The sequence below is a fragment of the Stegostoma tigrinum genome, chromosome 12 (assembly GCF_030684315.1).
Source record: "Stegostoma tigrinum isolate sSteTig4 chromosome 12, sSteTig4.hap1, whole genome shotgun sequence".
Taxonomy (NCBI): Eukaryota; Metazoa; Chordata; class Chondrichthyes; order Orectolobiformes; family Stegostomatidae; genus Stegostoma; species Stegostoma tigrinum.
In genome coordinates this window covers 40,129,480-40,201,568 of record NC_081365.1, presented here as the reverse complement: position 1 = coordinate 40,201,568, position 72,089 = coordinate 40,129,480, and the positions used below count along the sequence as shown (strand labels likewise).

General features: G+C 40.7%; 1 protein-coding gene across 1 annotated transcript; it reads right to left on the bottom strand.

The window, feature by feature from the left end:
• Window positions 1-13,792: 13,792 nt before the first annotated feature.
• LOC125457294 (sodium/potassium-transporting ATPase subunit alpha) lies at window positions 13,793-58,060 on the bottom strand. Its single transcript, XM_048541316.1, has 23 exons — window positions 57,908-58,060; window positions 40,705-40,821; window positions 40,543-40,602; window positions 32,731-32,934; window positions 32,508-32,621; window positions 32,275-32,409; window positions 31,710-31,827; window positions 29,418-29,686; window positions 28,823-29,021; window positions 28,086-28,195; window positions 27,225-27,359; window positions 26,441-26,633; window positions 25,571-25,746; window positions 23,605-23,741; window positions 22,915-23,065; window positions 20,453-20,621; window positions 19,552-19,706; window positions 19,250-19,373; window positions 17,141-17,286; window positions 15,615-15,745; window positions 14,919-15,020; window positions 14,678-14,769; window positions 13,793-13,999 (listed from the first exon to the last, which is right to left on the bottom strand). Exons 1-23 carry the CDS (start codon window positions 57,917-57,919, stop codon window positions 13,971-13,973), a joined length of 3,078 nt encoding a protein of 1,025 aa, XP_048397273.1. The 5' UTR covers window positions 57,920-58,060; the 3' UTR covers window positions 13,793-13,970.
• Window positions 58,061-72,089: the final 14,029 nt, after the last annotated feature.

The window sequence follows — 72,089 nt, the reverse complement described above, 5'->3', positions numbered from 1 at the left end:
TTTTCACATTTGTTTTAGATTTCCAACTGCTACAACTTGTGCTCAAAGTCAGAAGGAGAACATACCAACATGGTTGAACTTTTGTTTGACAGAATAGCGTGAAACCTTTTATTTCAAAAGCATGAATTAAAAAAATATATATTTTGTGGCATCTGGGCATTGCTGGCTGACCAACCCTAGTTGCCCTTGAGAAGGTGGTAGTGAGCTGCCTTCTTGAACCACTGCAATCCATCTGCTGTGGATTGACCCACAAAGCCATTAGGGAGAGAATTCCAGCATTGTGACCCAACAACAGTGAAGGAATGGCGATATGTTTCCAAGTCAGGACAGTGAGTGACTTGGAGGAGAACATGAAGGTGTTGGTGTTCCCATGTATCTCCTCCGTTTGTCCTTCTAGATGGAAGTGGTCGTGGGTTTGGAAGGTACTGTCTGAGGATCTTTGGTGAATTTCTGCAGTGCATCTTATAGACAGTACACACTGCTGCTACTGAGAGTCGGTGGTGGAGGGAGTGAATGCTTACTGATGTAGTGCCAACCAAGTGGGCTGCTTTGTCCTGGATGGTGTCAAGCTTATTGAATGTTGTTGGGGCTGCACTCCTCCAGGCAAGTGGGGAGTATTCTATCACACTCCTGACTTGTGCCTTGTAGATGGTGGACAAGCTTTGAGGAGTCAGGCGTTGAGTTACTCACCACAGTATTCCCAGCTTCTGACCTACTCTTGTAGCCAGTGAGTTTATGTGATGAGTCCACTTGAGCTTATGATCGATGATAGCTCCCCAACATGTTGATGGGGGTGGAGGGGGTGTTCAGTGATACTAACGCCATTGAATGTCAAGGGGCTGTGATTACAATAGCTCTTACTGGTAATGGTCATAGCCTGGCATTTGTATGGCGTGAATGTTATTTGTTACTTGTGAGCCCAAACCTGGATATCAATGTGGACTTCACCAGCTTCAAAATCTCCCCTTCCCCCACCGCATCCCAAAACCAGCCCAGTTTGTCCCCTCTACCCACTGCATCCCAAAACCAGTCCAGCCTGTCTCTGCCTCCCTAACCTGTTCTTCCTCTCACCCATCCCTTCCTCCTACCCCAAGCCGCACCTCCATCTCCTACCTACTAACCTCATCCCACCTCCTTGACCTGTCCGTCTTCCCTGGACTGACCTATCCCCTCCCCACCTCCCCACCTATACTCTCCTCTCCGCCTATCTTCTTTTCTCTCCATCTTCGGCCCTCCTCCCCCTCTCTCTCTATTTATTCCAGAACCCTCACCCCATCCCCCTCTCTGATGAAGGGTCTAGGCCCGAAACGTCAGCTTTTGTGCTCCTGAGATGCTGCTTGACCTGCTGTGTTCGTCCAGCTTCACACTTTATTATCTTGGGTTCTCCAGCTTCTGCAGTTCCCATTATCTCTGGATATTGTCCAGATCTTATTGCATCTAGAAAGGGCCTGCTTCAGTGTTTGAGGACTCACAAATGGTGCTGAAGATTGTGCAATCATCTATGAACATCCCCACTTCTGACCTTATGATGGAGGGAAGGTCATTGATGATGCAACAGAAGATGATTGGGCCTAGGGCACTAACCTGAGGAACTCCTACAGAGATACCCTGAAGTTGAGATGACTGATATACATCAACCATGACCACCTGCCTGTATGCCAGGTATGACTCTAACCACTGGAGTGCTTGTCCCCGATACCCATTGATTTCAGTTTTGCTGGGGCTCCTTGATGCCACGCTCAGCCAAATACAGCTTTGATGTAAAGGGCTGTAACTCTCACCTCATCTCAATTGTTTTAATTGAATACATTTCAAGTACAGCTTGGAGTGGATACATACTCAAGTTTCCTTTGTCACTGTCAAATAATGAGTGCATATTTCTGCCTGTCTTGTTCCAATTAAGCAATTTGCCTGAAATCATTTGAATTTCAGACTCTAAACATTGAGCAGTGACCCACCGTGAGAAAATGATGTTCTCAGACTAATGCAGCACTTTATTTAATCCCTACCAGCTGTGAAGGGCTAGTGAACCACATGAATCTACTGTGCATTATTGATTTGTTATAAAAGCAAAGTACAACAGATGTTGAAAAATTAAAATAAAAACTGGAAACGCAAGAAAAATGCAGATGCATGAACAGAGATTGAGAAGCAGAGTTACCCAATGTCTCAGGTCAATAACTTTTCATCATGAAAGGTCACAGATCCGAAATGTTACCTGTTCCACTCCACAGATGCTGCCAGGCATGTGAGTATTTCCAGTAAAACAAAGTGTGGAGCTGGATGAACACAGCAGGCCAAGCAGCATCTTAGGAGCACAAAAGCTGACGTTTCGGGCCTAGACCCTTCATCAGAAAAGGGGGAGGGGGAGAGGGTTCTGGAATAAGTAGTGAGGGGGAGGTGGATTGAAGATGGACAGAGGAGAAGATAGGTGGAGAGGAGACAGACAAGTTAAAGAGGTGGGAATGGGGCCAGTAGAGAAGAGTGGAGGTGGGGAGGTAGGGAGGGCATAGGTCAGTCTGGGGAGGACGGACAGGTCAAGGGGGTGGGATGATGTTAGTAAGTCAGAATGAAGGTGCAGCTTGAGGTGGGAGGAGGGGATAGGTGAGAGGAAGAACAGGTTAGGGAGGTGGGGACGAGTTGGGTTGGTGTTGGAATGCAGTGGGGGCTGGGGAAGAACTGGGCTGGTTTTGGGATGCAGTCGGGGGAGGGGAGATTTTGAAGCTTGTGAAGTCCACATTGATACCATTGGGCTGCAGGGTTCCCAAGCAGAATATGAGTTGCTGTTCCTCCAACCTTCGGGTGGCATCATTGTGGCACTGCAGGAGGCCCAGGATGGACATGTCGTCTAAGGAATGGGAGGGGGAGTTAAAATTGTTCGCGACTGGGAGGTGCAGTTATTTATTGTTTTGGTATATTTATTTACTGCTTAAACAAATCAGCTTAAACTATAAATACCAGCAGTAAATGGAATAATCTATCACCTAATTAAACCAAGCAAACTACTGAAGAGCAACTGACAATAAGCTGAAATATAGAGCCAGGGTATTATAACATGGAATTAGACACTGAGTCTGCGCTGGTTTTCATGTACCTATATACTCTACTCCCACTTCTCTGCACTTTGTCTATAGCCTTGTATGCTGCAGGCTTTCAAATGTTCATCTAAATACTTAAATGTTTAATGGCTTCCACCTCTTCCACCCTTTCAGGTATTGAACTCCAGCTCTGGGTGAAAACAAAATCTACTTAAATCCTCTCTAAACCTTCTTCCCTTACTTTAAATACATGCTTCTCCTCCCCTCCCCACTGTCAGTTTCCCAAAGTGGGGGATAAAGTTTATTCCTATTGATGCCCGTCATAGTTTTGTACACTTCAAGCTCTATGGAAAACAGCCTTTAACTATCTTTCTACACTGCTGTAATGTTCAAGCCTAGCTAACATCCTAATGAATCTCCTCTGCACCCTCTCCAATGCAGTCAAACCCTTCTTGTCTTGTGGTGACCAGAATGGTACACGGTACTCAGCTGTATCCTAACCAACCTCCTATACGGTTTCATTGTCACCTCCCAACTCCTGTATTCTATGCTTCAACTAATGAAAACAAGTATCACACATGCATTTTTAGCCATTCTATCTCTGTCCTGTGGCCTTCAAGGATTAAGAACACACACACCAAGTATAGTGAGAAGAATTCTGCGTTCGGCCCTTAAGCTTCCTACAAATTATAAACTTTAGGTAAAGGCACATTGGTTCTTTGAAAATGAAGGTTTGTTTAGAGGAGGGGTCAGATATCCTAAACCATATAGAAACTCGTGGTGCAAAAAGATCAACCGCACTGCCTATCCCCACACCCTACCCAACTAATTGGAAGGAGCTCCCATAAATTGCCATGCACCTTCTAAACAGCATACACTGCCAATGGGAACAAATGTTAAAAGTGATACATATGGTGCAAATCAAATGGGGTGTCCTGTCCTGGATGGTGTCAAGCTGGAGTAAAACTGCATTCATTCAGGCAAAAGGAAGATATTACACCACGTTCCAGACTTGTACCTTGGAGATAAAGTTAAATTCTTGCCACAGAATTGTCAGCCTTTGAGCTGACTTTGTAGTCCCAGTATTTATAATACTGGTATAGAGATGAGATAATGGGAACTGCAGATGCTGGAGATTCCAAGATAATAAAATGTGAGGCTGGATGAACACAGCAGGCCAAGCAGCATCTCAGGAGCACAAAAGCTGACGTTTCGGGCCTAGACCCTTCATCAGAGAGGGGGATGGGGGGAGGGAACTGGAATAAATAGGGAGAGAGGGGGAGGCGGACCGAAGATGGAGTAAAGAAGATAGGTGGAGAGGGTGTAGGTGGGGAGGTAGGGAGGGGATAGGTCAGTCCAGGGAAGACGGACAGGTCAAGGAGGTGGGATGAGGTTAGTAGGTAGCTGGGGGTGCGGCTTGGGGTGGGAGGAAGGGATGGGTGAGAGGAAGAACCGGTTAGGGAGGCAGAGACAGGTTGGACTGGTTTTGGGATGCAGTGGGTGGGGGGGAAGAGCTGGGCTGGTTGTGTGGTGCAGTGGGGGGAGGGGATGAACTGGGCTGGTTTAGGGATGCAGTGGGGGAAGGGGAGATTTTGAAACTGGTGAAGTCCACATTGATACCATATGGCTGCAGGGTTCCCAGGCGGAATATGAGTTGCTGTTCCTGCAACCTTCGGGTGGCATCATTGTGGCAGTGCAGGAGGCCCATGATGGACATGTCATCAAGAGAATGGGAGGGGGAGTGGAAATGGTTCATCAAGAGAATGGGAGGGGGAGTGGAAATGGTTCATCAAGAGAATGGGAGGGGGAGTGGAAATGGTAATACTGGTATAGTTCAGTTTTTGGTCAATGGCAATCCTTGTGGTGTTGATTGTGAGGTTCTCAGCCACGGTAATGTCAATTAATGGCAAGGCGTGATAACTAGATGCTATCTTGCGAGAGATAGTCATTCATGCCGTGCAAGTGCCAGGCAATGTCAGTTGCCACTTATGAGTCCATACTTGACTATCCAGGGCTTGCTGCCTATGGACATGGATTGCTTCAATACAAAAGTGGCCAATGCAACCACCGCAAAAAGCCATAGGTCAAAGTCATTTTCATATATAACTAGCTACAAAACTATGTAGACTTTTAGGAAGCTCTAAATACAAAACTGTTGGTCAATTCAGGGGCAAGAATTCTGAGAAATTAGTCTCCAACTACACCCCAAAGATTATTGAAAATCAGAGATAACAATGACCACAAGATATATTACTCAATCTCCCAATTTGCTCAACTCCCTATTGAATGTTTCAAAGAAATCTGCAACTCCTGCACAAGCAGTAAATTATTGCAAAGGTCAACATGACATAGGAAAATGAATTAGTAACTTAATTCTACTTTTAAACAGCACACAAGGTCCACTCATTCTAATACCTCATTCAAATAATCCATTCATATTATCCAGACTCTTAATTAAATTGTTCAAACTGATATGAAGTCCTGATCTCGAAAACTTTAACAATTAAGTGCCCTAAATACCTGAAACTATTGTTGTAGGCAAGTACGTTTTAGACATGGCCTTAATTTTGTGCCCTTCCTTTGAACAATTTGCGGGATTTGGAATTTCAGACTGTACTCTGATGGGACCAAATCAACTAACACCATCATAGTCTCTATTCTGTATTTCATTATCTTACCTGTACAAATACACTTTCAGTTTTTGCTATAGACTGAGGCTTGTTGTGAACATTTAGATTAGTGCACGACAATACCCAGAGATAATGGAAACTGCAGATGCTGGAGAATCCAAGATAACAAAGTGTGGAGCTGGATGAACACAGCAGGCCAAGCAGCATCTCAGGAGCACAAAAGCTGATGTTTCGGGCCTAGACCCTTCATCAGAGAGGGGGATGGGGAGAGGGAACTGGAATAAATAGGGAGAGGGGGGGAGGTGGACCGAAGATGGAGAGAAAAGAAGATAGGTGGAGAGAGTATAGGTGGGGAGGTAGGGAGGGGATAGGTCAGTCCAGGGAGGATGGACAGGTCAAGGAGGCGGGATGAGGTTGGTAGGTGGGAAATGGAGGTGCGGCTTGGGGTGGGAGGAGGAACAGGTTAGGGAGGCAGAGACGAGCTGGGCTGGTTTTTCCAAGATAACCTTGCCCCCACACGTCCTCCCTCACCCCTATCCCAGGCCCGAAGATGACTTTCCATATTAAGCAGATGCTCACCTGCACATCTGCCAATGTAGTACACTGTATCCACTGTGGCTTCCTCTACATTGGGGAGACCAAGTGGAGGTTTAGGGACCGCTTTGCAGAACACCTCTGCTCGGTTCGCAATAAACAACTGCACCTCCCAGTCGCAAACCATTTCCACTCCCCCTCCCATTCTCTAGATGACATGTCCATCATGGGCCTCCTGCAGTGCCACAATGATGCCACCCGAAGGTTGCAGGAAGAGCAACTCATATTCCGCCTGGGAACCCTGCAGCCCAATGGTATCAATGTGGATTTCACAAGCTTCAAAATCTCCCCTCCCCCACTGCATCACAAAACCAACCCAGCTCGTCCCCTTCCCCCCACTGCATCACAAAACCAGCCCAGCTCATCCCTGCCTCCCTAACCGATTCGTCCTATCACCTATCCCCTCCTCCCACCTCAAGCCACGCCTCCATTTCCCACCTACCAACCTCATCCTGCCTCCTTGACCTGTCCGTCCTCCCCAGACTGTCCTATCCCCTCCCCATCTATACTTTCCTCTCCGCCTATCTTCTCTATCCATCTTCGGTCCACCTCTCCCCATCCCCCTCTCTGAAGAAGGGTCTAGGCCTGAAACGTCAGCTTTTGTGCTCCTAAGATGCTGCTTGGCCTGCTGTGTTCACCCAGCTACACACTTTGTTATCTTACACAATATCCAGAATGTTTCCTTTTAAGAAACTTCATAGCTCAGCATTAATCCTTTACAAATGTATCAGACAGCATTTCTATTAATGACCCCTGTCTCATTTTTCCACCGTTCCTAAATCAGATCGTAATCTTCTCCAGATTTTTTATCACATTGATAAACTTGGGGAAAGCTTATCCAGGATGTTGTATATCACAAAGTGTAACAAATCCACAAATGATCCTTTGGACTCTGGGAGCAACTGGTCTCTACATGGAGCAACTACTATTAATTACAGCCCTTTAGTCTACCTCAATAATTTCCATATCCAACCCAGGACACACAAGTATTCTAATATTGCACCTGATGCAAGGCATCTTGTCAATTTTTTTTTTTGCAAATCCAAACATAAAACATCCACAGGATTAACAATATCTACTAATCTGTAACCTTTAACATATTAAACCAAGCTGATGAGCTTTAAATACTCCCCAAAAGCCATGTTAGTGTTGCTTTATAATCCCTGCGTGTCATAAATGGTGCATAGAATACACTTAATGATTTCTTCCAGCAACCAACCTAGAAGTGCCATCAAGCTAATAGGTCTATTAATAGAGTGCACATGGGCTCTTGTGGTGCAGTAGAAGTGTCATAACATGCTCAAACAGATTTATTAAAAATAAAATACATCTCTACACTTGATAGCAGTCTGAAACCTCAAAAATTGATTATTAGAAAGACAGTTTTGATTTGACTACAATGGGAACTCAGATTAGCAAATTAAATTGCAGAAGACTATATGAATTAGGAGCAGCACTCGACCATTCGGCCTTGAAAGCCTGCTCTGCCACGTGGCAAGATCTCGGCAATCTGATTGTAGTCTCAACTATTTTCTTCTCTACCCTTCAACTCCTTTGTCAATCAAGAATCCACTTAACTCAGCCTTAAAAGATACTTACTAGCCCATCTCTACTGCTCAGTGGGGAGGAAGTTTGCATTGTCTAACAACTCAAAAAAATCTCAATTTCTACCTTACATGGGAAACCCTTTATTTCAAATTATGTCCCAGTTCTAATATTCCACATAAGGGGAACATCCTCTCAGCTTCCATCCTGCCAAGCTTAGTGTTTCAATATAACCTCATTTTCTAAATTCATTCAGAGACAGGCCCAAACTATTCTAAGGTAACTTCTTCCCAGCAATCAACTAAATAAATGGCTGCAAATGCAATTATATTCTCTTAAGGCGACCAAAACTCCAAAGCAGTCCAAATGTGGTTGTATCCACACCCTTAACTACAGAAAGCTTGCATAATTACTATTACGTTTTCTTGTTATTTCTAATCACTTGCTTTAACCTGCATATATTGTATGGGTCCTAATGTGCAGAGTTCTATCATCTCGCTCCATGTAATTAGTACACTGTTCAGCCTTCTGTCCTACCAAAATGGAGAACTTGATACTTTCCTACTCTTTGCTATCAGCCAAAAATTTGTCTGCTCACTTAACCAGACTGCTAATGCTTTTCTTACAACTTACTTTCTCACCCATCTGTTTTCTAGTCACTAAATTCAGCAACCTTGCATTTGCTTTCTTCATCTAACTCTGATATAGGTTGTAAATAGCTGAGGTCTCGGCACTGAGCCATGTGCTACTGTACTAGTCACATCTGCCAACATGAAAATGACCTATTTTGCGTTTCCCGTTAGCTAACCAATCCTCAAGCCAGGCTGATGTTACATCAGGAGCTTGCTTTGAGGCGGTGGGAAACCTACAATAAAGAGAGTGGAAATAAGTTAAAGAAAACTTAAGTGCGCAAATATCATTGATACCACGCCAGCATATAAATTTAAATCTGAAGTGGGTGCTGTAAAGTACTCAATAAGAACAAAAAGAACAAAAGAGAAATACAACACAGGAACAGACCCTTCAGCCCTCCAAGCCTGAGCCAATCACCGTGCCTTAACCAAACTAAAAAATACACCCCTCTCAAGTTTCTACATCCGTCTGCTAGCGTGGCAACCAATACTGCACACAATATTCCAAATGTGGTCCGACAAGGGTTTTATATAGCTGCAACATGATTTGATGAAGTTTGTATTCCATGCCATAGCTGATGAAGGCAAGCATTCCATATGCTTTCTCAGTCACCTTGGCCACCTGTGTTGCCACTTTTAAGGAACTGTGGACCTGCATACCTAGGTCTGTCTGTATGTTGATGTTCCTAAGGGGTCTGCCATTTACAGTATATTTCTCACCTAAATTTGATCCTCCAAAATGCATCACCTCACATTTGTCTGGATTAAGCTCCATCGGCCATTTGCGCCCAAGTCACCAATCTATATCCTGTTGTTTCCTTTCACAATCGTTGGCACTTTCAGCAACTCCACCAATCTTCGTGTCGTCTGCAAACCTACTAATTAGATCACCCACATTTTCTTCCAGATCATTTATGTACACTACAGAGGACCTAAGACTGTTCTTTTTGGAACACAAGTTACCATTTTCTATTCTGAAAAAAACAGCATCCCACCGCTATCCTATGTCTTCTATGATCAAACCATTTTGTATCCATCTAGGCAGCCCACTTTGAATCCCATATGATTTCAGTTTTTGTACCAATCTGCCATGGGACTTTATCAAATGCCTTACTGAAGTCCATACAAACTACATCTACAGCCCTTCCCTCATCTATTATTCTTTGTCACCTCTTCAAAAAAATTCAAATCAGGTTGGTGAGACATGACCTTCCAGTACAAAACATGCCTGTCACTAACTAGTCCATTTTCTACCAAATGTGCATATATCTTGTCCCTCAGTATCTTCTCCACCACCAACATCAGGCTCACTGGCCTATAATTTACTGGATTATCCTTGCTTCCTTTATTAAGCAAGGGAAAACATTGGCTAATCTCCAGTCCTCTGGAACTTCACCTGTGATCAAAGAGGACATGAAGATATCTGCTAGTGCCCCAGCTATTTCTTCCCTTGCGTCTCACGGTAACTCGGATAGATCCCATCTGGCCCTAGGGACTTGCCTACCTTAATGCACTTTAGGATACCCAAAACTGTCCTTCCCTATATTCACATACTCATCCTTGACCTCAACAGTCATATCCTTCTCCTTGGTAAATACCGAAACAAAGTATTTATTAAAGATCTCTCCTCCTTCCTGCGGCTCCATGCAAAAAACTTTCCTCCTTTGTCCTTGAGTGGGCCTACTTTCTCTTGCTACCCTCTTTCTTCTGATATATGCATAAAAAACCTTGGGATTCTCATTGGCCCAGTTTGCTATAGACATTCCATGGCCCCTTTTAGTCTTCCTAATTCTGTGTTTAAGTTCCTTCTTAATTTCCCTGCCCTCAAGGGCTTCGGTAGTTTGTAGCTGCCTAGACTTATCATATGCTTCCTTTTACCTTTTGACTCAATCTTCCATGGCTCCTGAATCCCGCCATTCCTATCCTGCAGTTTTGCAGGGGCACATGCCCTGTGGTCTATATAAGCCTTCCAACATACCAGTTGTAGATTTGCCCTCATAACTGCAGACAATCCACATTCTCCAGTAACTGTCAAATTTGGACGGTCACTCTCACCCTTCTCCACGACTACTTGAAATCTTAAGCAGTTATGGTCACTAAGCCCAAAATTGTCTTCTACTGAAACATCAATCACCTGTCCTGGCTCATTCCCTGATACCAAGTCTAGTATTGCCTCCTCACTGGTTAGATTGTCAACATACTGTCTCAAAAAGCCCTCCTGAACCTATCTACAAATTGCTCTCCATCCCCCTCAATCATCTTAAACCGTGGATCTGGTACATGGACAACACATTTGTCATTAAATGCACCAAACTAGTAGAAACTCATTAACAATGTATTTGGCCAGATCAAATTCATGAGAGAAGAAATAATGAGCTTCCATTTCTGGATGTCAGTGTTGAACATTTGACCAAAGGGGAATGCCAAACTTTGGTATACAGGAAAGCAACCCACACTGACCAAATCCTCAAATTCTACAGCCACCCCAAAGTCCACAAAGTTGTAGGACACTATTTAACGGGCCACCACTCACTGCAACATGCCAGAACTACACAGGAAAGAGGAACCGCTCTTATACAAAATCTTCACTATAAACAGATATCTCCGCAACTTCATTTGCAGGTGCCTACAGTGTAGACAACACCAAGAGGACACAGTACGCCCTAACACTGGCCACACTGCCCTACATCAAGAACATAATCAGAACTGACAATGAGACTCCTAAGACCACTAAGAATCATAGTAGCACACAAGCGCATAGCCTTGCTACGACAAAAGCTCAACTATTAAAGACCTCATAACCACAACATGCAGAGCCAATGTAGTATACAAAATGCCACACAACTACTGTCACAAACATGAGGCAGGAAAGAAACTAGCCACCAGAATACACAAACATTAGCTAGCAGCAAAACAACACAAACTTCCCCTAATATCAGTACACTTCGACAATAAAGGCCAGTTTAACTAGGACAATGTAACCATAATAGCCTAACCCAAACATGGACATGCACAGGAATCCCCAGAGGGCTCTCAACCCATAATGCAATCAACAAACATAGAATTGGACACCATATACAAACCCATACAGAACAGAACCAGAAATAACTCACCATAACAGAGCAGACAGCATAAATTCCAAGCTGAGAAGAACATTGCTTCACTGGAGGCCTTACTGATGTTACTTAGCACGGCGACGAAATGTCTGAATATAAACAAGCCAGCTCAGTGAGCAAGTCAACAACCTGCCCTCCATTCTGTCGCTAAGGGAGTACCAGTCAATAAAAGGAAAGTTGAAGTCACTCACCACTACTACCCTTTATTTCAAACCTTTCCAGTATCTGACTATATATATGGTCTTCTGTCTCCCACGATTTGTTGGGAGGTCTACAAAGAAACACTCCCAAAATTGTGATTTCACCCTTCCTAATTCTGAGCTCCAACCATGATGCCTCAGTGCAAGATCTCACTGATGTATCCTCCCTCAGAGCTGTGATGTGATTCGTAATCAGCAATGCAACTTCGCCCACACCTTTTGTTTACCCATCTGTCCCTGCTAAACAGCGTTATCCTGGAATGTTAAACTGCCACTCCTGTCCCTCCTTTAACCATGCTTCTGTAATGACAATTACACAATTCCATGCAGTAATCCATGCTCCTAGTTCATCTGTCTTACCTGTTACACTTCTTACATCAAAGTAAACACAGTCTAACCCACTGAGCCCCATGACTTCCCTCTGCTTGTTGTTACTCAGTGATGCATCTTTCTCTTTTATCCCCAGTCCCTGCACTTAGTCTGTTGTTGTTCCCACACCACCTCCACCCACCAATTTCTCTAAAGCCCTCCCCTCTTACACCAGCTCTGTAGTCATGCGTTCAACTGTACTGTCTGTTTCCTAGCCTCACTAGCCCATTGGCACAGGTAGTAATCCTGAGATTACTACCCTTGTAGTCATACTTTTTAAGTTTCTAGAATTGTCCTTGCAGGACCTCTTCCTCCTTCCTATGTCTATTGTACCAACATGGACAAAGGCTTCTATCTGTTTTCCCACCCACTTCAGGATGTCCTGTATCTGCTCAGACATTCAGGACCCTGGCATCAGGGAGGCAATACACCATCCTACAGTCTTGTTCACGTCTGTCTGCGCCAGACTGTTAAGTCACCTATCACTTGCCTGGACTTTGCCGCAACCTACTCTACAGCAGAACCAGTTGTAATGCCTTAGGCCTGGCTGCTGCTTGTACTATCTTCTGAGAGGCTATCACCCCCAACAGTATCCAAAACGGTATATCTGTCTGAGGGGGGAAACAGCCACAGGAGACTCCTGCACCATCTGACTCTCTCTCCTGGCAGTCACCCATCTGTCTGAACCTGCGGTGTGACCACCTCCCTAAAGCTAAGGTTGGATAAAAATTAATCCATTCTAGAGTTAGGTCTCCATGGATGGTGATTTCATATTTTTGAAAGTTTGGTGGGTTTCAAAAGTAGCTGTCAATTGAACATTTGTGGAGGTCCAAAGACTGCAGGCAATATAATCTATTAGTCTATATGCTATTAGGGTCAGTACATTTCCAAACAGAAATATAGCATTCCATCCAATGTGGAACTGGTCAAAATATTATCTTTTTCAACACAGCACCTTTCCTGTCAGAAACAATCACAGATATATGGTACAGAAAGTATTCATTTGGTCTGTCTTGACCTTTACTGGCCAGAAAAACCTAACCTAAACCCACTTTCCACTCTTGTGGGTTACAGAATCACAAGTGTACACGACACGTACTTCTAAATCATGGTGAGTTTTCCTAACCCTAGCACTCTCAGATAGTGATTTCTGAAAACATCCTTACAAACATTTGAAATCAACGCTTCTTGATCATTTGAGGAAACATGTGCACTCCAAGGTCCATCTGTCCATATACATTTTGTAACAACCAAATTATAATGCATTCTTTTACTTTCTTTCTCTCTCCAAAGACATAACATTCTTTGGATAGAATTTGTCAATTTTCTACCAAAACTAAAATCCAGTAAAGTACCAGGATGATCCCCAAGGAAAAATCAATTGTGTGCAGGCTAAAACCTGTGTCTTATAATGTATTTGGCATTCTAAAATCCAATGAAATCCAAACAGTATTCATAGCATGCAATACCTTTTTGTAGAAAAACTCCTGTTCCATCTAAAGATACATAAAGTATCTATGGTTTCCAGATAAAATTGAATAACAATACTTGAAAGTAATGAAATTAAGGCAAGTAATTTAAAATAGTTTTATTACCCGTTGCATTTGGTGTATATTAAATGGTTGTGCAATTAAGTAAAATACAAAAAAAAGAGAGTAGACACAACACTGACATAATCCAATTTATTTAAATTATACTTGTAAAAAGTTTATATAAAACCACTGACATTTTCAGTTTTGTTTCTTACAAAACAGTCCATCTCCATTCACCACAATTAGCACTTTAGTAAATGTTTAATAGTTAAGGCAGACAAACAAACTGATGAAATTTACTAGCATTTGTTCTTCTAGTAATATGTTTCCTGTTCCACCCAACCTAGAACAAAAGAACAAAAATCAGCGTGAAGTACATGGCAAACTGAAGTAATCCACAATAATTATGCAACTTCATCTCAGTTTTGAAAACTTATCATTGTTCCCAGCATTATTTTCCCTTCCTCCCCTAAAGGAACAGTTTAAGGTCCTACAGTCACAAGTACAACTCAAGTAGCACCCCAACCCTCAATGGCTGCTTTTCACACCTAAACCAAGGCAGTAATAATTTAAGTACAGTGTAATTTCACAGCAGAGCATATCATACCCTCGCCCAATATCACATTTGTGTTTATAAGCATGCTTTAACAGACGAGAGTTGGAACCCTAGCTCATGTGATTTTCTCTTGCATCTGTTAACACTAGCAGACCAGGGAAGCTAACTAATAACTGGCTCAGATCAATATCAGAACAGGTACATTAGGTAAACATGTCCCAAACCACAATGGGGGTAGCAGGAATATAAATCCACAAAATCCTCAACTATTTCAAATGTCAAGAATTGAGATAAGCAACATGATGCAGTCTGGACTACCAGGGTAAATACAGAAATAAATCACAGCAAAGTCTGTCAGGAACATTAGGCTTTGAAGTTAAAGACTGCACGTGAACCTTAAATGATTATTTACAAATTTACACTAAACATTATTAAGACACACTGTCACAAACAGTTTTAGATTACCTCCAGGGTTCCGACGGATGATGAATCTTCGCATTTCATCATAAAGAAATATGATAAGACTGTATGGAAAGGCACAGAACCACCAGTTTGGTCTAAAAGGAAGTAAATTAAGGATTAACAAGAAGAATGTTAACCAAGAGAAAGTTCCAGTAAGAAAATCTGAACACAAAAAGGTGCTTGAAACTTGGAACTAAAAGCAATCACTATTGCAGGAAACAAAAAACAAAATGAGGATTCTTACTTGAGTGGGTACATCCTGAGCGCAACATCAGTGCCAGGGCAGTATGAAAGGAAAGCAGCAAGTGCTGTCTCCTCAAACAAACCAAAGATGAGAATTTTGTTCCTGTGAAAAAGAATATGTCGTTGAGGCAGTGCAACAGAAAAACAGTAGTCACTCAAAATACCTCTACAATTTGCACTCCTGGCACAACTACTCATATGGGGGCAGTTTTGCGGGTGCTGGCAACTCGAGAGCAGCAAGCTGAATGACTCATCATCCACTTGAGTTTAGGCACCATTAGGTTATCAGGTCAGTGGCACCATACATGACATTATTCTATAGTACTTCCTCTTCAACACTTCAACTGCAGAAAATTTGGAAGATTTCAATTCTTCCCAAGTCCAGCTGAAGGTGGCATTTAAAATATAGCAATACAGGTCAAAAATTTGGTTGAGATCCAATATTGATATGGGTTGTTTTACAATAAAGTATTGCTGCACAACACATTCACCTGAAAAATAACTAGATTACTGTATCATATGTAACTACTCTAATCCAAATTTAACCCAGTAACAATTGCACTTACATACTATTAGAATAAAATAGAAAGAGAAGCTTTAATTTTGCAATTCTTTAGTCAGAGAGCCAACTATGATTACTACATATTATGCTATTGACAGTCAACCCCTCTCCTGAAGATTGTTTTGAAATATTTACTTCATTCCCTGCTGGAAGATGGAGTTCCTTCTGGTCTTACAGATTATTAAGTCAGCCCACTGTACAATCACAATGCTGACAAAAAATGAAGTGTGGCACGTGAACTCCACAATTTTCCGCTGTTGGTAAGTCTGAAAAAGAGTAGAAATATTGTAGAAGGAGTTAAGTTATAAATATGCTCAGAGTTTTTCAGAAAGCTCAAACTTGATGTATAAAAGTAGTGTAATAAGATTGTAAGGTGTCCTTTTTATTTCAATGGAAGCATATTGTAGAATGAACTCCAACGCAGTGACAGAAGTTTTCATTAATCAGTGAGTGTAATACCCCAGCTCTGACAAGTGAAGGCAGATGATAGACTCCACCCATGTCTCCATAATCTTGCTTCTCTTCTGAAGCAAACTGTAGCTCTTCCTTTTATCTCCATTCATAAACCTCTAAATTTATAGGAAGACCTTGATAATTCAATGTCAAATGGATCCTCCAACAAGCAGCTAGTCATTCACGATCCATTATTACGTATAAGACACTTATTAGGCTTCTGCTGAAGTGCTGCACACTATTCTGGGTGCCACATTATAGGAATGCATTGGAAGGGGTGCTGAAGTGATTTATTAGAATGGTTTGAGGGATGAAAAACTTCAGTTATAAGGACAGATCAAAGAAATTGGGACTGTTCTAATTTGAAAGAAAGTGGTTAAGTAGAAATCTGACAGAGGTCTTCAAAATCATGGCCAGCTGGCTGCAGTAGATGGGGAGAAACTACTCACTTGTAAAAGGAATAAAGTGGCAGCACATTTAAAGTGATTTGCAATGGTTAGGGTTAGAAGCAAGGGCGATTGGGAAAAAAATCTCTTCATTCAGCCAGTAGTTATGGTATTGAATACACTACCTGGAAATGTGATGCAGTCAGGTTCCATTGAGGCAGAGGGCATTAGATGATTATCAGAAATGTAATAATAGTCAATAGTATGGGGCAAGTATGAGATTGGCATTAAGCATTGATGCTGCCATTTGAAGAGCCAGCGTGCACACAATGGGTAAAATAGACTTCTTCCATGTCGTAAGACTTGTGATTCTACGAAGTGTTTACTGAACAACTCCTCCATCTTAGAAAGAGGAATCAAAAATGAAATTATCAGCAATCCCAACCCCATTGCCTTTTGGAGAATTAAGTTTTATTAGCAGGATTACACAAATACAAACGTAAAACCAGACCCTGTGTGAGTCTCTGCTTAGACTGATTCAAAGAGTTTAATTTTGTAGATTAGGTCCAAAGCCCATAAAAGATTATATATGATACGTCGAGCTCCAACATAAAGTAGGATGATTGTTTCTATTAATAAAGTTGCTCTAGAAAATGCTTGAAGCTGCCTGCCAGTTAAGTGTGAATTCTGACAATGGGCTCAGCTACTCTAATCATTAGTTACCAGAGGGATTGTGCATCCCCAAAGTCTAAACTAACTACATTACTGGGGACTAGGCTTTGGTTATCACAAAGACATAGCAGTGAGGAGATTTGTACATACCCACTGTTGACCATAACTGTCTTCTATATCACTGATCCACCGGTTATCCCATCTCACACGCGTTCCTATTAGATCAACTGGTAGAAATCCATTCTCAGCCAGGATCACAAAATATGTGAAAAAACCACCCAATGCCTGGAGCATTCCTGGGGGAACAATTACACTACTGTTTTAATTCTTGCCTTTACATTTGCTCATAAAAAACCTACTAGATAGCACAGATGAAGGAAATTTTGAAAGTCTGACAAGAAACATTAAATACAGTTTTGTAGGCAGTGAAAACACTGTACAGAATGAAGAAAAATAAAGATTTGTGTAATTATACAAAACAGTCAACTGAGGTACACACAGTCTCAAGCTAAGAGGCAGAGATTGTTGCATAAAAACGAGATATAAAAAGTAGCAAAGCAAGGTTAACAATTGAAAAAAATATGGAACAAACTTAGACAGACAAAGACTAAATCTGTCAATGACGACAGAAAATATTCATTTATAAAAGACAAGTGGGAAGTGATGCTATAATTGACATTAGGAAAAAGGCAGCTTGTTAATCAGTATTTTATCTTCATAGTAGAAGAGACAAAATCCCTGCAGTGAAAATAAAAACAAATCAATGGAAGAAATTGAATTAGAATCGTTCCAATGAGTAAGTTGATCAGTCCCTGTAGATTTGTGATAAGCAAGTAAATTTGAATAATCTAGCTGCTTTTTTTAAAATTGAAGATCATCATGTTATAGGGGAATACTAACAGTATATTAAATCCATACATATATACCATAGTGACAGCATGTGATAGTTCCATACAAGATTTGAGCACAAAAAAGCAGACAAATGGAGACAATCAGGCAGCATGAGCTGAAAATTGATTGAAAGGTAATAAACAGGAAAGAGTTAGGATTAAGGGCACGTGCCTAGGTTATCAGGACGTGACCAATATTCCCAAAGGGTTCACACTGGGACCTCAGATTTTCACATTCTGAAGACACACCTACACAGTTACACTGGCATGAATAGGACCGGTTTAGAGAGATATAGGCCAAATGCAGGCAGCTGAGACTAGTTTAATTTGGGAAACTTGGTTGGCATGAACGAGTTGGACTGAAGGGTCTGTTTCTGTGCTATATGATTCTATGAATTGAGTTTGGCACATCTCACTTGAGCAATATTTGACAGAAGGCATTTCAGGGACTTGGAAGACTTCCAATTTCACTCCTTGTATCAGTTCCATTTTAGAGAAATGGGCTTTTTTTGTTTTAAAACAGTTAACACAGTAAATATAACTGTTTAGCTAGAACTACCGGAAAGATTATGGAACTCCCTACAATGAGCCAGTTAGTACCCATCAAATGCTAACATAAAACTTTCTGGTGAAGCAATATTCAAATATAAAGCAATGACTCAAAACCAATTAAATTCATGTCAATCATACTTGGGGAAATTATTTGACATGAACAGAGTGCTAGTGAATAGAAAATGTTGGCTAAGCAACACAATTTTGCATAAATAAGTCAAAAAAAGCAAATTGAAAGAGTGATTCTAGTCTAATCTTAAATCACTTACTCCAATCATTTTGCTGTTTAGTTTCAGGTGCCATTTTACTGACGTTGCAATGTATTGCTCCCATTCCACCCGAGTGTGCTGGCCCTCAGTAGGTTGAGAATAAGGAGATGCATTTAAATGCAACTACAACTTGCATTCATGGCATATTGCACACCACCCTAGTACGTTGTCAAAACAGCCACTTGATATTCTGCAAAAGCAGCATATTTCAATGCAGGAGCTCAATCCAGTCTTCATGTGACAGTCATTCATAGGCTCACTGAGCAACAGTCCAAGAATAAACACTTTGGCTTAAACCCCAAAGCCTGGGGACATTTAAGCCAAATAAAGCACTACTGTAGACCAGTTTGGATTCATCCCAGACTGTAGTGGGAAACAGTCATTCATCTAGGCATTTTTGCACTGAATGGAGCTTTGAATTTTACTACTACTTTCAACATGGAAAGTTCAAAATTCAAAAGTTTAAATCCTGTGAACAGTACTTGCATACTTTTCAAAAATGGTGGAAATAGAAAAATTAGAATAGTCAAACAAAAACTATCACACACCAATCTGTCCATACGCCATACTAATCAATCGCTCATTCACCAGTTTGTCAGTCTTGGGATTGCGTGGTTGTCTCTTCATTATGTCACTTTCAGCCTGTTCATAAGCAAGTGAGATGGCAGGAACCTGCAACCGACAGCACAGAAATAGTTAATGGGTCATCCACCTGTTACTGGGTAACATGTAGGATAAATAGCCTGAGGTGAGGACATCCATTGGGTGAAGCAGCAAGTACCAGTACATTATGGAAGCTTAAATATTCACCTCCATAAAGTAAATACAAGGGGGACTGAATAAAACTCACCATGTCAGTGCCCAGGTCGATGCAGAGGATTGTAACAGTTCCGAGTGGTAGTGGGACATTTGCAATAATGAAAACCAGAAACGGTGTGATTTCAGGGATATTGCTGGTTAACGTGTAAGCAATGGATTTTTTTAGATTATCAAAAATCAGGCGACCTGCAAAGAGATCAGATCACAATTTTTAGAAACAATTAAATAAAACACCACTGCACAAACTGAGCTCCATACCTTGCATTCTTGCAAAATAACAAAAATGAGACATGAGACATCTCAGCAAGATGGGATATTAATTCTTATTCTTAATTAAAAGGCATGGGTATTATTCAGCTCAAGGTGCAACTGTGACAGAATGTTCTAAAACTTAAATATTTAAGAAATATGCCTAGAACATCCATTGTCCTATTAAAACAAAGGTCTCATTTCTTTCTCTTCCAACCCTCTATTCTTATCCTTAACTCATGATATATTATGCTGGAAACTATTCAAAATGTCAGGCTGGACAGCAGAATGTCAAGAGGTTACTGAAGCATCACAGCTGAATCAATGTTATCCTGGTTAAATCACTACATACATGCTTTTTCAGGATTACTGGATATAGAGGAGCTGCAACCTGCTAACTGAACCTGAAGCGTGAAATATTTTCAATAGCCAACTGCAGCTTGAGTTCTGATGGGGTAACTTAAACTTTCCATTCAACAGTTTTCTATTCAAGTAGGACAAATAGCAGCACGTGGTAATAGGTATCGGTGCAAATCTGTACAGAAAATTGAAATTGCTGTAACTAAATAGTCCTTTTGAAATACTGACTGATATGCTCTATAATTCTAGCACTTTCCATTTTGGTTAGAAATTTAGATAGCCCAAAGACAGATGTTTCTATCAATTCAAAACATTACGCTCACCTTCTTCTACACCAGTGACAATCGAAGCAAAGTTATCATCTAGCAGAATCATGTCAGCAGCTTGTTTGGACACATCAGAACCAGCAATACCCATTGCAACACCAATGTCAGCCTTCTTCAGGGCAGGAGAGTCATTCACTCCATCACCTGTCACAGCTACAATGGCACCCTGCAAGATATTAAATCAAAACATTATCAAACCATCAGCTTTGGCTCAATTCAGTTCCCTTGAGCTGCAAGGTTTTAAGTTCAAGTCCCACACCAAGACAGGATTGGAACTAAAAAACCAAGGAAGCTCTTCGCTACAATACTGAGCGGGTGCTGTGCTGTCATAGGTATCTTTCTTTGGGCAAGGTGCTAAACTAAGGTCCTGCTTATTCTCAAGTACATGTACAAGATCCCATGGCACGATTCTGAAGAACCATCCAGGCCAATGTTTCTCCCAATGAACTGTACAGGAACAAAGCATCTAGTCACCAATATGCCATTTGTACTGCATGACATTTCCTGCATCATCATAATGAATGACTACAGTTCAAAAGTACTTAATTCACTTGATAAATTCTGTAGTGAAAGGTCCTATATAAACTAAAGGTCTTGTCTGATGCATTGTTATTTGTAAGCAACTCATGGAGGCTGCTGTGGATCCCCCAGTTACAGTTTTGCCCTCTTGTCAATTTTGTGGCTCGTCTCCATAGACAGAATCTACGATTACAGACAACACGGCATGGAGCTGGAGGAATACAGCAGGCCAGGCAGCATCAGAGGAGTAGAAAAGTTGATGTTTTGGGTTGGGACCCTTCTTCAGAAATGTTGCTGTCTGGCCTGCTCTGTGTTCCTCCAGCTCCATACTGTGTTGTCTCTGACTCTAGCATGTGTAGTTCTTGCTATCCCCTATGATTAGAGAAGCAGTCCTTGTGGGAGAGAACCTATAATTGGAGGAGGTGAATAAAGGTAATGGGAGAGAAAGGAGACGGAGGTCAAGGTCATAGCCAATCCAGTGGAAGTGACGTTAATTCTGACTGTATCACTAAGACAGACGCAATGCTACGGAGGTAGCAGAGAAAAGTAGTAGAAGAGGAGAGGGAGAATTGAAGAGGCAAGACAAATGACAGAAGGGGTGTGGTCAACAGGTCACACTGCTCACTTTAACATTTGTAGCTTGTGTTATTTATTAATGAGTACAATTTTCATCAACTCCTTTTAAAAGGAAATCTTTGTTCTTCTGAAACCCTCTTCCTGAGCTAGGTTTTCAATGTCGTGAATGACTGCTGGAAAATAACTGAACAAAAATGAAATAAAAATTCCCTCAAATATCTTGCTTCCTCTTTTTAAAATTGTCCAATAAGCTGTAATTCCAGAGCTGACTGACATCTGGGATAGAGGGAGAAAAATATTGTGCATATCCTTTTTTAGATGTTTTTGCCTGAAAAATATCTGTATACATGTTTCAATTGGCCATGGTTGATTCCACTTTTAAAATTCTTTTAATGGGCTGAAAAGACCCAGTTGTTCCAGAACAGCCCAATCTTCCAGGCCCAAGGCTTGCTTTATCATCAGCCACTGGAGGACGATAACACTGAGGATTTTGCAGGCGCGGGATGAATGAAGCTAAATTCTTTCATGGTTGTTAGATCCTTGGCTGTGTGCCGACCAAAGTTTCTCATTTCTTTAATATCCTTTAATGGAACTGTACAGCAAGTTTGCAAACCCCTAGTTGATGAACAATTCAGAGTCTAACTTAAATTTGAAGATCGGACTCTGAAAACCAAAATGTATCTCCCAAAAAAAACAAAATGTAGCAGTCAAGAAAATCTCAAAAACCCTGGTAGAAAATTACTTTGCTGTGCAGCACAGATCAAACAATTGGATAATTTTCAGGGAAAGAGAATTTTTGATGTATTTTGTCACATTTTGTGGAGCAACACTAGATAAAGGGGGCATTTGGTTCACATGCAGTGCTGGACAAGGTTAGGTGAAGGATGAGTACTTGTTTTTTTAAACAAAAACAACAAGCAAATGTGTGTAATAAAACCTACATAGATAATTAATTTAAATAATAACTCAAGTTTTAATCTTAGAAGCTGCTGACTGAGCACAATGCAGCTTATACGAGCCATTCTTAGGCCTTTACAGGACTCACTCTTCAGTAAACATTGAGAATCCCATTGATATAATATAAAATGATCCAGATTGGAAAATGCCTCAAAATGGGAGGCTCATTTACGCCACAGGCAGAAGCTCTGTCGTGATCAAGCACAAGATCTGGGATTCAACACTTAAAATTTAGATTTATTTGCCGAGTAAGTTGTGCACTGTGCAAAAACGTGCTCAAAATGCAAGCATAATTTAAATGCAAACCGCTTATTCAGACTCCTTAATTGCAACATAGTATCTCATACAGGGTATTTGAAGAATGGGAAGGCATCTGCATCATGTTTACAAGTGTAACTGTTTCCTACCTGTCGCTGACAGCCTTCCACGATAATCAGTTTCTGCTGGGGAGAGGTTCGAGCAAAGACAATCTCTGTGTGATGATGCAAGATTTCATCCAACTGTTCTGAGGTTAAATCTTTCAGTTCTGAACCATGAACAACACAAGCTTTGGCATCCCTGTAACACAAAGTGCAAGGTGAGCCTCAGAAAGACTGCAATACTTACAGAAATAATTAGTGATTATCATTCATATTTGAATATACTTCGCAATTACTGGGCCGCTGAACCATTGAAAGAGTCACAGATGAGACTGATCTTTAACTCACTCAACGTTCTCTCAGAAGAGGATTACAGAACAGCAATTGCAAGCATTCCTGCTCAATTTTTTAAAATCCAGCTGGAGAAAGGACCCAGCCTTTTCTTTAGTGCCACTATCCAGAAGTCAGCTAACTCACAGCAGGTGTCAGGAATCAAAATTTATAATCTGTCAGGACCAGTTACTGCACCTTTATTTGGTAAGTCATTGGAGGAGTGATAATGACTTGAATGAAAAACGCTGGGAATGATCTCCATCAGTGGCTCTCATTAAAAAGAACCTCAATAATCTAGGTCCCAAATCCATCTAGTTCTCAGTTAATTTCAGTAAAGGTGAGAGCGAAGTATTACGAACTGCCACAGAAACAGAAGCACAAAAGGGGATTCCACATTCTGCTTACCTGGGATTAACCTGACTACTGGGAATGTTCAGTCTAGCAGCAATGTCTTCAACGGTCTCATTTCCTTCAGAGATGATACCCACACCTTTAGCAATAGCCTTAGCTGTGATTGGATGATCCCCAGTTACCATGATAACCTATAAATTACAAATATGACCAGAAAAGAAAATCTCAGAAAACCCTGCCCCACATTCTTGCTTAGAGATAATTATACCAATTTACAGAAATATCAAGACATTTTGATATGGTGCCAGGCTACTGGCAGACTACTTTAAAAGATAAGTTGTGGGGGACTGAAGGACTTAACGAAACAATTGTATTCTTGTAAGTGGTTATCAATGGTGGTGGCTCTGTGCAGAGTAGTCACCAATAGTATCCTGCAGTCTTTGGAATTTGAACTCATTCTTCAATCTTTGCTCGTAATAATTTGGATAGTAATATGGAACTGCTACTAGCTCAATGATCTGAAGAAATAATTCAAATTAGATTTCAGTATTGTTGAAAATGAGCACCTGTCTGATATGTTATAGAGTCAGAATCCTACAGCATGGAAACAAACCCTTTAGTTCATGCCAAACAATCCTAAACTAAACTAGCTCGACCTGCCTGTCTGCTCCGAACATTTCTTATTCATATATCCACACAAATATCCAAATGTCTTTTAAATGTTGTAATTGTACCACATTCACCACTTCCTGATGAAGTTCATTCTACACATGAACCACGCGGTGCAAAAAAATTTGCGTATGTCTTTTTAAAAATTTCTCTCCTTTCAACTTAAAAATGGGTCCTAGTCTTGAAATTCCCCATCTTATGGGAAAAACAACTACCATTAATTCTATCTACACCTCATTATTTTATAAATTTCTATCAGGTCACCTCTCAACCTCCTACACTCCAGTGAAAAGAGTGTCCCAGCCTATCCATATAACTCAAACCTTCCATACCTGGCCACATCCTGGTAAATCTCTCCTGTTCTTCAGCTTGGTCATATATCCTTCTTATAATTGGACAACCAGAACTGGGTACAACATTCCAGGTGAGGCCTCACCAACGTCCTGTACAACCTCAACATAACTTCCCAACTGTTAAACTAAAAGGATTAGCAATGAAGGCAAATGTGCCAAACACCTTTACAACTATCTTGTCTACGTGTGACGCAAACTTTCAAGAATTATGTACCTGCACCTCTAGGTCCCTCTGTTCGACAACACTACCCATGTTGTTTAATATAGCTAAATGTAATAACATTATGCCTGCTGGGTGGGGTAATGTCAACCATGGATATAACTGCTGGGTTCAGAACTAAAGTTTACAGACAAACATGAATCTGAATGTTATAGAACATTATTGGCTCAACGTACATTACCAAAACAGAGTCTGTGGTAAATGGACTATCAGGTGAGCCAAGATAAAGCAAAAAGCCTCATTTTCCTTTCTTTGGCCTTTTATACAATACTGTTTATCTATCTGGCTTTTCACACGAGCGGTCAAAGTATTACACCCCTGAAATTTTTGTGATTGGAGTTGGGTTTACCTTGTTAAAACATGTTTAAATGTTAGGGAAATATAAAGATTGTTAAATGAACAAAAGTTCAGCCCAGGCCAAGGAATGTCATTCTTAATTTAAGTAAATACAGGAAAACAGGGGACACGTAAAGATTATGCAAACATCGAAACAGATTAACGGCAGTTTTTCATTTTTTGACCTCAGGAACAAGTTACCAGCTTGTGCAGTAAATGCAAATATTCAAAAGGGAGTGAAACTGTGGCGATCATCACAAAAAATCTGAGATACTGGCCAATGGGATACACAGAATTTCAGTCAGATTAATTTCTCAAGATTTTTTTTTAAACCTCTGCATTGGGTCAGAGGTCTTAAAAATTCATTTGCATTTTATGAAGTTTTATAAAATTACTTTAAATTAGTTTCAACCACCTTGCATCTCAGATCATTCATCTTTACCTTGATCCCAGCACTTCTGCATTTACCAACAGCATCTGGTACAGCAGCACGAGGAGGATCAATCATCGACATGAGTCCAACGAAGCAGAGGTCAGTCAGAGGGAAATTGGGCTCATCTGCATCAAATGCATATCCTTCTGTATATGTTTCATCAGGCAGTGCTAAATGGCAGAACCCTAGAAGAGTGTTGGAAGGTTCAGCAGGGAAAATTGCACTTGATTATTTGTATAAGCTAATATCTACAAGTACAACTTAACTTGTACTTCGCTAAAGACAATCTTATTTAGAAGAACTGGTAGAGAGCATCAAAAGTGTGCTGAGAGATGGTTTGCAATCCATTTTAGATAGAACTAAAGTTTCTCCTATTGGCAGTTAGGTCCTTTATACTTTCAATTTCGGTATTCTTGTGTTAATCTACAGTGAGTAGAAGATCCCAGTGCATAACTGCTGACAATTTGTGATATTTCAAAAATCCATAAAAATGCACAATATTCACCGACGTCTAAAAAAAATCGAATACATGTTTTGAGTTAGAAGATTTTATCTTTTAAAAAACAGAGGTTTTGAAATGGCATCAATTTTCTGCAAATTGTGGCTGATTTTTGAAGTCAACTGTGACAAACCCAATCTTATCACTGACCAGTTAACAGCACAGACTAGGAATTAAATCTGCAACTGTGTTGGTGTAGTTTGTTACAAAATGCCTTAACCAAGTAAACATTAAAGACAGCCAGTTACCGTTTCAAGAACATTAATTATTCTGCTTTATATTCAGCATACGGCTGCAGTTTAGCGTTTAAATGCTCACTGTATTTGTGCCATTAATCCCAGCATTTCTAAACCCTCCCAGACCCAAGCCTTGTTCCATACCCAGCACACGTTCTCCCAAGCCACCAAGTTCCAAGTAAGCATTCTGAAATGCCTCTTTCATTTCCTCATTCAATGGCTGTTCTTCACCATTTAGAAGGATGGTGGAGCAACGGTCCAGTATGCGTTCGGGTGCTCCCTTCATCACCAATAGGTAGCAGCTTTCACTGGATTTTTCGTTTTTATGGATAGATAGCTGAAGGAAAAGTTACTGAAACTTAGGAAGAGTCAAGAACATTTCTAAAATGCATTGTTAAAATCACATTAAGGAAAATCACAAGAACCAGATTATGAGATGTATGTAATCATATCATACAATTAAATGCTTAAGATTTTGGAACAGGAAGACAGACCAAAGAATAAATTAAAATGGAATGTGGCTCTTCCCCCTTTATTCATATACACAACTGACAACTAGCCTCAAGCCAATTATGGAAACATTATAATATTATTGGGTTTAAAAGAAAACTGATCATATTTTTTACTCACTGTGTCATCTCAATTATTTATATAAAAAGAACAGGATAGCCCAGCAACATATAAAAGTTGCCTTTACTTGAATTCTGATACTTTATTTGCACTGGAGGTAACTCTGGGTAGGATAAGCTGTCATCCACCACCATACACTATTTGGTACTGCTGGAACGATGATCTTTAGTATTCATTCTTGTTACCTCAAATATCAGCAACTACTACAAACTTTGATTGGCTCCCCTCCAATTAGAATTTGTCTGGTTTCTGGGCCTCCCCAAAGCTGGTTCTCAAACCTGCCGAATTTTCTTGTTACCTGATATTTATTGGTGGAGTTGAATGGAATTTCCACAATCTTCGGATTTTGGTCTCTCATTTGTTGAACCGATCCACAGCACAGTTCGATACACTTCAGAAGAGCAGATTCAGAAGCATCTCCAGCAACACTTCGCTACATGAAAATAGAAACAATTATTACAGCTGATTTAACACCACAGACCCAATACCTGCACTCAAGAGGCAAAAACAAAACCACCAATGCAGCACTCAAAAGCTTTCTTTCAAGCCATTCTCATCATTCAAACTGAAGGGTGGCTGCACATTAAAATGATTTTGCAGGAGTTCTGACAATTTGACTATCAACCTCCACAAATTTATTACCCAATTACATAAAAGGCAAACATGTGCAACATTACACCACGAACAAACAATCTAGTATAAAATGTAAAGCCTAATATGGCTTTATACCCTTAATTTTCAAAGTGGTGTTTATGCTGCAAAAACTGATTCTTATTGCAATAGTGCAGCACTGACTGACAGTCTGCAAGTCTGCTGTTGAGAATGAACAGTTTAAAAGAGACTAGTCTACAGGTGCTACCAAACAATACTGCAAATGCAGCTTAAAAGTCCGAATGAAATAAGACGAATGCGTTTGGTACGATGTTCTGAAAGCTTTTTGTTTTAAAGATGCATCAAATACTAACGTTAATGGTCAGAACAGTTTAAAAGTAACCAAGTAAACTAAGATCCTCTTTGAAATATGTACCATTATTTATGCTAGATATTTAACCATCACCTTTACTTGAAATTTTAAGCTGAGCTTTGCTGCAACCATGGTATTTCCACTGTTGAGGGCACACTGTAAAACTATTGGAATTCATGTCTCAATTAAATTCACCTTCAAGATTGGTACATTTTCTTGTCCTGCATGGAAAACAGCACGGTTGCACAAAGCAGCAACACGGGACAGTGCAGACCAAGTGGGTGAAGACTTATCAAAAGCAGCACCTATAAAAAGACAGGCATAGGTAGTTATGTCTTGGTGATTCCAGACTTTGACTTACAATTTCAAATTAAAAAAGGTTTGTGTCACTTTAGCTTATGCAACTTTTAAACTTTAAAGTACATGTGCTTTGCTTTGATGTGAGTCTTTTAAGGAACAAGCCAAAATGAGGTAGTCACTAGGGTGGTTTGTGCAGTTAGTTCACATGCTTATCCAGTTGGTGGAGAAAAGCCTGAACAAAGAAGGGTATTGAACTCAGCTTTACTGAATGCTGGAAGTCTGCAAGTTTCCCACGCATTACATAATCTTTGCATGCCAGTGTGTCAGATTGCTCATTTTGACCAAACGGTCGTTCTTTCGTAAATTGACTGCTAATTCTGCATAATTCAGTCCCCATTGCAAAATTTGGAAGCTGCCAAGAATTCACTTAAACAACAGGAAGCATTTGATAGGACTCAAAGCCACTGACAATTACTGGAAATAATGCCAATTTCCTATCAATAGGTATCTGAACAAACCTATCTTGTGGAGATTTAACAAGGAAGCCCACAACTCATCAGAACCCCCACTTCAAAAGGGATGTAGCCAGTAAAATCTGAGATTTGAAAGACCAGAAAAACTATCCTCCTAACCCGACTGGTTTTCAGTAGTATCAGCTTCGTGGATCTGGTTATCAAACCACATGTGAGCCACTGTCATTCGATTCTGCGTTAGTGTTCCAGTCTTGTCAGAGCAGATAGTGGAAGTCGACCCTAGGGTCTCCACAGCTTCAAGATTCTTAACCAAGCAGTTTTTCCGTGCCATACGTTTAGCAGTCAGAGTTAGACACACCTGAAGGGACATAATTGATATTATGAGTAAATTTGACAGACTGCCTGTGTCATGATATATTTCCTGATGTGCCCACAAGTGAAATTATGTCAATAGTCACCTGCTGTCCTGAAAAATGCCAAATGTCCCTTGTATTCCTTTAACTTAAAATACTGGTGGGCTTTTAGCAAAAGAAATAAAACTACAAGACTTTTTATTCATTTCAGAAGAGAAAGGACTTTATGCCTAACTTGCCTGGCCTCCCAAATCTTTTTCTTTCTATTTCTTCCAAAAACACTTTGTAATTACTGAGACAAATGCTGGCTTAGTTCTACAACAGATAGAAAACCCGCTCCGATAGATTCCATCCTACGTGAACCTAAAAATGACCCCACAGCATGCAAGACTATTTCATACCGTGACAGTAGCAAGCAAGCCCTCTGGCACGTTCGCAACAATGATTCCAATCAAGAAGATGACTGCTTCAAGCCAGGTGTATCCAAGGATGAGGGAGAGGATAAAGAAGGTCACACCAAGGAAGACAGCTACTCCAGTGATGATGTGGATGAAATGTTCGATCTCAATAGCGATTGGCGTTCGTCCCACCTCCAGCCCAGATGCTAGAGTTGCAATCCTACCCATGACAGTGCGGTCACCAGTATTGATGGCAATACCTCGAGCAGTACCTATGCAAACAAGGAGCCTAACATCACTATTTTATGAAGATGAAATTGGTTTGCATGGTACCTGTCAAGTCCAAGAGAAGCTTGAGGTGCTCAAAGTTCAATTAAATGCTTGTGTAATTAAATCTCTATTGGACTGCCCATCATGAGCAGCAGTGAAAAATTACATTTTTTAATGAAACTGGTTGACGGATAAAAAGTGGCCAGGAGACCGAGAATTCCATGATCTAAGAAATGCCATGGAGTTTCTGTGCCCATCTTCAGTGATCTACCAAAACAGAATTAGTACTAAATGGTTGGTGGCATAGTTGTAAGGTCACTGGACTGGAATCCAGGTTAACTCCATCCCCTATTCCCAATTCCTCCGCCTCCGCCGCATCTGCTCCCACGATAAGACATTCCACTCCCGCACATCCCAGATGTCCAAGTTCTTTAAGGACCGCAACTTCCCCCCCACGGTGATTGAGAACGCCCTTGACCGCGTCTCCCGCATTTCCCGCGACACATCCCTCACACCCCGCCCCCGCCACAACCGCCCCAAGAGGATCCCCCTCGTTCTCACACACCACCCTACCAACCTCCGGATACAACGCATTATCCTCCGACACTTCCGCCATTTACAATCCGACCCCACCACCCAAGACATTTTTCCATCCCCACCCCTGTCTGCTTTCCGGAGAGACCACTCTCTCCGTGACTCCCTTGTTCGCTCCACACTGCCCTCCAACCCCACCACACCCGGCACCTTCCCCTGCAACCGCAGGAAATGCTACACTTGTCCCCACACCTCCTCCCTCACCCCCATCCCAGGCCCCAAGATGACATTCCACATTAAGCAGAGGTTCACCTGCACATCTGCCAATGTGGTATACTGCATCCACTGTACCCGGTGCGGCTTTCTCTACATTGGGGAAACCAAGCGGAGGCTTGGGGACCGCTTTGCAGAACACCTCCGCTCAGTTCGCAACAAACAACTGCACCTCCCAGTCGCAAACCATTTCCACTCCCCCTCCCATTCTCTTGATGACATGTCCATCATGGGCCTCCTGCACTGCCACAATGATGCCACCCGAAGGTTGCAGGAACAGCAACTCATATTCCGCCTGGGAACCCTGCAGCCATATGGTATCAATGTGGACTTCACCAGTTTCAAAATCTCCCCTTCCCCCAATGCATCCCTAAACCAGCCCAGTTCATCCCCTCCCCCCACTGCACCACACAACCAGCCCAGCTCTTCCCCCCCACCCACTGCATCCCAAAACCAGTCCAACCTGTCTCTGCCTCCCTAACCGGTTCTTCCTCTCACCCCCAGCCGCACCCCCAGCTACCTACTAACCTCATCCCACCTCCTTGACCTGTCCGTCTTCCCTGGACTGACCTATCCCCTCCCTACCTCCCCACCTACACCCTCTCCACCTATCTTCTTTGCTCTCCATCTTCGGTCCGCCTCCCCCTCTCTCCCTATTTATTCCAGTTCCCTCCCCCCATCCCCCTCTCTGATGAAGGGTCTAGGCCCGAAACGTCAGCTTTTGTGCTCCTGAGATGCTGCTTGGCCTGCTGTGTTCATCCAGCCTCACATTTTATTATCTTCTAATATTCTGAACACACGAGTTAAAATCCCAAGTCTGATGGGTGAACTTGAATTCAATTAAAAGAACTGGAATATAAAGCTAGTATAATGGCAACATTTAGGAACAGTTGAATGACATTAATTAAACATCAGGTTCATTAATGTTCTAAGTAAGAAAATCTGCATCCTTACTTGATCTGATTTACACAGGATTCAGACACACAAAGTGTAGTCGACTCTGAACTGCCCTCTGGACAATAATTGCTGATGACCCAAAAGCCACAAACAAAAACAAACTCCTTTGTATAGCATTACAGCAGTCTGATTATATGCTTAGGTCTCAGTATAGCTGAAACCCACAATTTTCTACATCAAAACAGGAGGGCTAGTGCTAAGCCAAGTTTGATTTTCATTGCTTTAACACTCTCAATACTAACAAATGAAACTTCCTCATACCTTCAACACAGTTGGTGGAGAAAAAGGCAATGTTTCGTGTCTCCAGGGGATTTTCACTGGTACAATCAGGGGATCGCGTCTGAGGCTCAGATTCTCCAGTCAACGATGAATTGTCCACCTATATGAAAACATAAAAATGCATTTATTTTTGGGTAGGATCATAATGACTTTGTACAACTGCAATACCAAGTTTACTTCAAGGCTACATTTATATCCTCTGCTTTTTTCAAGGAAAACCTAGAACTCTATCAGCAGCACATAACTGAACCTGCTATCTAGGAATAATTACTGCTGCTTAATAATGTTACCATGTTAATCAGAAAGCAGTTAAATACAGGCTGCATATATTGGCCTCTAATTTATTGTAAAATGAAGCCTGGCCTAGAGATTGTTTTGAATTTGGTTAGCTTGGAGTTTATTCCAATCATACACCCTTTCATTTAAAGAACAGCCCAGGTCAAACTCAAAAGCTTCCGTAAACAGACTTAGTTCATTAATATAATTATGGTAATAAGGACCAGGTGATAAGGCAAGGAGATTATCCTGTCGCAATAGGCATACAAACCTTGCAACCATGAGCTGAGATGATTCGCAAGTCTGCAGGGATCCTGTCACCACCTTTTACTTCCACTAGATCTCCAGCAACTACATGCTCAGCATTGATAGTCATCTTCTCGCCTTCTCGGATAACCAGGGCTTGCTGGGGTAAAGAGAATCAAAATGTGACTGCAGTTTTATAACAATACACACTTTTCATATCAATAACCTTGGTTTCATTGGATCTTAGGTACAACCCACCTGGGGCACCATGTTCTTGAACGAGTCCATAATTTTTGAACTCTTCGCCTCTTGGTAATATGAGAAACAGCCAGTTATTATGACCACGGTAGACAATACAACTCCCAAGTATAACTGCAAAAAATCACGGGATACACATGAGAGAAATATAACAAAACTAAGTTGGCAACATAATATTCAGAGCATAATCTCAACTACAGGTCAGGAAAAGTGTTTTACTCACATTATCATTTGCTGGCTCATCCTCCATTGCAGCTTGAATGCTATATGCCAGAAAGCAAAGTATTGCACCAATCCACAGAAGGATTGAAAAGCCACCAAAAAGCTGCCGACAGAACTTTACCCACTCAGGAGTAGTGGGCGGAGGTGTTAGTGCATTTGGACCATCACGAAGAAGAATCTCTTTGGCACGATTATTGGTGAGACCCTGAAAAGATAAATACCATCAGCACCAAAGAGACAGCCTTCTTTCATACTTTTAAACTTCAATTTTTGAACACTTTCTCTCCTCCAATGGTACAACCTGAGTTCCAAAGGTACCAGATGCCTTCTGATGCTCAACTGTTTATTCTTCACAGACAGACGGATTCAAGCAGTGCCAGTTCACTGTCAGTTAACCCCTAGAATTTCGGTCAGTCCTGATTCTTAAGCCTCATCAAGGAGATACTTGGAATACCAATCACAGGATAACAATAGAAATTAGCTTGGCTAATTTCTCCCTTTAACTAGGAACATTGTGATACTACTTCATAATTTTTGGCAATAATGATTGGGGATTAAATTTGAGATCCTACTGGTCAATCATATTTGCCATTGGTGTTATATTTACTCCATGCTCCTGGAACAATTTAGCCCAGTAGAAAACAGTAATTTCATATTATTTGGACAAAACTTATCAGGACACAAAATATTCAGAAAGAGTTGCTCTTTCTCCTCCTTTCTAGCAAACTCACCAAAGTGATCCCTAGTTAGCTCCAAGCATCTTTGGTTAGTTAACCCTTTGTAGAACATTACTGAGTCTGAGACCTATAATCAAATATTTGCTGCAGAAATAATTATTTTCAATAAAAAGCTAAAATGATATTCTGAAGAGAGGTCACTTCTATTGGGAAGACTGTAAAATCTACTCAACCAGATTCTCAAGTGTCATAACAGTTAATTGGTCCCTGTTTTATCTAACTAGCATTGTTTAACCTGCAAGATTTGTCTTGCTATCTCGAGGAAACTAATCAATTGTTAAATTACAAAATACAACATTCTCACATGGCAGACAGTGACTGAACAATAAGTAAAATTATGGTGAAGTTTAATTAGACATCTTTTGAAGTCCCAATAAATATCAGTGATTATAAAACAACTGACAATACATTACAAAGTGATCTATTAAGATGCCATATCAACAAACTCTCAAACATTGAAACAAAAACAAATTGCTGTTAGAGCCCTGCAGGTCTGGCAGCATCTGTGAAGTTAGAAGTTATGAGGAAGGGTAACCAGACCCAAAATGTTGACACTGATTTTCTTCAGAAATGTTGTCATACCTGCTGAGCTTTTCCAGCCATTTCTATTTCTGATTTAAAGTATCCACAGTTCTTTCAGGTGCAAGTGGCAGTGAGCTGCTTTCTTGAATTGAAGTGCCCATGGACTGTAAGGACACCCCCTGTGCTTCTAGACAGGCAGCTCCAAGATGTGGCAATAATGTGGGTGAAGGAATGATAATATAGCTCCAAGTCAGGACGTTATGCCTTAGAAGAAAACTTAAAGTTGGCTGTAATTAGATATACCTGTTGCTCATCCTTCTATCTCATAGAAATTGCAGGTATGAAAAGTGCCATCAAAAGGAGTTCTGGTGAGTTACTGCACTGCATCTTACAGAGTGTTTTCTGCTGTCACTATGACTAGATGAAGAAGAGGGTGAATGTTGAAGATAGTGGATGCAGTGCCAAGAGGGCTGCTTTGTTTTGTACGTCGAGCTTCTTGAATTCTGTTGTAGTGATGCCCATCCAGGCAAACTACAAACATTCCATTACATTTCTGACTTGTGCCTTGTGTGCAGGGACTGGGGAGGCAGGTGGTGAGTTCTGCATCACAGAATTTTTAAGATTCTGACTCGTTTTTGCAGCCAGTGTTTTTATTTGCCTGGCCCAGTTTAGTTTTAAGTCAATGGACATTCCCTCCCCACAATGCTAGCAGTAGGGAATTCAGTGATAGTAACGTTACAGAATATCAAGGGGCAACGGTTGGATTCTTGGAGATGGGCACTGCCTGGCATTTGTGCACCGAATGTTATCTTCCACTTTTTAGTCCAAGCCTGGATATTATCCAGGTCTTGCTACACGGATTACTTCAGCATTGGCGTTGTCACGAATGGTGCTGAACATTGCATGGTCAGCAAATATTCCCTATTCTGACCTTATGGAGGTGGCATGCCCTCATTGAAGCAGATGAAGGAGATCAGGCCAAAACGCTACCTTGGAACTTTGCGGTGATGCCCTGGGAGTGAGATGATTGCCGTCCAAAACATCTTTCTGCTTGACATGGTTTCAATCAATAGGGAGGTTTTAACAACTTCCGATGACTCCAGATTTGGAAAGGGTCCTTGATGTCATGCTCAGTCAAATGCAGCCTTGATGTGAAGGGCAGTTACTCTTTTGTCCATGACTGAGCTAAGGCTGTAATTAGTCAAAATTCAATCAAACTGAGAATCAGTATATTTGTCCTTTGCAAGTGTCACTTAAGTGCTGTCAATAAACCCTTCTGTTGTTGATTCAGAGTTGACTGACAGGGCAATAGAGTTGGCTAGGCTGGATGTGTCCTGATTTTTGTGGGCAGGATATACCATGGCAATAGGTAGAGATCAGTACTGTAGATATATTGGAACTGCACAGCTGTCTAAGGGTGTAGGCTAGCTCAGGAGAACAGGTCGTCAGTACAATTGCAGGAATGTTTTCAGGGCCCGTAGCCTGCTCAATATCCAATGCTTTCTTAATATCACACAAAATAAATCAAATTTACAGAAGACTGGCATCTGGGACTCCATCTGTTGAAATTGTCAATCGTTTTAGAGTTCTCAGAAGGTATTACAAGCATTTCAACTCTTCTGCAAAAAAAAGTCTGCAGGACCAAACAGGAAATGACCTGTAATACAAGTTTCAGAAATCCAAATCACCAGACCAAAAGATCTTATTCATGGCTGAAACTGCTGACATAAACTTTAATGTTCATGTGATTCTTCAGGGAAGAGGATACAATGACTTTGAACTCCTGAATTCTCATATCATAGCCTAAAATGAATTAAATAGGCAGCTTTCCTTAAATCAACAAAGCTTACTGTTTAGCGAGACAAATAGCAGCTCTTGAAATTAGATAACATTATTTTGTAATTAGGCTGGCTTAACCTGCCCACCTCAATATTAAAAGTCAAAGGATTCTGTAACACCCATCATGAGATCATACTAAGCCTACTTCAAACCAGTGGCGTTGCTAACTACAATTTCTGTGACATTACTGATACTCTAACTGGACTACAGCACCAAAATCTCTCTCAAACTCACAATAAAACAGAATATTCTCATTACATCAAATAGTCATACAGCATGGAATAATAGATCATTATCAATATTTGACTGGTGCACAAAACAGATCCCCCTCCAGATGCCAACCCTACAGAAGAACACAACTGAAAATGAAGGACAGGACATTCTCCAAATGAGATGGCTCTTGAAAGTGTTAGCAGACTTTTTATTAACCAGCACCTACAGGGCCAGGAGTGTGCTGGTTGATCAAATATGCTGGATAATCCAACAGTACGCATACACCTAAGAGACCCTGATGAAGTAAAGCTTCAGGTCATCAATATCCCTCAAAACAAAAAAATATCAATGGAAAAACATCAACTCACCTCCCAAAATCATTCTAAAAACTCAGCAAGTAACGGAAAAGCAATGCAGGGGTATACACACAGTTAGACTCTATTTACGGCATAAACACTTGGACATCATGGCAGATTGTGATTTTTGAGGTCTATAATTTTGCCAGGTTACCAAGGGTGCCAGTTCAGAAGGTTAAGATAAAGTCTGCTGTATTCAAGTTTGCACTGTGGTCACTCGGGGAAGGTAAAAGAAGAGCTTCAATGCCTGTAGAATCTGGCAAGGTTTCTTTGAAAACAACTGGAATGCATTTGTTCTGACATTAAAGAAGTGTCCTAGATTCTGGAGAGACTCCAACATAAAGCCACAATATAACAAACCAGAACTAGGCTAAAATTAAATGGACTTAAGTGCTGAGTAGGAAATAAAGAGGCTTCAGAGGGACCTAGACAAAGTGAGTGAGTGAGCAAACACATGGCAGATAGAGTATAATGTGGCTGAGTGTGAAATTGTGCACTTCACTGTGTAAAACAAAATGGCAGGGCATTAAATGATAAGATTGGGAACTATTATGTACAAAGGGATGTGGGTGCCCTCATACACTGGTCATTGAAAGCAAGTGTGCAGGTGCAGCAAGTGGTTAGGGAGGCAAACGGTATGCTGGCTTGAGTTGCAAAAAGGTTTGAAATACAGAAACATGAAAATCTAAATGCAGTTGTACAGGGCCCTGGTGAGGTCATGCCTGTAGTATTCTGCACAGGTTTGATCCTTACCCATTAACATGTAAGCTTGCCACAGAGACTGCAAAGATTTATAAGACTAACTTCTGGGATGGCAGGTTTGTCCAGTGAGGAGAGATTAAGTTAGCTGGGTCTGTATTCACTGGACTTCAGAAGAAAGATGGGATCTTAGAATCACAGAATCCCTACAGTGTGGAAACATGCCACTCGGCCCAACAAGTGTCACACCCCATCTGAACAGCATCCCACTCGGACACATCCTTGTAACCCTTTCTCTGTAACCCCGCATTTCCCATGTCCAGTCCACCTAGGTTACACACCCCTAGACACTACAGGCAATTGAGCATGGCCTATCCACCTAACCTGCATATCTTTAGACTGTGGGAGGAAACCAGAGCACCCAGCAGAAACCCATGCAGACATGAGGAGAACGTGCAAACTCCCACAGTCACCCGAGGATGGAATTGAACCCAGATCCCTGGCTAACCGCTGAGCCACCGTGCTGCCCCACTGCCATCTCAATGACAAAATTTTGACCAGGACTGCATGGACTGAATATAGGGGTGATGTTCCCCTAGCTGGGTCCAGAATAAGGGAACATGCAGGTCACTTTAGACGGGTAAGGGGAAATTTCTTTACTCAGAAGGCAGTGAGCCCACGGAATTCTTCGTCACAGAAAACTGCGGAAATTGAAGTTACTAAATACATCTGAAATAAATTTCTCGAAGCTAACTGTTTTAAGGCATATGGGGAGAAAGGAGCATGGCACTGGGATTGAGGATCAACCATGATCATGCTGAATGGCGGAGTGGACTTGATGGGCCGAAAATTCTACTTATGCCTGTATTTTCTGTTTCTACGCATTGCATCATTCAAGAAACTAAGGAGACCAATTAATACTAACATCTATTATTTGGAAAATGCTAAAATCCATTTGCAAGATAGTAACATATTTAGAAGGTCATACTACAATCAGGCAAAGTCAATGTAGTTTAGTAAAACAGAAATTGTGTTTGACAAATTTATTAGAATTCTCCAAGAGCATAACAAACAAGAGTAAATTAAGGGAAATCAGAATACAGTGCACCTGGATTTCCAAAGGGGTTTTAATTCAGTGCCACAGAAAAGGTAGTTGCACAAGTGGTGTTGGGGAGTGATACACTCGTGTGGATACAGGATTAGCTAATTAACAGGAAAACCAGTCAGGATAAATAGGTTATTTTCAGGTTCACAGACTAAGGAGTGCTGCAGGGATCAGTACTGGGGATTGAATAACTTATGATCTAGGTCAATGACTTGGATTAGGCACTGTACTGTGGACAATTTTGATGGTACAAAGATAGGTATGAAACAAGGCATGAGGACTAAATACTGACTGCAAAGTTGCAGCACAGATCAGTGTACTTATATGTGAATCACAAGACATCAACATGCTGCTACAGCAAACAATTAGACAAATGGAATGGTGGTCTTTATTTCAAGGGGACAGTGGAGAAAATTAAGGCAAGTTCCTTAAAACTGTACAGAGATTGTGAAATTGCACCTAGGCATACATATTTGAAATTCCCTCATTAAAGGAGTGCTTTTGTTGTTGGATACAGTTTAGCTAAAGTTTACTTGGCTGATCTCTGATGTTGGAATGAGGAAGGAACGATTGAGCAGAATGGAATAATATGTTCAGCAGAGTTTAGAAGAATGAAGGGTGGTCTCATGGGATGAAGACTCTGAAAGGGCTTTCCAGGGTAGATACTCAAAAGAAGTTTACTCTGATGGTGGAAATCTAGAACAGGGACACAGCTCAAGAACAAAGGGGCTCCCCTCAAAAACAGAAAAGAGGAGGAATTTCTTCTGAGGGTCATAAAACCTAAAGGAGGCTGTATCATTCAATATTCTCAGTGCGGAGTTAAGATAGACTATTGATCGACATAGCAGTCGAGGATTAGGAGGGAGGAGAGTTAGGTTTAAGGCCACAATTAGATCAACGATGATTTTAGTGAACTGTAGAGAAGGGACAGGCTGAATGGCCTGCTCCCATCCTACCTCTTAGGATCTGATGAAAGGGATGGAATTTGCAGTGAAAGTTGAAAATGCCAATTGTGAACTTCCCAATATTTAAATTTAAGGGAAACTGCCACTCAGCCTGAAAAAAATGCCTTAGACAAGCAACCAAACAGTACAGAGATAGAAATAGTGTGCTTAAGAATGCAAAACAGAAATGTTATCTTTTAAATTTGTGTTCACAGGATATTGGCATTGCTGAGTAGGCCAGCACTTCTTTCCAATCTTCAGAGGTCCTTAAATGCTGGTCAGGTGCCTTCTTGAGCCATTACAATCTGCAGGGTGTAAGGATGCTCAGTGCTGCTAGACAGGCAGTCCCAGATTTTGATCCAGTATTAGTGAAGAAATGGAAACACTGCCTACACCCAGTGTGCGGCTCAGAGGGGAAACTGAAAGTGTTGCTCTGCTGCATCTGTTGCCCTTGTTTTTTTGGGTGGTAGAAGGCATGACTTTGGAAGGTGCTGTTGAAGGAACCTGGGTGAGTCGCTGCTATGCACCTGCTAAGTAGCACTGCTGCCACTGTGCATTACTGCTGATAGGAGTGAGATGTTGAAAGTTGGGGTTGGACTGCCAATTAATCCGGCTACTTTGTCCTAGGTGATGTTGAGCTTCCCAAGTATTGTTGGTGGATCACCCAGGCAGGTAAATTAATCAGAATTCATCATATTCCTGCCTTGTTTCTTAGAGGTAGTAAACAAGAATTAGGGTGAGTTATTTGCTACATAATTCCAAGCCTACGAGCTTCACTTCGTAACCACAGTGTTTATATGGTTCAGTTTTTGGGTTGATGATAACACCGTAGATGCAGACCGTGAAAGATTCAGTATTTGTAAAACCACTATGTCAGTGGGTGATGGTTAGATTGTTGAAGATGGTTATTGCCTGGCATGTGTGGGGCACAAACATTACTGCCCACTTTTCAGCCCTAGCCTGAATGTCGGTTAAGTCCTAATGCCAGTAGACACTGACTGTAGTTTGAAGACATACAAATGGCGCTGAATATTTGTGTAATTGTCAGCGAATGACCCCTCTTCTGGCCTTGTAATGGAGGGAAGTCATTGATGAAGCAGCTGAAGATGCTTGGTCCTCAGACAGTACACTGAAGAACTGGTGCAGCGATATCTTGGGGGCGCAATGACTGACCAACAACCAATTTGCCTTCATGCAAGGGATAACTCCAACTGGCAGATATACATGAGCCTACATTATTGATACCCATTGATTCCATTTTTATTAGGGAGATAATTATGATTCTCTGTTGCTGGAGATGACTAATTCTGTGCCACAGAATAACTAAGTGCAGAGACTAAACATCACATATCGGAAACAAAGACACAGAAAATTACACAGCACCATTAAATCCCATACCTGAGTCAAGTCTGTACCATATTTGCGTGTAAGTTCCTCCAAATTGAGTTTATGATCATCCTGGAACAGGAAAGGCAAGCATTAGAAAACTTCAAAGGTTCCATTTAGATCAGGTAGACAATGAAGTTTACATGATCAAGAAAAAGAAAATCTGTTATTTACCAATGCCACTTCTTTCTTGAGTTCATCCATATCCTTTTTCTTACTTTTCTTATCTTTCTTTTTGGATTTGGTAGCATTTTCTGATGTTGCCGCAGGCTCATATTTGTCACTTGCCGTCTGTATGAAAAACATAAGTTTATTATATGCATGCATACACAGAAAATATCACATCTAGGACCTGGAATCAACAAGAACTATTTATAAGAATTTTAAAACTACAATGCTTTTGTTTAAGATACACAAACAATAATTCAAGACCAGCTTAAATCAGCCCTGCTTGAACACCGCTGATAGCCTCTTTGAAGCTAAGCATACCGGTCAGACCAGTTTGTTCATTCCACTCAATGAAATGCACTTGGCATACTCAAGTGTTTGCTAGCTTTTCCCTGGAATTCAATTGTAGCTACTGCGATACATCACTCTCCTCATGGGGAGCAAATCAACAGAAATTACTGACAGTTATGCTGCCTGCTAACCACCTCTGTTCAGATTACAAAGATCCTCTGCTTTATAATGATATTTCTTTACAATTTGTGAAGAAAAGCAAAGGCAATGGCTTCAGTTTTCCTAATATTTAATTGGGAGAAATTTCCGCTCATCCAATATTAGATTCTGAAAAAATAAGACAGAGGTGGTGGAGTCCAGACTGGTGAAACTGAGCAATGCTGCTGGCTCATCAAACCTATGTATTTTGGATGACACCAAATGATGGTGTTTAGATGAGAAATAGAAGGCGGGTCAAGGGTAGATTCTGCCGGAAACCCAGAAAATACAATATAAAGTGAGGAAAAAATATCGCAACTGATTTTCTAACTGCAATTTTATAAAGGACTGGAACCAAGCAAGGCCAGTTCCATTTAACTGGGTGACACGAGTAATGGAAAAGGAGGGCATGATCAAGAGATTGTGATCAACCAACGACATTTGCACTGTTATCCAACCAAACTGGAAAAATGATTAACAACTAACATGAGGCCCAAAAGGAAATAAGTGTTCAACAGTTCGCGCAGAATAGGTTCAGAGGAACAGACCCACAGGCAGAATAGCAGATTGAAGATGGGGGCTGCAGGAAACGGGAAAGAATCTATAAAAGCTGTCAATTCCAGCTAGGAAGCCAAAGGACAAAGGCTCAATGGGTTAAGTAAGGACAAAAGCAGAGATAATTGAACAAAGGTCGACATCTTTGAACGAAAAAGAAAGTGCATAAGCTTCTTCTCAGTTGTTGGTGGGGGACAGAAAGGAGAGCAATTTAAAAATATCGTTAGTGGTGAAAAGCGAAGCTACAAATTATATTTGCATTCCTTGCTGTCCATGAATACCTAAACCAATGGCTCACCAATTTTGCGCAAGTTCCGCTTTTAGGGGATCCAAAATGAGAGAAATATTAGACAAAGACTTAATGTGAAAAGACAAGAGTTCCAAGGGGACAACTATATTAGAGATGGAGGAGAGCTTATGATTTAGTATATTGGTTAGATGTAATTAAATTACTTAGTGGAATAAAATGCACACTTGTGTATTTCTGTTGTTTTGGGCTGAGGCTTTAGTTTGAGTGCGTGCAAGAATAAAGAACAGCCATAGAATGACTAACAGAAGGACATTAAGCTGGGAGCAATGGGATTAAATATTGAAAATAAAAACTTTTTTTGGATCCTAGCTTCAGTCAGTTTAAAAACTCCTGACTGTGGACCACTGGATTGAAAGCATTACATAACATTTGCTCTGCAACATTGTTTACCATTAAACTGAAAGGAAAATGTCAAATGTTAACAATGAGTTTGTATTTTTCATCCCCGCAGACTGCTTTTTCCATCATCTTTTTATTCAGCAGTGTACACTCCTAGCTGTGGTTCCACTGGGTTTAATTAATGTAAAACAACACCCTCATTCACTAGTCAGACTCCAGCAAACAAGGTTACTCAGGATGCAACATATGCAGGATACAGAGGATGTACCTGAAATATTAACTCTTTATAAATGTGGGGTCAGTGGCATAATGGATAGCACACCTGACTACAGATCAGGAGGTTGTAAGTTTAACCCCTACCTGGCTCATGTGCAGTTCACAATTTCTTTGGGGCAGCACAGTGGTTAGCACTGCTGCCTCACAGCACAGGGTTCGATTCCACCTCAGGCAATTGTGTGTGGAATTTACACATTCTTCCTGTGTCAGTGTGGGTTTCCTCTTGGTTCTCTGGTTTTCTCCCACAATCCAAAGATGTGCAGTCTAGGTGACTGGCCATGCTAAATTGACCAGAGTGTTCAGGGATGTATAGATTATGGGCATGGGTCTGGTCAGGTCAGGATGCTCTGAGTGTCAGTGTAGATTTCTTGGGCCGAATGGCCTGTTTCCACATTGCAGGGATTCTATGAGATCTTCTATGAGTTATGTTGCTACAACAGTCTTTATTCAGGACCCAAGCCAGTCTTCACATTTCTGGTGGTGTTTTAGTGACTAAAACTGCTGAGCTGCAGTCTTATTCAACATCCAGATCTCTTATGCTGGGAACTGTCTCAGGATTTAATTTACTCAGATGTAAAATACTACTGTATGCAGTTAAATGAGTAGCCTATTTCACCTGCTCGAGAAAAACAAGTTAAAACAGGATCCACCCCCTAAGGACAGGAATTTCTGCACTGGAGAACGTATTAAAACATACATTTTTTTCTTTGTTTCAGGGGATTTGGGCATAGCTAGAGATCATCATTTGTTGCCCATCCTTAACTGACTTTAAATGGAATGGCTTGCTCAAATACTTGAGGGGACAGTTGAGAGTCAACAACACTGCTAAGGGTCCACAGTCACATACAAGTCAGTTCAGGTAAGGATGGCAGATTTTCTTTCATAAAGGACAATGAACCAGATGGGTTTTTTATGACAATGGTTTCATGGTCAGCATTAGAATACCTTTCAAGTCCATATTTTTTCTCCTCTATTGGATTAATTATGCCACTTTGCAACTTTCATTCCATATCAAAAGTTACAGGACTATAAGTGACCATTCCACCGTTAAGCATTTTCATGATTCAATTAAATCATGAGAATCTCTATCAAAATTCCAGTTTATTGTTTTTATATTCTATTAATTATTACCCATATTGTAGAAAAAAGTCAATCACACACCAAATCTCCAACAATTTGACCACATTATAACAAGTATAGCAAAATTATGACCTACACAATGAAGTGAAATTAGAACAAGTCTCACTGAAGAAAAAAGTAACCCACTGTACCAAATTGCAAAACTATGCTAAAAGTCAACACTGCTACTGCCTGGTATCTCAGAACAGCAGCATCTGCCAAATAAATTAGAATTTGAATACAGCAGTCATGTTCTTCATATTTACAAGTTACTCAGACATTGAGCTAAATGGAAAGGTAGTGGGAATATCCAGTACTTTGTTTTTAATATTAATCAATTCAATTGGACTGCGTTATTTGAGTAAAATTTCGGTACAGATTTGTTATTTAAAGAAGAAAAATATCACTAAGACAAACTGCCCTCAATATCAGCACTAGACACAAGGAAATTTTAATCTCTGGCTAGACTGCATAAGTTATAATTATTTTTTCGCAAGTTGCAATTTTCACTGCTTCAGTCTAAACATGAGCTTTCTCAACAGATACTTACAGATAATAGCTAAAAGTTTTGGAAACTGCAACCTCTGAAACTTTGAATACATAAACGTCTTAAACAAAAGAAGTTGAAATAGGCAAACTTTGATAGAACAGTGGCCACATGGCACTAAAACGTTGACCATCTCCCTATTCTCACATTAGATGCAGAACCTTAATTTTACCTCCCACCACCCCCACAAAAAAGTCAATACAGAACAAGGGCCGTTATGGCACAGTGGCAGGTTCAAGTCCCATCTGCTTCAGTGGTGTGAGATTTATACACACAAAAATTAGTTCAGAAGTAAGGTTTGAGGCACAACAGTAGTATCCATCACACCCCCATTTGAATACATGATTCTATAGGGAATTTTATCTTTGAGAAATGAAAGGTTTAGCCAACAGTACAGATTCCAAAATTTCTACACAGCGGCAGACATGCAACTAATTTTATGCAGAAGTGAGCCAATAGCTTCAGTAATGTCAGCATGCACTGTTAAGTACCAGATCACAATACAAGTGGGTGCACATTAGAAACTTAAATTGTCAGTTCCATGGTACATTGCCTTCTAGTTGCTAAGTTGACAGAACAGTACGTCCAATGAACACACCAATTTTAAAAATTAGTCTTTGACACCTGTGGCAACACGCAAATGTAAAATGTTAGAAGTATCAGTGTCGCCAAGTTTCAACATAGTCTGTAATATCTGTCCTGATTCAACTGACATCAGTTCCATTTAGCAGCCCATTTAAAGAATCGGAGGGCATAGTCTCAGAATTAAGGGGCGCCAATTTCCGACCGAGGCGTGGAGGAATTTCTTCACTCAGAGGGATAACTGTCGTTAAAACGACTTACAGCAGACAGCTGTGCGAACAAAGGTTTGTGCACATATGTTTAAGGCCAAAACAGACAGATTCATGATTAGTAGGGAATGACAGATTATGGGAATAGGACAGGAGAACAGACTAAGGGTGTCAGATCAACCATGATTCTGTTGAATGGCAAAGTGAGCTTGAGGGCCGAATGGATTTCGCATGGTCTTATGGCACAGTCGTAATGTCTTTACCTCTGAGCCAGGAGACCAGGGTTCAAGTACAAACTGCTCCAGAGATGCAAAATAACATCTGAATAGGTTCATACAAACAGAATTATAGTCATTAGCAAACAAAAACCTTGAATTGGAATCACATTTCCATGTCTAAAAACCAAAGCTTTGAGATTAATATTTTAGGCAAAATTTGACTAAGTCCCATTTGAGCCCAAAAGACAACTGCAATGGAGTAAAACAAACCATTAAGTGTCTAAATATTTTAAGTATTTACTTTCTTTGAATTTATTTATTTCAATTGAATTAAATCAGTAATAGGAAATTTCCAAAGTGAGATTTCTTAACCTCAAATGGAGTTTCAGGGACAGGATTTTGGGGTCACAAGTTTGAAGGCAGCAACAATGGCCACCAAATTTGCAATAAAGTTTGATAGCTGCAAGGCCACATTAATTGTATAAGATGCCTGGTTGGGCTTCTCTGTTTCATCTGTGGGTGCGGCTTCAAACTTTGTTCCAAGGTCCCAGGTCTGCTACAATCACAACTTGTAAATAGGTATTTAGTGCCTTTTTCAGGACAAAGTCAGAATTCTTGAAACCACCCCATCTAGATTTTCACTTTGGTATCATGTAGATGGAATCATATTGGGGAAAGATAACCTCTCCAGATTCTGTTTGCAAATGCTCGGGCATGGATCCTGAAAAACCAGGGCTAACATTTACACTTGCGTATGCAGTGCATACAGTAAGAGTTACAAAGCTCTCCAAAAGATCCCAGATAAAATTTAGCAAATGTTAATTTAAACAAATGAGCTGAGGGTGCAAGTGATGCTGAAATATGCAAACTATAATGTTTCATGGAAAAAGTATGCTGGATAGTGCTTACAGGAATTTCAGAGAATGTGAAGAATGCTATATCAATCAAAGATCCTTCCTTCATTTCAAATGCAATGTTGATCCTACATCTTTGTAACATTCCTTTTTCCAAGGCATCTTTCTGTACAAATCAAATGCAAGTTTGACAGAGTAAACATCCAAGGGTCAGTAACAAAGTGTCTGGAAAAGCTCAGCCCTAAGGAAGGGTCACCAAACCCGAAACATTAACTGCTTTTTCCCTTCACAGATGCCACCAGACCTGAGTTTTTCCAGCGACTTTGTTTTTGTTCCTGATTTACAGCATCCACAGTTCTTTCGGTTTTTATCCAAGGGACATTATTATGTTGAAGCAGGATAACTTAGAAACAAACTGGCTTTTAGCAAGTTATCCAATCATCTATCACCAGTGAGGAGTGGAGACACACAACAGTTTAATTGTCTGATATGTACACATACACAATTTCCCAACAGGGGGTATTGAGCAATTATGAAGAGTGGACAATACTGTTAACCCAGCCTAGGAGTCCAAATACTTGCATCATCAAGTCACAGCTAAGATTAACCAACTTCAGACACAAATATCGGTACAAATTTACTATGTAACAAAACTTCATTTCAACCCATTCACAACTGTGACTGTGCAAGCTTGAGGTTACCAGTAACTTTCATTGCTTTATAACACCACAAACGATGACAACACTGACGAAAACCATTCACTTCATGCCACCCTTTCTGGGGAATATCTAATTAACCCTTGCTCTTTCTCCTTAACTCTATTTTTCTCCTTCAACAGCTCATGCAAATTTCCTTATGAAAATTAGTATTAAATATGTTTTCACTACCGTTTTAAGGCAGTATATTCCAGATTGCACCTCACTTTGTAAACAAATGCTTTCTCAGGTCACTTCTGGTATTTTGCCAACACCTTAATTCTGTGGCCTCTGGTTATTGACACTGCCACTAGAAACAGTTTATCCTTATTTAAAAAGGACATTGGCATAAAGTAGGAAACTAGAGACCAGTTAGTTTGACCTTTGTAGTGGGTAAGCTGCTGCAGTCAATCTTAAAGTGTGGGATACTGAACCTGGCGGCAGTGGTGGGTGAGGGAGAGGAGAAGCTCAATTCATACAAGTATCACCCATGAAGGGCAAGTTGTTCTTGACAAACTCAGTTCTTCGAGAATGTAAATCAGCCACATGGATAATGGAGATCCAATTGGTGTAGTACATTGAGGCTTCCAGAAGGCAATTAACAAGGTGCCATATAAAAGAATGCTCAAGGTGGTTAGATCCCTTGGGGTTAAGAGTAGAGGTCTGGCATGGATAGAGGACTGGCTGACTGACAAAGTGGAGAGTCAGGATAAATGGGTCCTTCTCTGGATGGTGAGCTGGAACTACTGGGATGCTGCAGGATTCCAATTCTTGGATCTCAACTATTTATACAATCTATACAAATGATAAGCAAGCAGGGACAGGTATACCATGTCAAAAAGGATTCATGGATGAAACTAAAATTGACAGGGAAGTGGACTGTAGTGAGGAGATAAAGAGTTTACAGATGGATATTGCTTCAGAGATAACAGGAACTGCAGATGCTCGAGAATCTGAGATAACAGGGTGTACAGCTGGATGAACACAGCAAGCCAAGCAGCATCAGAGGAGCAGGAAGGCTGACGTTTCGGGCTTAGACCCTTCTTCAGGAATGGATTTTCATGTGGATTAGTGTAAGGTTGTCTATTTTGGCTGGAAAAGTAAGAGCAAATGATTATTTTAAATTATTATTCAAAGGATGCCATGCAGAGGGAACTGGGCACCTTTGTGCATGATTCACAGAAAGTGAGAATGCTGATACTGCACATAAGGCCAAATTACTGCAAAACAACTGGATCATAGAAGTGAAGAACTGTGATACAATTATACAAGGCGTTGGTGAGACTACACCTGTAATATTGTGTCCAATTTTGGTCTCCTTACTGGACAGAGGATGGGACGGCACAGGACGAGATTCACCAGGTTGATTCCAGAGATGAAAGGGCTGTCATATGAAGAGCAGTTCAATAGCTTTCGCTCGTGTTCACTGGAGTTCAGAAGCATGAGGAGGAATTGATTGAAATATATAAAATGCTAAAGAGGATTCATTAGATGGATATTGAACAGATGTTCCCCGTTTATGGGACAGTCTTGAACAAGAAGTCAGAGGTGTGGAGTGAGAGGATGTAGGTTCAAAACCAAGATGAGGAGAAACTACTCCTAAGGATTGTGAATCTATGGAACTCAATGCCCCAAAAGTGCAGTGCAGGCCGAAGCAATCAACAGATCCAAGAAATTAATGTGTGCCTGATGAAAAGCAAGAGAAAAGGATATTGGAGCTGGCAAGTGCGACGGGCACCAGGACAAGATCAGTCATGACCATATTAAATGGTGGACTGGGCACAAAGGGCTGAATTGCGTACTCGCAATCCTAATTCCTACAGTCCTATCTTCCTTACTTATTCTATCATGATTTTGAACACTTCCATGAAATCTCCTCAAACTTTGCAGCAGTTTGAAGGAAACCACTCCAGCTTCTTGAATTTTTACTAAAAGTTAAAGACTCCTTCCCTTGGATCATTCTGGTAAACCACTTAAGCATCACTTCTACAGCCTTAGCATTTTCCTGTAATATAGTGGACAAAACTGAACATCATGCATTATAACTGTGCAGTCATATTTTTAGCAACTGAACCACTGGCAGAGGCTCAAGTACTTCACTCTTGGGGTGACACAGTAACATATGTAAGTCTCAATTTCTTCCTCCTTTACACAAAATACTCACAATGGGAAATGCTCAGGTTACAAGTGCTTTTCACTGCCCTTGAGAAGATGGTGGTAAACCACTTAGCACATACCCTGGACCTTCCATAATATTGCCCGATTTGGTCACTGAAACCCTCATCCATGCTTTGATTACCCCCATCCTCAATTATTCCAATTTACTCATCCTGGCTTGTATCTCATCTTTGCCCTCCATAAACTAGAATTCTTTCAAAACTTCAACAGATTGCATCCAAATTCAAAGCAAGCCCCATCATCACTCATCATTCCTGTGCTTGCTGACCTCAACTGGTCCCTGGTTGTCCAACAGATTTTTAAAAATTCTTGTTTTATATTTTAATCTGACCCACCAGACCTACAATATTCACATTCTGCAAACCTTGAACAGTGATTCGTTTTCCATTTCACATTCCTTTTCCTCCCACAGTATGTTGCAATACCTTCCAATGGTCAGACTCCAATCATTCAAATTCCTGTCACAAAAAACTTAGGCCTACCTCAATGTCTACATCTAGTGCAGAATCCTCTGTCCTGATTTCTACTTGCCTCAGTCTTTCCCAGCTGACATTTTCTCACAAAATATCTTTTAGAAATATTAAACTATACAAAACCAAGTTCTCACCGTTAAAAAGATTTATTTCAAATACTTAGGACATGGTACATACGCACCTAACTATTCAAGTAGATATGTCTTGAGCAAATAATTCAATTACCATCATTTGAACAATTTAGCATGAAAATTTGAGAACAAACAAAAATCTTGCTTTCTATGAAATGCTAATACTTGAAAGCAAACTGGACAATAACTAGCAAAAAAATTCACAACGGCAGCAGCATTTCATTAAGGTCAAGAACTTGTGTACAAACAGGTAATGTTCATTATACCCAAACAAATAATTTTGGACAAATACAGTTTGGAAATATCAGTCTGTAGTCTCACTCCATACACCATTTACAGGCCAAGTTTAAAGATGCCCTTTTATTTTAAAAGTTAGGTCACCTCCACTGCAATGTCAGCTCTTTTTGGGTAAGGACCATAGCAGCACCAGTATGAATCACCACCCTCTTCCTGTCTTTGAACAGTTTGCACTGTACAAACTTGTTCATGTTCAGTCCAAACCACACCCAATACAATGGAGATAAATTGCCGTGAAATTTAACCAAAGGGGCTTTTAAAAGGTTGGTCATTTAAGTGGTTTTCTGATTCATTCATGATATGCTTATTGGATTAAGACAATGAACAGAACGCTAGTTAATTTTTTTTGTTTTTGACCTAAAACAACTTAAACACGTGAACAAAGGGAATTATAATTCGCCTGGTCAAGAAGTCTGACAAACTTTGAAACTGTTCTTACATGCAACAGCAACCAAGTGAAAACATTGTAATTGGTGCTTTGCCAAAAACATCATGGGAACTTCTACTACAATCTCTTCATTATGCCCCTTAACTCTCAAAAAAGCTTGGGTGGACCTGCTTTACTCTGATTAAAAAAATGTCCACAGAGAATGTTTGGAAGGTATCAGTTTTGGGGTGTGCTGGGTCAGTAGCAGTATTTAATCCACATTTAGCAATGTATATACCAATCCTGAAGTGCAAGACAATAATAAACACGTAGATACTTCTTCCTTCATGCATTTTTCCTGCTAGGTCTACCACATAGCTTCTACTCAAAGATTATTTATATTTTGTGGACAATAAATAGTTGCCAAATGCCTCACTTTTCAGTTGCCCAATTCAGACAACTCAGCCTGATAGCTTTCAGTAAAATTAGAAGGCAATTATTTTTCACCTTTATATCTGACCTTTCTCCATTTGAAATATAAAAGCAGCAGCTGCTTGTAGTTTAATCTGGGCATTGATTATTTTTCATAACAGGTTAACAAACTAAACATGCATATAAACAAGAGTTGCAGCCTAGCCTACACTTTTCGGCTGTAAAACCAAATATAGTATGCATTTCCACATTGAACTAACTCTAAAGGTTCTTCAGTTGATTGGTACCAATCCATCAACTCAAAGTAGTTTCCAAAAATTAAATCAGGAGATACGTTAATTATCCTATTGAGATATTTCTGAAATTTGATTAACATAAATTTTCTGTGGCTTCCCTTAATTACTGATTTAAGTAAAGAGAATAGAGAGGAAGATAGGTACCATTAAATTCTAATGTACATTAAAATAATCAGCTACTGGAGCACTATAAAGACCATCAACCTTTGTACGGGGATAGGCATGCACTTGTAGACTTTGAGTTTGGATCAGGTGTGGCTGTGGCATTCCATGTCTAAGAAATAGACATGTCATAATTTATCAAGGATCAATGGCAAGTTATACAAGGAACATAGGGTGCCCTATATTGCATTAAACCCATTTCCCAATCAAATGAAAGCATTATCATGCAGTTGGGCAAGGTCATGAAAGAATATCATGGCTCGGACTAAGTGGACCTGGAGCTATTCTCTACTGCACCGTCATTACCAGTCATATAATTTAACACCAGTCTTAGCTTGAACTATTTTTCTCCTTAGCTTTAAGTACATTAGGTTAAACTAGCATTCCTGAGCAAACAGATATTTTTAACTTTCGGACTGTATCGAGAATGCAATAATCTCAGTTTAAACAATGCAACATTCTTGAAATCAGAGAGCTTTAACAAGTTCAACACGGAAAGGCTGCTTGAATGATCCAAAGACACTCTTTCACTCCACTGCTTGGAGATTTATTATGCCAAGAAACTACTTCAGTAAGCATGACTTGCAACTACTCTCATACTGGTCACACATCTTTCAAGGTCTAAATTCTCCCTTGAATTAATTAGTAATTAGCAGTTTTCTATGAAACTTTATGTATTACAATGCCTTAGATTCCATGAAACTGGACTATCAGAATAAATCAACAAAAGTGAATACACATTTAATGGTACAAATAAAACCAACAATGGCTGATGTTGTGATAACAATTTGACAACCAAATAGAGCCTCTGGTAAAACTGCTGGATTCAGAATACATTCCCGAATTGCCGTCTACCATCCTTACACAAAAGGAGCCTATGGATAAATCAAGACTGCAAGAAAGTAAAACTCTCAGCTTTTCCAGAATAACAAAACTAATTTTCAATCCTACCCTCAAATGTTATGATGTTGATCCCAGGATACCATTCCGAGTGACCAACCAGGAATGTTAACCACTTTTTGATGCAGTTCTTAAAACCACTACAAAGCATATGACAAGAATTCAAGTAACAAAATCAAGAACAAATGTTAGCAAGTATACAAATGTCTTAGCAGTGCCTTTCTTGACTTGAACATATAAATTAATGCAACATGGCATACACTGCAGTACTATCGTCAATCAGACACTTATCAATAATGGAGTGGAGCATTTGTATATGATGAATATTGTAGCACAGCTAGCAAACAAGTAACTTGCAAATTAAGAAAAGCTAGCCAATAACGATGAGAGACACAGACTTGTGACAGAGAGAATGTTCTCTAACTGCTGGGATGCGGCATTTTCAGGGATCTGTACTGAGCCCTCAGCTTTTCACCATACATACAAGTCTTGGACAAAAGAATAGTGTTTCACACCAAGTTTGTGCACAAGACTAAGACAATTCATGTAGACAAGAGTTTACAAAGAAACAGACAAAGAGCAGGAAAATTATGGTAGTTCAGAATTAAAATATGAAAAAAGGTGAGGATTCACTTAGAAAGTCAAGTCAGCGTATTTTCTGAATGGAGCTGGAGAGGAAGAAAATGGATTGGTGTATCTGCGCAACCAAATTATTGACAGCTAAAGAACAGAATCAAAAGCTTATGATTTAAAGGATTCAGCTCATCAAAAGTGAGGCCATCACAACAAATTACATGAAAGATTTACTGGTCTTGGAGGGGGAAGAGGAAGCTGCTCAGAATGATGCAAGGGTTGAAAGTACTAAATGATGATGACAGGTTGTATGAATTTATTTGGCATTATCTTGACTTTAAGCAGTCACTGTGCAATTGAGCTGAGATGTCTAAACTGATGAAGGCATTTAATGGGGAAACTAGAATGAGCATCTAGAATGAAAAGACAATATTAAGAATTAGATTTCAGGTACTTAGAAGTGCAATTAGAAAACAGGTTTTCATGCAAATTCTAGTGTAATCCCAAAACACTCATCTAAAAGACAGTGGACGCTAGGCCAACTGAAATTTTCAGCACAGATTTTTCATGGTTAAGGGTAACAAGGTATACAAAACAAAAATGAATAAATGATGTTGAAGTAAAGACCAGCAATTATTAAATTCTACAGCAAAGTAGATTAAAGGAGCAAAATGGCCTTCTGCTATTTACCTTAAGTTTCAAGAGTGAGTTTGAAACTGCAAAACAAAAACTCAAGATCACAGAATCCCTTGTGTGGAATCAGGCTCTTTGGCCCAAAAACTCTATCAACAATCAGAGCGCCCCACACAGACCCATCCCCTGTAACCCACCTAATCTGCACATCCCTGAACACTACGGGTAATTTAGCATGGCCAATCCACCTGGTTTGCATATCTTTGGACTGTGGGAGGAAACCAGAGCACCCAGAGGAAACCCACAGACATGGGGAGAATGCACAAACGCCACAGTCACCCAAGGGTGGAATTGAACCGGGGTCCCTGGTGCTGTCAGGCAGCAGTGCTAACCGCCAAGCCACTGTGCTGCCCAAAACTTATCTACTTTTCCAATCAACCCACTCAGAGATGTTACTACACAGCCCCTCCAGAAGTGAGACTTGAACTTGGATCTCTTGGTCCAGGGGTAGGGGCTCTACCACTCAACCACAAGAGGATCCCCAAGACATTTGATGTGTCACCAGCTTGTCAAAGTATTAAAATAAAAAACATCTTGAACTATTGCATTGTTATTTTTCACCTTTAGCTTTACTATTTACCAGTCAAAGCAATTTGGAGATGGGCAAAGATACAAGTTTAAGGAACACTGCAGAAAAAAAGGCAGAGCTGATCTCATCTGGAAAAGAAAAAATGGATAAAAATACTTCTTTGCATATTTCGTCAGGTCAGGCACAGAAATGTGACTCAGTGATTGAGCATCACATTACTTCAGAACTTCAAAAGATTGCAGGATTACAGCTTTCAGTGCCAGAATCCTTTTGAAATTGAATTGAGTTTTAGACATAGTCATCACCTCATCAAATGTAAAATATACATTGAACTTCTTGCAATCCCTTTGCCCACAATCCCCCCAAATGATCATTACTATTATTGTACATCCCACTGAATTCACAAAGTAGTGGTATTTGTGGTGATCCATGATTTGCACTACCTCTAATCCAATAAAATTCACTTCATCTTCAGGATCAAGTGTTGACATTTTCTCTTACTAACATAATTGTAATAGAAATGATTTAGCAAAAAATTAGTTTGATTTATTTCTAATGCGCAAGTTTTTCTCCTATAGAACCATATGCTGCTGCACAGAGATAGGCTGCTGAAACTATGTCTTGCACTCATCAGGTCAATTGCAAAAATGCCAAAATTCAATTGATTACAATTAATACTACAGGAGAAAAAGTACCAATTGGCTGAAAATCAACTCTGATTAGCCAAGGCACTGCCATGGAGAATGTATGGCACCATAGGTTCACTGGCAATTCAAACTAGGTACAAAGTTTGAACATTTAATTTGTTTATAGAGGAGGGTCGCTGTATAAGAACCACATTGCTTCCAGTAAGGGTAAATGAGAAATTTTATTACCTTGTCCAATTATCTTAAATTGGTTTCTAGTTTAGCTATTAGCACTCAAGGTGGTTCAGTAATACTTCCTAATCTTAGAATCACAATGAATGGTAGATTTGTTTTTGATTTTACTAGTTCTGCTGCCTGAGTGCACTCTTAAGTGTGCGGACAACCAAAAGATCATACAAGAATGTTAATTCCAGTGCAATGTCACATACATAGGTTGTATGTCTCATCAACTAGCTGATCAAATTAAATATATTCTTTTAATGCTTACCATTTTTAAAATCTTTGTCACTGATTTAAAGCTTGATCAGAACAACAATGATTCAAACACAATGACCTCTTACCTGCAAACTGAAGGGTTATGTTCTGCCCTCATTTACCTCAGAACTCAGAAAAACCAAGAATATCATTGTTTTTTGAACCAGTCATCTTTACAATCAATGAGCACCCTTTTCTCCTATGACATGAACTGTTGCAGTTATTTTAAATTTAGTACTCTTGTATTTGCCGTGTGCGCAAGATGAAAAGATTTGCCATTTTCAGCAATATTCAAGGTCTGTTAGTAAATGATTGCTTCGAAATTATTCTTTTAGTGTACCTGGACTATGACTTTGATACAGCGTGTTTGCAAGCAAGCACGTGAAATAAAGTTACAATAAATGCTAAGTAGGATTACCGCCATTTAATATGACAGAATAGGAATCACTATAACAGATCTGACAGGTACAATGACTTTTTGGAATTAAAGCAATCAATGTTATAAATTTTTTTAAGCGCACTGAAACAGGCCACTCTGCCCAACAGACCTATACTAATGTACTTCAAGAGACTTTTGCTATCCTTCTGAATCTAACATACAGAATATATTAATTGATAAAATTGTGTCTTCAACTTTCACGTCAACCCTCTTACACTTTGACTCCCTTATTAATCAAGAATCTAACTTGGCCATAAAAATTTCAAGTCTGTCCTTGCTGTTGTCTGGGTAAGATAATTAGACATTCTAAAAGAAAAAATATGATCTCTAAAAGGGTCTTCTAGGTTCATGATCTTATTGTACTAGATGTCTCAACGTACAGATCCTTCATCTCTCCAAGCTCCATCAGCATATTATTCTATTGCCTTCTCTGCAACATGTTCACTTGGTTTCCCTTTAAACAGATCTATGCTAGTCACCTCAACTATTCCTGAGATAGCAGGTTCATCATTTCTCTAGGAAAAAAAAAATCGCTCAACTTCCAATTAGATTTATTACTGAATATCTTACATTTGCAGCCTTTGGGTTTGATCTTGTCCGAGTGGAACATCTGCTTCTACTTTCATAATCTGAAAGACCACCGTTACAGCATTCCTTGAACTTTCCTAGAAGAAATTGCTGCCGCCTGGTCAATTCTGCTTTCATTCCAGCAAATTATTCTTGGACTTGCTCTGATGCTACATTCTTTCTAGCATTTGGAATTTTGAACATATAAACAAGGAACAAGAATAGGCCACTAGGCCCTTCATGCCTGCTCCACTTTTCAGTAAGAACAGGGACATTATGTTGGAGCTGTGCAAAAGTTTGGTCAAGCCACAGCTGCAGCACCGCGTGCACGTATGGCCACTGCACTATGGGACGGATGCGATTGCACTGGAAAGGGTGCAGCGGAGACTCATTGGGTTATTGGCTGGGATAGAATATTTTAGCTAAGAAGAGACATTAGATAAATTTAGGTTGTTTGCTTTTGAACAGAGAAGGTTGAGGGGCACCTAATTGCGGGGCTACTTCCAATCAACCTGTTCTGATATGACACATACCTGGAGCAACTTGAACACAGGCCTTTTGGCTCAAGGCTATGGGAATACTTTGGAGATATTTTAATCAACTTGTTCAGATGTGCACTACCATGCATAAGCATCTCCAGGATTATGAGGGAGTGAAGTGGGTGAGTAGAAACATCTATTCTCCTAGACAGCCAACAAGGGACATAATTTTTAAACATGGAAGGCAGGAGGCTTAGCGAGGATTTCAGGAGAAATTTTACCCCGAAATGTTAAATGATGTCTTTCCACAGATGCTGCCAGATCTGCTGAGCTTTCTCAGCAACTTTTGTTTGGGATCCCAGTACTTAGTTTGCTTTTGGTTGCAGCTTAGTGGTGTGTATCTATGTCAGTTTCTCACCCTCTAGCCCACACCACACCCTCCCCATGGCCCCACCAACTTCGATACTTCTGTTTCTCGAATTCATTTATAGATTTATTTTTTAAGGCATTACGCATGCAACGAAAATGTATTAACCGCACACTTATCTACAGACAGGGATACGACGAATGCCGACTCTTTGAGCAAGTTTATGAACAGCTTCTTTTTTTTCCCCCCACTTTACATTAACTACATGTCCTAATTGGTAACTTGTAACTAATCACCGCACACTACCAATTTTATAAAACGGGGAAAAACATTAAACAATGCTTCTTTTGTTAGTAAGGGTTACAGGAGAAACCTACGACCGACACCCTGCCTCGTAGTTCTTTCACGGTTGTAACTACAGAACTAATTGGAACATTCACTCCCACACAAGCACTCTACACTCATACTACGCACAATATCTACAACAGAAAATCTCAAAGAAAGTAAGCCTCTATTTGGGATGACAATCTGGAAATAAATTAACTTTCGCTCAGTTTGATTCCTTGTAACACACAGTGATACATCACTGTTCAGTTCTCCTGCCGGGTCGAAGAGATGTTCCGACCTTTAGGACCTGTACAATTCCCCTCAAAAACAACTAGATACTCACTGAACGGGTGAGAGAGCAGTCAGCCCTAACTCCCTCTCCAGTTCAGAATCCAGTGGCTCCAAGACTGTTAGCTTTAATTCCTCTTAGGGCTGTGTTCACAAAGCCTGATCACCCAAGAAGAAAACACTCCGGGTATATGAACTTGGTTAATTCTTTTTCCAACAGCAGGCGAGTCAGCCCTCTTGCCTTTTGAGTATAATGAATCCTGCCCCTAATGGCTCTATGAGAAGCGCCAGTCCGACTTGGGGCCTCCTCCAGCTCCACTCAACCTCCAGCCCACCTCCCTAGACAAACCCACTAACTTCAACCAAGTTCACACACAAACATCACCCCCTTACTTACCCCTTTCCCCATTTCTTCTTCAGGTTGCGATCGGATGATAAATAAAGTACTCTTTTAAAAGTAAAGAAATTAAATAAACTGAAGTACTTTTTTGTTTTCCTTATTTTTTTTCCCCCCCCACACGTGGCCCCCCTCATCCACCGGAACCGGATGAAAATGTGCAGCGCGGCGGGTGGGTGGGAGCCCCTTAAATTACCTTCCTACACCTATCGCCCCGCCCTCAGGACCATTGCCACCAATGGGAGTGCGGTTTCTGCCTGTCAATCACACGGATGCTGTGACGCAAGGCCAAGAGTGCCCAATCGGAGCACGGGAAGTGTCGTGATTGACAGAGAGGGAACGAGGACCGAGCAGGCGCAACGGCGATCCCGGCTTCCGGAGACAGGGGTTTGTGGCTGAGTTGTCAAAGCCAGAGGGGATCTGACCGAGTGTGAACGAGTCTCGTACAGACACCACCATCACGCCAAGCACGGGAGAACCGGATTGAACAAGCCCAAGTATATTTCACCCGTCTTGCATGTTGCATTGGCCTTCAAATGGGTGGATGTGATGGGGAAATGAAGAGAGAGAGGAGGAAGCGCAGTGGCAATGTACGTTCTCCCCGGGCTTCCCACACACACACACACGCGCAGTGGCTTACAGTAGATCATGTGAATGTTTATCTGTTCACTACAACTCTTAAGCTTGTTTCTGCGAGGGGGAACTGACGTCCTAAGAAAGTTTACAGTGTTCGAGGACTTCAGTCCTGGTAAAGTTTACAAAGCAATACGAATCCCCTTACAGAAGCTCATTCTCTTTCAACATTGTACGGGACGCGGTGTGCGTTTGTCTTCGCGGGATTATGCAACAAATCTGAAAGCAGTGTGTTCTACAACTCCTTTCTATCTTCTATCTAGCTTCAATCTATCTCCTTTACAATTTCTAGTCAGTGTAAGAGCCAAGATAATCACCGTCGATAAAGTCTGTTTGAAAACCCACAGTTATTAAATTAATCGGGGACGGGTTGACTGTTGCCCTCTGCTGGAAACAGAACTTTCTGCACCAAATCGGCGCAACTTGCTTTGAAGCATGTTTTAGATCAAAACTCCCAGTTCAGTACTACATAACCCGTCTTCATATTCAAAGATACCGAATGATAGTATGCAATTTGCCGGTGCCAATATTTTTCTAACATGGGTTACTAATTGGGATCAGGAAGCCTGAGTGGTTTATTTTCCCCTTTCCTTAATCCACTCCAAATATCCCAAACTCCCTTTGTATTGCAATGCTCTGTGTAAATGGGGATACGAATAGGAAGGATTTGGAGGGATAAGGGACCTTGAAACACAGCAATACTGCAAACATCACGAAATTTTGCGCAAAGCAGGAATTGAAACTGTTGCTTTACTATTCAGTGTGACTTAGTAGCTCACCACACAAGAAACTTACCAACAAGTGCTGGGAGAAGCAACAGTATTTATTTTAGGTCTAATCATATATCAAGTGCTCAAAACAAGTTACTGCCTGTGTGATGCCCTCACTAGCAAGAATACGGAAAATTGTGATAAGAATATATTTTATTACTTTTTTCACTATATTACGCTCAACATTTCACACAAGAGAATGTTTAAACACTCTGTATGCTTCTGTCATGGAGTGTTCAGATAGAGTTAGTATTTTTTTAAAAATCAACTTGTTCAGAGATTTTATTACACACCTTCAGAATAGGTGGGACTTGAACCCAGACCACCAGAGTTACCTTCAGTAAGCTACACCCTACTCATAGAATGGACTGGAATACCTGTTCATCACCTGCACTCAAGTCTCACTGCTGGCTGTAGACACTGCAGCCTGGCACACCATTGGCTGTTGGTCAAACCATAGTGCAAAAATGATGAACTTTTGTTAATTCACTTGTGGGACATGATCATCACTGACTGACTAGCATTTATTGCGTGTTCCTTGATAATGGTAACAGCTGCACCACACAACTGGAATATATAGGGACAGGAGTAGGCCATTTGGCCCCTTGAGCCTGCTCTGCCATTCAACAAGATCATGACTGATCTGACATTCCTCAACCCCACTTCCCTGCATTTTCAGGAACAAAGTCCTAAAGATAGGCTGCATGGTTGCTCAGGATGCACCAGTGATGATGTCATCCAGGCCATCATCAAAATTATCAATATCCTGAGCTTTTGCCTGTAACCCTTGATTCCCCTGCCAATCAAAAATTGATTTATCTTAGCCTTAAATCTACACTAGGACTATGCCCCCATAGCTTTATGTGGCAAGGAGTTCCAAAGACTTACAACATTCTGAGAGAAGAAATGTGTCCTCATCTCAGTTTTGAATTGGCACTCCTTTATTCTGAGAATATGTCCCCTGGTCCTAGGCTCAACCATGAGGGGAAACATCCTCTCAGCATTTACCCTGTCAAGCCCCTTAAAAATCTTGTATGTTTCAATGAGATCAGCGCTCATGCTTCTAAACTCCAAGTGGTAGAGTCTTAACCTGTTTCGCCTTTACTCATAAGAAATCACTCCATGCCAGAGATCATCCTGGTGAACCTTCTCTGAACTACCTCCAATGAAATGATATGTTTCCATAAACAAGGGGATGAAAACTCCTCACAGTACTCCAGATGTGGTCTCACCAGCACCTTGTACAGTTGCACTAAGGCTTCCCTACGCTTATAGTCCAACCCTTTGAAATAATGGCCAACATTCCATAAACCTTCCTGATTACTTGATGCATCTGTGTGCTAGGTTTCTGTGTTGTGACCACAAATATCCCAAACTCCCTTTGTATTGCAATGCTCTGTGTAAATGGGGATACGAATAGGAAGGATTTGGAGGGATATGGGCCAAATGGTGGCAAATAGGACTATATTAATTTACGATAGGTTGGCATGGACAACTTGGACATAAGGGTCTCTTTCCATGCTGTATATCTCTACGTATCACTCCATTGTTCATTTCTGCTGTGGTTGGTTCGCTCGCCAAGCAGGTTCGTTAGTTTGCAAACTAACAAACCAGCTAGGTGAGCAAACCAACCACAGCATCCACAACCTGAGCTACAAATCTACTCACGAACCTTATTGTTCATTTCTTTTGTTCTGCCTTCTGACATGAACATCTTCAGGTTTTCCCACATTACACTCCACTTGCCAAATTTTTGCCCATTTACTAAACCGATCAATACCTCTCTGTAAACTGTATCCCGGTCACAACCTGCCTTTCCACCTATTTTTGTGTCATCTGCAAATTTGGATGCTGTACATTCACTTCCTTCCTTTAAGTCATAATCATCCAGGGAGGAAGGATTCCAAGTGATTCAAATGACCATCATATTCTGGACCAGAGACACACAACACCACGTTTCATAGACTATGCTTGTTGGTTTACCAGCCATTGATAAAATGACAAAGAAAGGTCAGGAACCCAGCTTGGAGAGCGCAACTCTGTATGCAAACCTATGGCTTGACGATCTTGCTGTCACCAGTCTGGTTCACTGGGCCGTGACAAATGCTCAATTGGTTGTGTCTATAAGCATAAACTGCACTCCACTTTTATGCAGGGAGGAAGGAAGAACTGACCTACACCAACTGCAACACAAGTCTTGCAGCAATAGGAGAGGGGCAAAAATGACAGGTGTAGGATGCCACTGGGAACCTCAGTCCTAATTCTGCAAACACACAGCTCAGGACATTGATAATTTCGATGATCAACTAGTAGCAACCAGAGCAACCATGCAGCCTTAGCCTAGGACTGTTTGCTCCCAAATTGAATGAGCCTAGAAAATGTGGCATAAACAAACACCCTGTACCCAATTCATGAAACAAGGTGATGTTCCCCATATGGCTAAATTGCTTGACATCATTCAGCTTGGTCTCTTGATGACAATACTTGATGATCCATATTCTTGTTGAGGTGCAAGCTGGTGCTTGTTTTTAATGGTCAGTGCATTGAGCATAGGATTTCAGAGATCATGTTGTGACTGTACAGGACATTGGTTAGGCCATTTTTGGAATATTGCATGCAGTTCTGGTCTCCCTGCTATAGGAAGGATGTTGTGAAACTTGAAAAGATTTATAAGGTTGTTGCCGAGGTTGGACAGTTTGAGCTATGGGGAGAGGCTGAATAGGCTGGGGCTATTTCCCCTCGAGTTTTTCGGAGGTTTAGAGAGGTTTATTAAATCACAAGAGACATAGATGGGGTAAATATACAAAGTCTTTTCCCCAGGGTAGGTAAGTCCAAAACCAGAGGGCATAGGTTTATGGTGAGAGGGGAAAGATTTAAAAGGGACCTAGAGGATGACTTTTTCATGCAGAGGATGGTGCGTGTACGAAATGATCTGCCAGAGGAAGTGGTGAAGGGAGGATATTACAATTACATCATCTAAAGGGCATCTGGATGGCTATATGAATGGAAAGGATTTAGAAGAATATGGGTGAAATGCTGCCAAGTGGGACTGGATTTATCCACAATACCCAGTCAGCATGGACCACGTTGGACCGAAGAGTCTGTTTCCAACCTGTACATCTCTATGACTCCATGGCTGTATGACTCTAATCTCAAGAGCTTTTCTACTTTAGAAAATTTTGTTGTTATACATGGTAGATCTGAATGGCTGTGGATGAGGAGAGTGCAGGCATCAGGGTAAAGAAGCTTATGGGTGAGTTTTTCCTGTGCCTTTGTCAAGGGGCCTGAGGCTGCAGGAACCTTCATCAGTCCAGAAGTGAATAAAAACATCAAAAAAAAGTAAAATTAAGGTGCATGGGATTGGGGTTAGCGTACTGACATGAATAGAGAAATGGCAGCAGGAAACAAAGAGTAGGACTAAACAGGTCATTTTACAAGTGCAAGCCAGTAATTAATGGGCTACTGCAGGGACCAGTGCTTGGACCCCAGCTGTTCACAATACATATTAATAATTTAGGTGAGGAAGCTAAATGTAATACCCCCGAGTTTGCAAATGACACAAAACTGAGTAGGAGCATGAATTGTGAAGAGGATGTCAAGATGCTTCAGTGTGATTGGACACGTTGAGTGTGTTGGTGAAGGCATGACGGATGAAGTGCAATGTGGATAAATGTGACACAATCCATTTTGGTAACAAAAACAGGAAGACGGTATTAATGGTAGATTAAAAACAAGGAGATACAAGAAAGTAAGCATGCAGGTGCCGCTGACAGTGAAAAAGGCAAATGACCTGCTGACTTTCATAGTCAGTGAATTTGAGTACAGAAGCAGGGATGTTTGCTAGAGTTGTACAGGGCCTTGGTGAGACCACACCTGGCGTATTTTGTGCAGTTTTGGTTTCCTTATCCGAGGAAGGGTGTTCTGACTATTGAATGAAGTGCAACAAGCATTTACCAGACTAATTCCTCTGGCGGCAGGACTGATATATGAAGAGACACTGGATCAGCCAGAACTATATTCATTGGAGTTTGAAAGAATGAGATAGCATAGAAGCATATAAATTTCTAGCAGGTCTGGACAAGGTAAATGCAGGAAGGATATTTGGGTGACTGGAGAGCCCAGAACCAGTGGTTACAGTTTAAAGACGCAGGGTAGGCCATTTCGCACTGAAACATGGAGAAATTTCATTACCTAGCGAGTGGTGAGCCTGTGGAATTCTCTGCCACAGAAAATGATTGAGGCCAAAACTTTGAATATTTTCAAGGATTTACATATTGTTTTTAGATCCAAAAGGATCAAGAAAGCAGGAACAAAGTACTGAGTTGATTGATTTGCCATGAGCATATTGAAGCTCAAATATTCGAGTAGCCTACTCCTGATTGTATTTTCTATTTCAAAAGCACTGTCTGTGAAATCTGCAGTCTGCTACAGCATCCTGCCAAAGAACATAGTGAAGAATGACAGGTCCAGCTTACATCCCTGCTTCAAGCCATTGAAGGTTCATAAAGGACTCAAAGTCACAGTGTTGTTTGTCTGTACTGATTTTCCTGAAACTTCTTCCTCACGGCCATAACCCTGGCATGCATGCAGAACACCCCATAACTTCCAAAGTGAAGCCTTTTCATGGGGAACTGACAAACTCCTCCCCTCAAATTAAGCTGCTGTTAAACTCAAAGACTTGCTAACAGCCAAGATAAGGGCCAGAGGAAATTTATGAAGCAGCAACCAGGAAGAGAAAATGATCTGGGGCATATTTATGCACTCGGGGGACCAAAGCAAGGACCTGTGATGTGCTTGACCTAAAATACTTGGGTGATGCATAAAGTTACCATCAACTTACCATTATTTGAACAATGTGGATTGAACACTGTATGATTAATCATATGGCCAGTTCTTGCACCATGAGGCTGCTTGCTCTCTGAACCTCTGCCCAATCTGCAAGAGGAAAATAAAATGGCAAGCCCAGTCATGCCTGTTATCTGGCTTTGAGCATTGACTTGGAGCCAGTTCTCACCAGTGCTTTTCATCCCGCTAATGGGAGATCTGGGTTTGCCTCAAACCCAATTGGGAACTGTGCATTTTAAGATAGTGTCATATCAGCAATGCAAGCAACACACCAGGTCAGAAATCCATCTCTAAGACAGGACTTTTTTTTCTGAGTTCTTAATTGTGGAAGTATTCTCTTTTTCAAGTGCAGAAGGAAAAGTTTAACCCTGGTGTGCTTTTCTTTCACATTCAGAAAGACAGGTCAGAGCAAGTTGTAACAGTTAAAACCAGCACAATCTGCCTTTAGCAATGCACTGTGTTTGAAGCATTTCTTAAATTCTGTCGCAGTGTATTGCAAAGGGAGTGAAAGAGAGAGACAAGATTTCCACATTTGAACTGCTGCCAGTTCAAATCCTGTGGATGTAACTTGACCCTTCCTCATTTAGATGTGCCCCAAGCAAGATTGTACCTCAGCCATCATACTTTGAAGGTTGAGAAACTATCAAATTATTGGATTTGGTTCTCATGGCAGCAACTACATAAATATACAAATATAAACAGATATATCTTTTCTCAAAGTACATTTAACTTCTGTGGAAATTTAAAAATTAACTTATAAAAGTGAGTAGGATTTGGCAAATATGTTGCAGAATTGAGGGTTACATTTTAGATAAAAACTAATTGGTTGCTAGGGAAGCACACAAGAACATGAATAATGGAAGCCTGTTCCATGCTAGATACCTGCTTATCAACTGGAATGTAAGGGAGAGCTAGCAAGAGTGCATCAGCCATGAGTGAATGTTCACAAATAATGTAGCATTATGCTTCTTAACAAAGATGATATAAAGTAAACCAGGGGAATTTGTAATTTCAAAGGAGTTAACAGTCTGAATGCCTGATTATACATGAAATACCATCCTTACAGCAAACAACCAGAATGTATTTAGGGGTGGAATAAGTCAAGTAATTAGGGGCGGCACGGGGTGGGGGCTGCTGGTGTGAAATTCAAATAGTTGTTTTTCTCTTAGCACAAAGTATCTTTTGTGCATTCAAGTTGTCTTGTGCCTGTTCAAAATATGTGTAAGAACTAGAATGAAGCTACCAGGCAGCTCTTTTTACTGCTTTTCTTTGATGAAACAATTGCAAAAATACAGATAGCAATTTGTTTTTTTACTTTACAAAGAATGACAAAATGCAGGTGTCATAATAGTGCCGTTTACACGATAAACATGATGATTGGCCATCTTTCCCTTTCTGCATTAGAACACTGGTAAAATATAGCATTCTTGTCCAGCTTTTTCCATCATTATTTTCTTTTAACTATTATCCAAGCATTTCTCATCCATTAACGAAATGGAGGAAGAACTTTTCTGCATATAGCACCATTCACATCTTAAGGATATTTCAATCACTTCAAAACTAATGCTGTACTGTTGAAGTGTAGTCACTGTTGCTTTAATTTGTGGCATCTAACTTTTACAAAGAAAGATTCGATAAACTGAAACAACTTGTACTAGTATGGACCATTTAACCAAGTAAAATATCCCAGGAATCTTAAAAGACTGTGATCAAAGAAAACTTGATGACAAGGCATAATAGGAGATATTAGTGCAACAGATCAAAAGTTTGTGAAATGAGTTATGCTTTAAGGCATATTTTAAAGGACAGAAGTGCAGTAAAGAGGCTTAGGAAAGGAATTCTAGAACTTTGTGTCTTCTTAGTTCAAGCCACCGCCACCAATAGTTAATATCAGAGGTATAAACAACCAGAATTGGATATGTTTTGATATCTCGTTAGGTTGTAAGGCTGGAGAGGATTAAGTGTGTGGAACTTTGTACAGGTCGAGGTACAGACAACAGGGCTTTGGATAATTGGCAGTTAAAGGTAGAGCATGGGGTATTTGCCACTGTTGCATTGTAATCATGGAGTTCCGAGGTAAAATAAAATTCAAAGGGAATGTGGGTTTTAGCAGTATATTAGCTGAGGCACTGCTGGACATTGTCACAGAGTGAAAATAGGAATTCCCATAATGCTTTACAGACATGGGTGGAAACTCACCTCAAAACAACTGTAACACCAAGATCATTCAGCCTCAGACAGTTGCCAGGGAATGGAATCAGTGGCTAAAGAATGGAGCAGGTGGTGGGGCTAAAGAGCAATGACCCGGTCTTTCCAATACCTAGTTCGAGGAAATTTCTGCTCATCTTCTGCTAAAAGTGGGACAAGCAGCCTGACAATTTAAAAACAGTGGCATGATTGAGGTGTTGACTGCTGACAGCATATGTGTGAAAACTGCTGGTTGTTTTTCAATGATGAGGGAAGCATATGTATTAGAATTGGAGAACCAAAGGATAAATCCTTGGTGCCACCAAATTTCCATGAGTTTGAGCAGTAAGATAAACTATAGGAAGTGATTATCTGGCTGCAGCACGATAGGTAAGAAACAAACCCCAAGTGCAGGCTGATAACAGTGGGAAGTTTCAAAAAGAGAGTTGCTAACAGTGCTGTTGGGCACACGTTCGCATGTCCGCTATAGGCTGTTTGTTTCAGTGTTCTTGTGGGCTGTTTTCTCCAGAATGAGAGAAAGGGAAGGACTGAGTGAGATAGAAGAGGGTTGCACAGCTGTTAGTTTTAGTGCAGCTGGGGGTGGAGAAGCGGTAAGATGGTGAGGTGTCCTGGGCTCACAAGGAGGCAACATACAGTCTACACAGTATTAATGCAGTGGAAAGTTGGAATGGAATGAGAGTGAAGGAGAGATGATGTTGCAGACAATAGTGAAAGCAATGGAACATGACCCTTAGTGGGCAATGAGTGCAGTAGCAGAGGTAGTATAATGAGATAGCAGGGGGAATGTCCTGACAGAATGGTTGCACAAGCTGATTTGGCTAAGCAGAAAGAACAGTAAAGAATCTAGGAATGGTATCAAAGTGCAGGAGCTGCATTGCTGGCTGCTTAAAAAGCGTGACTGAGGTTGGTAGATACCAGAGCATTCCTACATTGGCAAACCATAATTGAATTTGTTGGTTTGTGCACATAATCTCTAAAATTGTTTTTTTCACACCTCTGAATTAATTATTGCACTTACTGAACAAAACTTAGCAAGTTTTTTTTGAGCCAATTTGATTCACAGGTGTAGTCTGGTAAACTATTTTTTCTTGCAATATGATTGAATGTATTATTTTTAACCAAATATTGGGAAAAACCTGAAATTCAGGATAAAAGTTTTGAATAATGGTATTAGTGTTTTTAAAAAAGTATATAAAGAGAAAGGTTTACAAAATTCCTTACAAATATATTCATGGGTTATAGGCATCACTGGCAAGGACATCATTTGTTGCACTTGGACTGAGTGGTTTATTATACATGGGGCAATCTGGTGTCACATGTTTGTCAAGCTCAGTGAATAGATTGTTTCCCTAAAGGACATCAGTGAACCAGATGGATTTATATAATTGATGATGGTTTTATGGTCATTATTACCAGGACTAGCTTTATACTTCCAAATTATTATGTGAAAGTAAGTTCCATCAGCTTTTATTTTCTTTATTCATGAAAAATCTCTATATATGCATTGCCACAGATGCAGTTTGGTTCTGTACAGCTGCATATCAAGTAAACAAACAAACGTGGGACTTTGAAACTATTCAAAAAGCAAAAGACCTTGCTTATATACTACAATATTAATAGTTACATATGTTTGAGGCACTAGGAGGGGTGCTGGGATTTAAACCCATGCCTTCAAAGTGCTGGTTTGGGGATCTGTGGATTACCAGTTGATGAACACCACCTGCTTCATGGTCCCACTGTGGCTCTTTTATTGAAGTAGTTATCAAACTCAGTGGTTAGCACTGCTGCCTCACAGTGCCAGGAACCTGGATTCGATTCTACCCTCGGGCGGCTGTCTGTGTGGAGTTTGCACATTCTTTCCGTGTCTGCCTGGATTTCCTGCAGGTGCTTTGGTTTCCTCCCACAATCCAAAGATGCCAGGTGGATTGGCTGTACAAAATTGCCCATAGTGTTCAGGGATGTATAGATTAGGGGGGTTAAAGGGGTGTGAGTCTGGTTGTGATGCTTTGAGGTTCAGGGTGAGCCAAAGGGCCCGCTTTCACACCATAGGGATTCTATGATCTATGAACTAGCATCATTTCTATCAAATGAAATACAGCAGCACTCAAACATGGGTGGTCACATGTACAGTATGAAATTTTATTCTACTTATGGTTTTACTATTCTTATCACCCCACCTCAAGGTAGATTGATTATCAAGCTAAACCTATTGTAAGCCCTATCTTCAACTTGGAGAGATTTAAATCTTTAAAACAACTTATAGGAAATAAAGGAGCTAGTCAGTGTAACCTGGTTCGGACTTGGTGCTAAAATGAAACTTCCTCCTTCCTTAATTTAGCCACTGCTATCTCCCCAGACTGAATACTGACCGCCACTCATTTCCTCGTCTAGCTCACAGACAGAAAGAAAACATACAATATGAGCAAGTGGAGTAATTCTTTTAAGCACGATCCCTATATCTTTAATGTGACTTCCATGAGCTGCTTTCTTGCTATTCACTAATACTCCCAAAAAATTTTGCAAGACCTTTTGGATCTTGGGAGCAGGAGCAGGATTGGGCTATTTGGTCCATTGAGCTTGCTTTGCCATTTAATATGATCATAGCTCATCGTCCATTTTAGTGCCTTTCCCACTCGATGTCCTTACCACTTTATCATTGATATTTTGAAATCTGTCAAGCTCTACTTTAAACATATTCAATGATTGAGCTTTCACAGCCTTCTGTGATATCAAATTCCAAAGAATCACAAACTTTTAATCTCTTTAATGCCCATCCTCCAGATTCCCCCCATTGTGTCTCATGCTTAGCATGTTCCCCATTTTCTCCACCTGGAGCTCTCTCCTTCATTTTATTCTCTTCCCGATTCATCTGGGCTTTCTCATCCCCACGTCTCCCTGCAGATCTGAGATAACAAGGTGCAAAGCTGCCTTCCTGCTCCTCTGATGCTGCTTGGCCTACTGTGTTCATCCAGCTCCACACCTTTTTATCTCAGATTCTCCAGCATCCGCAGTTACTGCTATCTGTCCCTGCAGATCTTCCTGGATTGTCCTTCTGATTCACCCTCTTTCTCTCTGGATTCTTCTCCGATACCCCATGAACTTCTTCCCTCCACAATGCAAGCCCGGATTTTGACTCCGACTCCCTGCTCCAGATTTGGTCTTGTGATGTGTTCTGGAGGCGGAACCAGAAATGAAAGTAACATCAGGCCCTTGAGCGGCAGGTACAAAGTTTCGACTGAAAGAAACGCAAGGAATGACCTTGAAGAGAGAGAGAGAGAGAGAGAGAGAGAAAGACACTTTTGATTAAAATGGAATTGGGTGGATGGCAATGGAAATTTTGGACTTAGAATCCCTGCATTACAAAAAGAGTTCATTCAGCTCATTGAGTTTCACTCTTCGTCTGAAGAGCATTCCCCCCCAGACACCTACCCCAACTCCATAACCCGCATTTACCAGAGTTAATCCCTGGTTTAAAATTCTGTACCTCAGCCTTTTCACGTTTTAAGCTCTCTTTAAAATCCACTTTTTCTCTTTTCCCAATAGTTTCTTGTTTGTTTGAGAATTCAGTTTTGTCTTGGTAGGTTTCAGAGTGCGTTACTACATTAAAGTTGCTGTTTAGAATGAAAATTGTTATGGGTGTTGCTACTGCAATGATCTGCTCAATGGTTCATTGACTGTAGAAGATTGAAAATTCCCTTCATTCATGTGCTCTTCGTGTGTGTGGCAAGTCAATTATTTGACCAGTCATTTACTGGTTAGGTTAGATTAGTTTAGATTAGGTTCCCTACAGTGTGGAAACAGGCCCTTCAGCCCAACAAGCCCACACCGCCCCTTGGAGCATCCCACCCAGACCCATTCCCCTATAACCCACACACCCTTGAACACTGTAGGCAATTTAGCATGGCCAATCCACTTAGCTTGCACATCTTTGGACTGGTTAACTCCTGTCAAAGTCATTGAAGTCATTTAAATGTGAATTATGAGATATAGTCCAATTTCCAGTAACTGTCTTCCCTGGTTAATGCTCAATTTACATTGGTACCTCTTATGCAATCCCTAAATTAGTCGATTTCTGAAGATACCTGGTTGAACATCAATCCAAATTGTATCCATTGCTGGTAATCCTACTATCACCTCCTGCTTCCTGTTACTGGAACAGATAGTTGAAGCAGATTAACATTTGAAGTAAAGGAAGTTACAGGGGTACAGGGAGAAAAAGTAGGATTCATGTTGAATTGTTTCAGCAAAGAGACAGCACAGATATGATGGATTGAATGACCTCTGTCCATGCTGGTAGTTTGTATTGTTCTAAGCAGTGAACACTACGTACTAGATAATGAGTCGTGAAGAAATATAGTAAAAGTAGCACTTTAACAAGTCTTCTAATCAGCGCATATGTTTTTAAGGAACTAAAATTGAGAGTGTTTCGTGACTCCACCATTTTACCTTCAATCAACATATTTCATCTGCTTTGGCAGGAAGGTATTGCTGGCAGTTCAGCTGCACAGTCCAAACAGAGTTATCTGGCGGACGCCAAGCAGAACCACCCAGAAACAAGACAGTAACATTGGTGCTCAGTGAGAAAAAACACAAGGTCATTGGAACTGTAATGAGAGGACTTTGCTGTAATGATTGCATTTATCTGACAGTGCGAAAGCTGAAAGACTGACTTCACACAAATGAGTGTTGTGGTTCTAGATGGGGAGCTGTGTTATCTTGTCACATCCTATTTATTTTAGAAACCCTGTCAGCAATTCATTGTTTTCATTGAAAAGCTTTTGTAATGCTGCTCAGCATTGACTGCTGGGAGGCTTTGTTTGAAGTTTATTTTTCTTTCATACCAGACTGTTGTTTTGGCTCGAATGATTCTTTATAAGTTCCAGAGGTTTGATGAAGTGTTTATTCCCAGACTTCTGCAGAATTAAACATGCATAAAGATCTGTCTAGGAGGTGGTCACGTGGATAGTTCAATGCTTCTGCCAGAAAGGAGCTGCCAGGAAACATTATGAAACATGATCATCTTATGGTGGCTGGTTGTACAATTCAGTTCATTTTGTAAATTACCACTTGTATTTCATTAAGAATAATGGCATAAATAGCTGATTACATGTAAAAAGTATTTGTTAAATGCACTGTTGGAACCAAGCTTCAGGAAAGGATCAGGCTTGATTCTTAATCTCTGCTGATATTTTATACAGCTGACTTTGGAATATGATTGTTGTAAATTGCCTGGGTATTGAGGGGAACACACAAGTAAAAGAATCAGCTGGTCTTTTGACTTTCAGTACAAGCATGTGACTTAGCTACATGTTTTCGTATGTGAATGCACATTAGGTGTGTACTCATGTGTAATGTTCCCACATAATCAGTATTCTGTGGGAAAGGATTTTGGCTCACACACAAGATAGAAAAACCACTATAGTCCTACCAAACCATAGGGCTGCTCTGTTATTAGAGAGAGAACACTGGCAGTGATTTAATCTGAGGGTCACTACATCTCAGGTGAGACAAGAGGTCAACAAAGGGAGACCTTCATGGTAACCTCAGCTGGCATGAGAATTGAACCCATACTGCTGGCATTACACTGCACTGCAATTTGGCTGTGTAGCCATCTAAACTAACCATTCCCCTACACTATGGGCAGTACCCCAGGCAAGAAATGGCCAGTGGCTAAGACGAAAAAAGTTATTTTTCGTAAAAAGCATAGACAAGAATTGGAAGGGAAA

Excerpts from the sequence above, each read along its gene's own strand:
- LOC125457294 (XM_048541316.1), bottom strand. Across the intron at positions 29,687-31,709 it reads CTCCACCAACTGTGTTGAAG|GTACTGCTCGAGGTATTGCC; the intron begins GTATGAGGAAGT and ends TTGTTTGCATAG. Across the intron at positions 29,022-29,417 it reads GCTTGCTTGCTACTGTCACG|GTGTGTCTAACTCTGACTGC; the intron begins GTATGAAATAGT and ends ATGTCCCTTCAG.